Source organism: Colias croceus, chromosome 5 (assembly GCF_905220415.1).
Source record: "Colias croceus chromosome 5, ilColCroc2.1".
Classification (NCBI taxonomy): domain Eukaryota; kingdom Metazoa; phylum Arthropoda; class Insecta; order Lepidoptera; family Pieridae; genus Colias; species Colias croceus.
The window spans coordinates 7,132,051-7,204,139 of NC_059541.1; the positions used below are offsets into that span (position 1 = coordinate 7,132,051).

Below are 72,089 nucleotides of genomic sequence, written 5' to 3' on the forward strand. Positions count from 1 at the left end.
TGAATGGCAATTTTACTTGCTCCTATGTCTTTTGCCTTTGTCTCGGACCGAATTGCAGTTATGCTTTATATAACAAAAGAAGCGTAACAACTTTCCACAAGCTTCGCGTCGTTAACATCATAAAAGAATGAATTCGTACGTAACGCTTCCAAAATGGGTGTTGGACTTGAAATTGGTGGTAACTTATGAATAATATTTTCACAGCTAAACTTTTCCTATTTTTTTTTATTCATCAGTATTCACGTATCTTCATTCCTAAGCACGTATTAAATTACGACTCTACATTTTAATTAAACTCTTCGCTTATAATAAGAGCGTAAAAATTAAATTATTTTAATTTCAACCATCACAGGTACAATTAAAGTTGTAAAGTTCAGAATAATATTCGCAATGCTCATAAACACATTCGATAAATGCAGTCTTAAAGCAGACAAAATGTCACATTATGAGCATAAATAAACAATAAAATATACGTCCTATCAAGACCAGTTAAAATTGAAAGATATCAGACATATAGTTGTATGAAGAAATCTGAACAAAAACACAATAAAGTATTTATGTTCTCTATAAAACCTTATCCTATAAAGCCATGAACTCATATTTTATGTGAAGCCGGTGAACCCAATTACACATGAATGGTTCGTCATGATCAGAGATTTTTTCGGCCCCAATAAAAACTTATGAGAAGATTTATACCCTCTGCTAGGAGGCAGACGACCATATTCTAATTCATCTTATTAGCGTTGCAACTTGGTAATAAATTCTATACTAATTAATGAGAGTTAGGTTACATGTATTTTTGTTCTAAGACCTTTTTAAAGCACAAAATCGATAGGAAGTCGGGATCTGAAAAACGAAGTATAAAATACTTATATTATACAATAAAAAAGGTTAATTGCAATTACCAACGAGTACAGAAGTATTGCATTTGCATTGTCGAATTGCCATTAGCTTATCTAAATTAGCATACAGTAATATGATTACGATGCCAATAAACTTTGCTTTCATGGCGTCTATTAACTGCTTGCGTTTGAAGATTTATTAGTCACATTAATTAATGAATATTCTTGCGAATGAATCGCAATATATCAAATAAAATATCTTACTACAGACCGAATACAGGTAATCGGTCGTATCGCTAGAATTTAATCGAAATCTGCGTTTGTCAATCAATAAACTCAAGCAGGACGGACCACTTTTCGACTTCGTTAGTCATAATGTGGATAAGACAAAGTGAATATTCTTTTTATTTTACTAAGTTTTGTTTTTATTATATTTAATATTGAATTATTTAATATTGAATTATATTTAATAATTATATTTAATATTGAAAATAAGTGTCGTGTCCCCTTTTCAGCACGCGAAATATCATATGAATTTGATACACATAATATTTACATGTAAGTATAATATTATTATCTGCCTTTAAAAATATTTAAAAATGATATAGATTTCTAATTTCATATCAATGTTATAAATAAGTTCCTGTTTGACTAGATTTATTTACATTTTAATATAATGTGCAAATTGTGTTTATTGCCTTATGATTTAAAGTCTAGACTATAATAATTTAAGATAGTCTTTACGCAACAGTAATTAATCAATAAAATAACTTTCGGATTAAATGTCAAAATCTATATGTATACCAACATGCGATAAATGATACCATAGGCCCGTGATAAAAGTGACCAAGATGATAATTTATTGGGCATACCAAGTACAAACTTCGTAAAAATAAACATGAATGGCTGCCTTATTGGGGCTTGATTTAATACGGTCAATAAAACAGTAACTAACCTTATATAAATTACTGAACAAATAAATAACATCTGTGGTGATCAAGCTTATCTCGGACAGGCCGTGGTGCATCAAATTGGACACTGTTTGATACTAACGGCAAAACATTTATGTTATTTATGCCCATTTTATTAACTTTGTTTGTAATGCGTTTTATTAAAGGCCAAAATATTTTCCCCTTTACTTAATTGAATGTTCAAACTTGTGGAAGATGCTGTGTATTCAATTTTAAGTTTTAAAACTTGCGTTATAAACATTATGCTAAATAAAATAAACGTTGTGAATCCAAAAGTGCGGTGGTGGTGATATGAGAATATTAATAATGATGGTGTAGCAATAGAAGTATATTCATAGTATACAGTAGATAATTTACTTTTTTTAAATAGGTACAAGATAGGTACTATTTTCAAGGTTTTATTAAAATTTACTTAGGGAGATAAACATGTTTATACGGAGTTATAAATTGCGATACTTTTGTAGTTATTGGGTACTTAGTCTGAGATTTATGTAATAAAGCCATGAAAAGGCAACGTCTAATCACGACGCGGTCATTAAATTGAAGTAATAATTCTTCTACATAGTAGCGAGCATACGTAAAGAGCCATAACTCTTTGTTGAGTTCCTTTGTAACTGGCCACAGAGATTGATGAAGCCTCTCCTTAGGTGGCCCTTGTTAATACGCTTTTGTTAATTCCACTCCATGAAAGCACTAGTAGCTATAGAGTACGTGATCTCATTAATTGATTTTGAACAACTATGCTTTTTAAAGCCGAATATAACCATCGATATAAACCATTTACCTGTTCAATTTAAAAAACTCTAACAAAATGAACGTATTCGTTCTATACAACGCTACCAGACGTTTATTAGACGTGAGAAAGAAGCCTCAAGTCTTTAATTAAGGGCGATAATTTGACATGCACTGACAGCTAATATTATGTTCAAATTGATTTGTGTTCAAAGTTGAATCCATCTTGACAGAATCAATAAACCTCTGCTTTCTCAGACAATATGAAGCGATTTTAATTAATCAAATGAGAATCTTTACTTTTAGAGTTTTTGCGTACAATGTATAGCAAAAAATAAAGTCATGTCTCAGGGAGGAAAATTGGTGAACACAAAAAAATGCAATTAATCCAATCTCTGCCATTTCATATCGATAATAATTAAAATAAAATGCATATAGACAGATACATGACAATACGAGTGCTTAGTCCAAGAACACTTTGTGTAATACGCAAGTATAAAGCGCCCATCAGTTAGTAGTTACCGACAAAACGAAGCGAGAGTAATTATAAAGAGAATGAAAATGCAAAGATCGGACATGACATGTAAGTTACCGACTGACAATAGCGTGAAGATAACAAGACAGGAACCTGTTTAAAATTCCTCTAATCGAATATGGTCTTTATGGTTGTCTTTAACACGATTATTATATTTTAAGAGGTCTCCTGTGACTTGCATTTTGTGCTCATCGAACGGAGCCTACTTGAGGTGTCGAACTGTCGAATAAATAGCTTTGCGTCCGAGTGATTAATTAATGACAGGCTCGGCGAAAACAGACTGGCTACCTAATTAAATACTCCCAGCAACGCGGTACAAGGGAACTTCATATTATTAAGATTGACTGGTAAATTATTCTTGGTTTCTATTTCTTAAATAGGTATTTCACTTCGAGATTGTTGAACGATAGCCGGGATGTTCGTAATTACGTCGTGGGAGTAAGTACTACATTATATTATGGTATTAGGCGTTTCCTATAAAGGACATTTTACAGGATTTTCAAAGTTATGTCTATTTTATCTTCAGTGAAATATTCTAGTCAGATAAAGAACATAGGTGATTTTACTTGTAAGTGCATTTTATCATGCATAAAATCAATGGCATTAAAGTTTTATGAGCAAATTTATATTTAAAATTACATAATTTTAAATTTATATTTGTAATTAAACTATAATCAAAGTAGTAGGTACATACTAATTGATGATTGGGATTGTTATAATATAAATAGGATAAAAACTCCAAAATATGATAAATGGCGAAAAGCTATTTTACAGGAAATTTACAAAAAGTAGATTCAATATAAAATTAAAATACCATTTCAATACTGGCTGACTAAAATTAAATGTTTCAACTGTCAACTAAATGATGTGAGTTTCGTCAATGTCTCATTCGTATATTTTTATGTCAGCATATAATTTTCTATGTAAAATTATCAACCACAACAAACTCTTATATTATGGTATACTATTATACATCAAGTAATGTAAAGGTGTTGAGAAATATAATAATGGACTATGGAGCAAGCACTGAAGTATCTCCATACGAATACATGAAAACATATATCGAGAAGTGTCCTGAAAATATACAAGATACTAAGCTATCTTGGATTGCGGAAGCATTTTTAGGCATTCAAAAACATGGTGAATTTTTGAAAGAAATCGCCGCTCATATGTCTGATGAACTTACGGAAGAAGATCTAGACTACTTCATAATTATTTTTCACGCCATTACATTTCAAATTACGCCAACCGATATGTCATATTTATACAAGTGTCTCTTCAATTTAAGTAAACCATTGTTAAGTACATTCACAAATTTTTTGAGCAACAATGAAGTGTTGACATACGTATCACAAGTAGCACAAAGTAGCTATGACACAAATTTCATAACTGACAAAATAATTAGCCCTTTATTTAATTGGCAGCCTTACATAAGTGAAATGGCACATAATTATGCTGAATACTTGAAAAGAATTGAGCGAAGAAAAGCAAAGCCATTAACTGTGCCGATACAGCCAAATGTGTTGAAAAGAAAAGGGCATCAAGATCACTGCCCGGCTCCAGGTTCATCTCCAACACCCGAAACTCCTCCCAATTCTTTACAGAAGAAAGGAAATAAAATGTTAGCCAAAAATATTATTGATAAAAAATTAAAAGCTTTACACGATAAACATAAACAAAAGGCTACCCAGCTATTGAATACAGTAAAAACAAATGATTTTCACTTTGCCCGAGGGAAGTCTGAAAAATACTACCAAAAAATTTCAAACATTAAAAATGAATTGGAAACTGATTATAAGAAAACATTACCCGACACAAATAAAAAAATTGTTACACAAAATTCTGCACCTAAAATCAAAGAAACAGTAGCAACTGTTAAAAGGTTGAATAAAAGGATCCAACAAACGCAAAACGAGGAAGTTGAGTGGTTACAAGATATAATATCTAATTGTAGAAACGTTCATAAAATTGAACAATTGCAGGATTTTGATCGGCAAGAAAAGGAAAGAGAGCGACTTTTAGATATAGAAAGGAAACATTTGATGGGTCAGATTTCTTATGAGGAAGCGCTTATTGCTAAAAAGAAATTAAAAGATGAAAATAAGAAAAAATACGAAGACTTTATAAAAGAAAAACAGCTTTGGGATGAGGAAATTGAAATGTGGAGGAAACAAGAAATGGAAAAAAATAAAAAGCAAGTAGAAAAACTTTCTCTTATTGAATTAAATTTATTAGAAGCCAAAAATAATGCAACGTTACGAAAAAAGGAAATGGCAGAAAAACTAAAGAAGGAAAGCGAGGAAATGATTGCTAATGCTATAAAAGTAAAACAAGAAGAATTAGAGAGAAAAATAAATATGATAAAAGAAATTAAAATTTTATCAGCCATTGCCAAAAAAGCGAAAGTACCTAAAATCATTGATTTAACTGAATCATCTGGTCTAGGTTTGCTCTGTGAAATGTCTATGGCCGAATTACAAGAAAGGTTAAGTTCTATGAAAATTTGTTTAAAAGAAGAACTTGACAAGAAAAGAAAACAGATAAAAGATGATAAATTAGCTGCTAAAAATGGACTGATCGAAACCAAAGAAGATATAAAGAAATTTATGAGTGAACGTGAAGTAGTTCGTAAAGGTAAAAAGAATTCCAATCATCAGGTTACCACTTCAACGTCGAAGGAAATAAGCGATCTGAAAAGAATTTTAGAAGAGAAACGAAAATTACGTATTCAACTTTCAGCTTGAATTTTTTGTGCAAAAACGTTTTGTTAAATAAAAATTAAATATTATAGTCTACGGTTATTATGTTATTATTGTTAATAAATTATATTTTTTCTTTGTATTTACGTATTACATTAACTATCAAGATGTTTAAAAAAGAGATTTATCCATTGAAATCAATTATCTTAATACCTATCTAACTACTAAATAACAATCTCTCGAGGCGAGAAATATATCAAAGAAATTATGCTATAAGACACATTAAGTAATGGTATCCGCGGGCACATCCTATCGAAGCCTGTATGAAATGGTCGCATCTTAATTAGTAATATAGATTACAAAAACTTCTATATGTACATAGTAGTTTAGACACTATCCATGATGTAAAAGTAAACGGCTGAGGCTTAACGTCCCCATCTTGTTAATACGTTTTTGTAACTATAAAGAAACTCATTTGGTCAACGATCCAAAGAAGCGTATATTTTAAGATGATAAAGAACTAATAGACTTCAATCGGTATCGACATAATAGTACAAATAACGTGACAATTTCTCGAAATCCGAAAACCTAGTCAATATAATTTGGATTAAGGCAATAAATAAGTCGAGGTCGCCTGTTCATTTGTATCGGCGTATAATTTAAATTCTTTAACGCCAATGTTCAAGATTACGCGGCGAGATAGAGGCGCGGGCGCCCGTGTCGCCTCGACAACCACCAAATAAATTTATATATCCGACCGATACCGAACCGACTTCTCTCTTTGTAGATAATTCGGCCTGTAACGTTGAATGACTCTATTAACAGCTTCCCTTTTAGGGATAAATGTCGGCTGACATGCCTGACCTCTGGATTGTCGTGTATATAGTTAACGTATTAATTTACGTCTTATTCGTGAACTGTACACACTTGACTATAAGGGTAATATTTGTAACATATTATAATATATGGTTGTCTTTTATGTAATAAATTACTTACACAGTAAAGTACCATGTATTGTGTACCATGTACTGGATTTTACAAGAAAACATATTTTATTATGGAATCATAGCATCCAATCATAAAATTCAATGGAAGTTATTTTATAACAATATACTCTTTCATAATATAAACTTTAATATAATGGAAGTACCTACTTACACGTTTTAAACAAATTAATACAATCTTGCATTAATTTTTAAAGCTACTTAGCACATAATTAGTTTGTTTTAATATGAAATTATCAAATAAACTAAAATTTATAATCACTGCACTTGATGATATTTTTATCAACGGTAATTACACGCGTATATAAAAAGTGATTAAAAATAAAATGTGCTCAAAATAAACGTTTCAGCCTAATTAATGCCATACAAATGCGAGTTCACGGTTTTATCTGAGTAATTTAAAGATACTACGAATAAGGGCCATCGTTTCGAGATTTACCTGATAACAGTAAAACGTCAATAACCACCTAATTGGGAGAGAACACTCTGCTCACAATCACCGAGCCGTCCCGAAGTGAGATACTAATAAATATTGTAACACAGATGGAGATAATTTGAACGATAACTTAATGTGCTTACATTTCGGATCTGCTCATGGTTTTATGAAACTACCTACGATATTATCTGTACCTCACTTATACGGTGAGACAATAAATTTTAAATTATCGCGGGACGGGACGCAACAAATATATTATTCACTTTTTCTGTATGATGTTTCAATTATTATGTAGAATACAAATGTTTATAGTTTGGAAATTGACTTGAATTTCGTCTTAAACTAGTTGCAATTTAGGTAGGTACTTATACCTAGCTTGTTGTATATTACAATATTAGGTAGAGTTGAATGTATGCAATGTTTATATCCAGCTCTATCTTCAAAGTTACAACCAAATATTGAGTAACGTAGGTGTACCTAAATGACACACTAACAGCCTAAAATGCTTATTCACTTTCACGTTAATTATACACAGAATGGATGGTTACCATAAAACTATATAAAGACTAGTCATTAAGTAAATTCTCCTATTAAAAATAATAGCCTCATATAAAACACACGTTTTACGCGTGACAAGGAACTGGAAGACATAATATAAATTGACAGAAACATCGAACAAAGCAATCTTCCTGCACCAATAAATGGTAAATTTAATCATAACATTAGCCTTCTTTAGTAAGTTGTCCGACGCGAGTATATTAAACAAGTCATATTGTGAATGGTCAAGCAATTTGCATGCGAATAATATGTGAACTTTATATGCCAATGATGTCACATGTTTTAGTGTTTCGTTAAGGGACGCGTCAAAAAAATAAGTAAAATAAGGAGCTTGCTGGCGATGAGCATAACAAACACGACTACACTCTGAATTAACATTTTAGCCTAAGATTTTAGCAATATAAAATGTCGTACCTCTTTAAATTATGAAAAGTTTTATGCAGTAGCGGTGCAGTTTCTAGTCTAATTTAATCAAAGAGGGGCGTATATTTTTCTACATTAAATCATTTTTATGATATGTCGACGTAATTTTAAATAAAATTTATTAGATGTTTTTATAAGATGTATCTATTAGGCATGCATAACAACATTCAAGATATTTGAATAACGCGCTCGTGCAATAGAGTCTACAATTAAACTCCATTACAAAAAATAAAACTTAATTGAGTTATATTTTAGTGTTTATTTGAAAAAATGGTTAGAATTTTCTTATTCGAAACTAACTAGCCTCAAATTGTCATCTCTTAACGCATTTATTCTACAATCGCGTCGCAATACAGTCGCACGGACCTTGGGAAGATTAAAAGAATGGAGAGCTCCACGATTAAAGTAGATGTCGTCCTATCTTTCTCGGTATTACAATTTGTATGTTAAGATCGGCTGGACATAGGCGTTCGCAGGGTTGTCTCGGCGCTTCAAACGACGCACAAAATTTATTGTTATTGGTTCGGCGCGCGTACATGCATCCACACTCCGCGACTATCACGACGCTACAACTTTATCTCCGCGCACCACTATTCTGACCGTACGCCCTCTACGTGTTGCTGTCGACTTTTATGTGACATTTGGGCGACTGCTGACTGACACTTTAGATTTATGCTCTAGAAACATTCTATTTTTAAATTTATCAATAAATTTTAAGTGATTGCGTGTTTGTTTATTCCCGTCGTAATAAGCTTTTAAAAATATAACATGTCCATTTTTGTTATTACTGCAACATAGCAATACACGAAAGCTTCTGGTTTTGAAGTGATAATGAATGTTTCAATAGTGCTTTCCAACTATTAATACGTTAAATTTTTTATGCACGTACCACACTGAATATGACGTCATATTTTTTCGCATTATGATACACTATACAAAACGACTTAATCAAAAAAGAAGATAATCCTCAGAAGCTAACAATAATTTATAAATACGATTTTGTGTCACAGAATAAGTCCGCAACATCCAGAGAAGATTGCAATACACTTCTCACCATCGGCAATTTGTTAATGATACTATCCATTTACCATTAATTTAAATGTATTATTTCACGAACATGCCTTAACAATAGAAAATTCAATTTGTAACGTAATAAATATGAATTTGTTAATACGCAAACATTGACTTTCATTCTTGCCATGGATATACTTAGTTGCAACATGGATTAAATTACTGTGTGAAATTAACGTGAGTACAAAAACATAATAAATATTTTTTCTATGGGTAGTTTGTAATTAATTTATAATTCAGAATGGTAAACCAGTCATAAAATAAAATAAACAAGTAACCCTAAAACAATTAGTGAGCTAATTGTAAGGATTCGCTATAATTTTATTTTGTCCTCTGAACAATAAATAAACAACACTTTATATTTCTTCTAATAATCTTTTTACTCTGTATATTATATGTAATCTTTATCATTATTTTACGTAAGACACCTATTATAGGTATTACCTGCTCAGAAAAACAGTTTTATGAATATGTTACCAAATCACATATAACGAAGGCTTCATTATAAATAAATTTTCAAATGTGTGTGCTCCGATGACTATTAGAAAATCTCTTATTCAATTAATAAATGATACCGTAAAATCCACATCAATGACAATTGGTCGAAGTAGTTTTTGCTCCGATTATGATCGGCTTTCACCAGCCTGATTGTCGATATCCGGGAAACAATTCGGGACCTTATCCAATAAGAAAGGGGAAAAACGGTAATTGTCTTGTGATTCGATTGTTAAAGCTGTGAATTATGATGTGTATTGTAAGGATGTAAAGCCAGTAATTGCCGGGATTACATTAATTTATCATATCCTCTTTGTAACGTGTACTGACTTTATATGCAAACAGATGCATATTGCATATGAAAATATAGTTTGTAGGGTTTCATTTTCTTTGCATTAATTTCTTGTAATTTTGATTGTATTTATAACGATTTACACTAGCGAAGGAAGGTGAATATCTAATGTTGGTGAATACGGAATACCCGTAGGAATACCATAATATAATCAAATAAAAAAAATGTGTTAAACATTGAAATAATTTTAGTTATCATTTTAGTATGCAAAATAGTTATAACGTCTGTTTAGTCACAATAAATCATTACAGGTAATTTACTGTAAGTAAATACAATTTAATCACAATATTATGACATTTAAAAGTTGCTCAATAAATATGAAGACACCTTTAGACGTCGGACAAATTGAAAATTGTCGATCTTTTATCGTATAATTTATTTTAATTGTAGGTACCTGCTACAGTAAAATCAGTTATATCGCATTAATTTGTTATTATTCTTATAGTGTAATCTAGAATTATGTTATTAATTATCATACTTTTAGCAGTGCCCACTAATTATACATTATAGCATATAAACTATCTATGGGTATTTCTTAAAAAAGAAGGTCTTTTGATGTAGATACATTTTTAATTTGGTTAGATTTGATTTACCTATGATTTTTTATTATCCAGAACAATAAATTGCACTGTATTAAACAAACTAAACATTAGCTTGTATTTAACCTTTGCCCCATTTAGCTCTTAACTTGAATAAATTATGCTCAATATTATGCGACAAGTGACATCAGAGTTTTTATTTTAGCATCTGTAGGCTTTCAGGAACACGTCGAACTGCAATCACATGTAATCGTTTAGCAGATTTACTCTTCTCTTAATATTATGTAATGCCTTTACGCATGCATTATTAACTGTAAGATATTGTATATAAGTACATTGAGATTTATTTCGTTGTGATGATATAAAGAAATCTCTCTAGATTTCCATTTATGTTGTTATTACAGTGTATCTGTAGTTAGGACTTTACAGGTAATAATCCGCAGAAGAATTTTAACACGATTGGCCTACATAATAGAGCGATTATATACCTGTGAGTGTATTAAATATTATCGACCATCATATACAGATAACCTACGCTTTATTTCAGAATCTATTACGAGTAAATATCTGTACTCAATAAAAGGAAAATTATTTTAATTTATACTATTCCTAAATCCTATACCTAACACACATGAAAGGGCTGCCACAGTTGCCAAAGTTTTTATTTCCAAATCTGTAGGCTCTATGCTCAAGCCACAGTATTACAAGGAAATATATTGTAATACTGTGCACTAACTCTATTAGCACGAATCAAATAGTTACCATCTACAAGGTAAAATTAGTTTACATGAGTGATGAGTCATGATTTTATCGTTATAATTGTTTTAATTGTAATAGATTGACAGTACTGCTTGTACCTACAGAATATGCTGTGGATGTCATTATACTACTCTGTACTAAATAAGTATCAGAATTTGAACTTTATTTCACAGACAGCCATATTCGAAAAATCATAGTAATTAAATTTCATTGCAATCACTTGAGTATCATTAATTCCATAAAGAATGTTTCAGGGGATAAAATATCGGGATGTGGTAATTAAAAAGATCATGTTCATTAAAATTTATTCAAATATTTTAATAGGTACCCTTTTAAATTATTCCTACATTTTATTTACATTAAAATATAATTATCTATTCAATAAATAGTTTACAGTTCTGAAAATGTAACAATATTTACAATTTATTTATTACTATTTCATCAAAAACCGCAGTTATAAAATAAAACATCAGTAACAACTAATTTGTAGATAAACTAAATAATAATATGATATGTATGAAGTATTATTTTCAGTAATCGTTGACGAAGAAATGTTAAACACGATTAAATATTTTACATCATTAAACAATCTTTTAAAACATTAATCATTGGTTTCTCATCTAATTTTAATATCTATATCAATTTTGTAATCAATAGTATTCCATGAAGCATTTTTATTCTCTTCAAAAATTGACATTTTGACAACAATTCTGGTAATATCTTCTAATTTAGATACAGAACATTATTTGTGCAGACTTAAATTTATTTGATCCATCTCTTTACAGTAATCGACTATCGCAATATCTACATATTTACATAAATTTACAATCTAACAGGAGTATTAACACTCTAGGATTTGAATTTGCATAATAATTATACTATCGGAACATCGGCATTCAATGAACGATTTAATTTTACAATGTAAATAAATAATTTTATTAACAAATAATGCTATCAGCGATCGTGTTTCGTTAACTGTAGAGGCAAATCGTTAGAGGTCATCGATCGTTGACGACAAGGGCTCGGCGATCTGGATCTAGTCTTATTTTTTTGTTTCTCGCTCTCGTCTTCGCTCTCATCGTGCACATTTATTTCCTCGTCTGAATCCGAATGAGATTCATATCCGCGGGCTAATTGTATCGATTGTGCCGCCAGTAATGCCGCCGCCGCTGAATTCGGGACAAGCGCTTTAAACGCACTATTTTCCAATGTGGAATGGGGTTTAAATGCACTACCGTCGAACGCCTGTTGCGACAGTGCTTTCAGCGCATTCGTTTCGAATTGAGCGTGTTGGGATAGAGCCTTCAGGGCGTTGGTATCTTGGTGGGCGAGCGCTTTAAAGGCGCTGTTCTCTCCACCCATTTGCGGAGCGTGGTAGGCCATGCGCGTTGGGGATAAAGACCGCGATCGGGAACGGGAGGGTGAATGGGGGAGGCGGTGCGAGGGGGACCCGCCACCGCGCTTGAGTAGGTTCATGCGCTGGTGGCGCCTCCACTTGGCTCGTCTGTTGGAAAACCAAACCTGTCAGTAACGGTAAATAAACGAGATTAGTATTTGGTTCTCACTCTATCATCAAATATTCATGAATGCTAATAGACGTTATATAAAAGCATTGACTCAACATAATGATTAAGTAATAGATATTTTCACGCCATCATTAAAGCTGGATGACTAATTTATAGGTATGCGATAAGTATGTGAAGGATTTGTAGGTATTTGTTCAAAATATTTACCTGAACTCGGGCTTCCGATAACGATGTCTTGGAAGCTAATCGTTCCCTCGTAGAGACACATGGATAATGCGACTTTTCGAATTCCTTTTCAAGTTCTTCTAATTGATCTGGGCTAAATGTGGTTCGATTTCGTCTAAACTTTGGCTGTTCGCCATCTAGAGATCCAGAGTCGTCACCGTCTACATCTACAAATAAAAATGCACATGTAAATAATCATAATATTTATTCCGTCTTTGAGCATTCAATTAAGTTGAATTACTAAAAAATCCTGTCACCATAAGCAAGGAATCAAGTAGCGTAAAAAAATATAAGATCACGTTATACGTTAACTTACCAATCAGCCCCCGACCGGATGAGGTCAAGAAGCCCTGTTTCATAGCATCTGGATGCGGCACGCCCACCGCGGGTGCGGGCACGCCGGGCGGGAGCGGCAGGCTGCCGGGCGGCCACACCCCGCCGCTGCCCCACGGGAAGCTGCCGTACGGCGGCGGTGCGGCGTACAGCCCGTAGCCCGCCGCCCGCGCGAACTCGGCTGCCGCACGCTCTGCCGCTCGGTTCCGCAGGATCCTGTTTATTGAGGATACGCTGGGCGCTGTTGCGTTCGTGCAAACTCCTGTTAGAAAAATATTATAAGAATATTAGTAGGATAAACAAATGAAATAATGAATAGAAATATATAAACTTTTTATTGATGACTATGTTTGTTACAACCTGGTTCTTCGAATTAAGTAATAACTTTTCATATTTTCTGTAGCTTACAAGCTAAATTCAAATAACCTACAGATATCTAAGATGAGTTTTATTCTATTAAAAATATTTCTGTCATTGTTTTTTATTTATTAAGTTTTCCCACTAATTAAATTTTATTTAAGACGAGTAAAGTCGCAAATTTCAGCACTGATTTCAGGTTTGTCCGGTAAGTATTGCTTTCAAGTAAATAATTTACAAGCTTGTAAAATAATCGCCTTTAAAATTCTTAAAAATAATATTCGTTCGTACATAAAATTCTCACTTTAATAGGATTGTATTATGATGCAAAAAATATTATTAATAATAGGGTGTGTTTCAGAAATATCTAAAATATGACTTATGAAAAGCGTACATAATCAAGTAATTCAAGATGCACATTGCATACCCAGAGATAAAATTAATATTAGTTATAAGTTCTTTGTCACTTTACATGAAATATGCAATGTTGTAACATAAACCACAAGTATTTATTAATACGATATTACTCATTGCCAACAATGATAACTTAATAAGTTAATAGTTACATTAAATAATCATGATAACTATAATTTATACACTTAAAATAATATTTCCCGCTGCAACTCATCTCGGTATCGAGTAACTGAAGGTTCAAGGTAGACTGGCTCGCAAACTGTTGCATAATTGTATTTTCTGCGCTATTTCTTGAGCAACCTACAAATAATTATAATATGCAGAAAATGAGTGACCAGCAGCGCGTTAAAACCGATGCGTCATTGGTCGCGTTTGAAACCGCTCGCCATTATGTATATCTTTTAATGCGTGCAGAGGTATCGCGTGCCAGAACAGCCTTGGCAGAGCCATCCCATGTAATTTTCAGGAAACACTCCGAGTAAGTGCCATAATTTAATCATAGCCTGTCCGTTTGTAATTGTCGTAGAATTCGTTGTTAAGCTACTGAGCAGTTGCTTCGCGTGGTCATGCTAGCGATGTTTAACTCTAACATTATTACTCTCTATGAACTACATAATTATGTTATAATCTGTTCGAGCATGTATGGAACTGGTATGCTGGCATGAAGATTTAATATTTTCGTACCGTAAGTGTTTTCGTTTATTCTTTTTTGTGCTGTATTTTATGCATAATGAGCTGAGTTTAACTCACGACTTCACTGTTGGGGCTCCAAGAAATATCATGGGATTTCTTAAACCTACCTACCTATGTTTAATCTTTTGTCTGAATAAATAATTCTCGAGTAAATCTTCATATTATACCCTATTCTAATGCCCAGTCACCAATTATAACAAAATCTTATAGCTATATATTAATGCGTAATTGTATGTGGATACACATTGATATACATAATATTATTAACTCTAATGATACATAAATAAAAACAGTCACATTATAAATCCTATCCCTATTAAATTAATTATACGTTTGTTACCCATAGAGTCGTTAGAAGGCATGATTCCTTCATATAGAACACAATTAGCAATATCATAAATACGCCGTTTACTTCAATTACTTGAAATGTCGCAAAGGTAAAGCAATTTACCCGTATTTACACAAAATAGACATATTCCGTTCACTGATTACTATTCGAACTTGTCGTTTCTACGTCTGACAATTATACCCAGGAACAATTGAGTATAATTGCTTAATGCACACTCTTTACTTATACACGTTTTATTCCTGCATTCAATGCCGCTTTGCTATAAACAGATCGTTATAAGTAATTATTTCTGAAATGCTAGTAGCGAATCATGTCCAATAATATTACTCATATATTCCTTTTTATAAATTGTCGTCGCGAATGTACCTACTACCTTGTTGCCATTCTTTGATAAACAAATTAATTTTACTATTGGATACATATAAGATACTTTATTCAAGAATCCTATCCCCTCATGTATGTACAGTAACATGAAATTGCTGACATAAATACACGTCTCATAAAATCTTGTCACTACGTTGCTAGCGCAGCTACACAAGATAGATTTAATATGGTCACGGTTAGTAATGAAGCCCTATTGTCTGCGGCTCCCGACACGTCGACATGAAGCTGCATCAAATAAAACACAAAGCCTACCTGTTATAATTTACTCAAAACACAAAGCCTTATATAGCATAATGGTAATGATCAGTTGCGCGCCTCCGCTTATTGTTAGCACGTCGAAAACACAAAAAGTGCCCTCCATACAATTTGTTGACTTCGTAATCGGCGCATTAAGCTGATGCCTCCATAGAAAATTCTTTAAATCGATGGCTCGATATGGCTGAGAAATACCTCTTGGTCACCAGTCATCATTTACCAGCCGAAATCTTCAATTACACCGGCAACATCGTTTTGTAAAAAAGAAAACAAAACATTGAAAGTCTTGTAACATTCTGTGAGAGCTCGACGCGTAGCCGATATTAATATAGTTCGTTGTTCATGAACGGTGAACAAAAAACTTGTATGATCTTTAACAAAACGGTTAAATTGCTTTTTGTTCCGTAACAAGGCATCTATTTATCGATAATAATAAAAGCTAGGTGGGCGCTGTCGTCAATAATTGTATTTTAATGAGAAATTTCGGAAAACAAGAAATTTAGTTTTTCTCTATACAACATTTAAATTGCTCTAGTTTATAAATTTCACACCTTTATAGAGTTGCCTCACTGGATTTTGTTTAAACATTAGATTATATGGACTATCGTCAACTGAATACTCGTTTCGTTTCCTGTATTTGTCGTAGGTATAACAACACCCATAAAGTCAGTTTTTAATTACGAGTAAAAGTTAACACGCTAAAGTGTAACACAATCTCCATTTAATGTGCTATAATTTTATACAAAAAGGGCAGAGTTGAATAATCGCAATTTCAATAAATATCGAGAATGTTATTTAATACACTTTGGTATTAAAGCCAATACCTTTGCATATCATTCTGGATATTTTCTGTTTGTTGCAAATTCTCTACAATCGTTAAATTAGTTCATGGAATTGGTAAGAAATAGTAACCTTTTTATTATATTTTGGGCTGACTAACATTACTTTGCACAAATAACACCTGGACCTGGTATAAAATAAGAAAAAGCAGAAGCCTGAAAATTTGATAAATATAATATAATGAATTTAATTGTTATCATCTGGTCTGATCTTCTCCTTTGAGGATATCATGTAAAGTCTATTGGTTAAGTGTTTGTTTTGAATGAGATCATTATCCGCCAACAAGTTGCAGGTGGGAACTCGATATCTATAATTGTTCTTTTAATGATTTGGGATCAAACTCGGATCCTAAATGCCTAGTCACGGCCCCGCAATTTGTCTAAAGTCGTTTAATCATGATTAGTCACAATGGGCTCCGCTTCTATTTAATGTTTAGATACTTTAAATAACGAGAAGATGATATGCTTTCAAAGTATCGTAATGAATGGTTACTCGACTATAATCATCGTACATCACAATATTTGCGAGAGTCATTCGTTGATAATGTCCGAGTACCTAATGATTTTGTTCACACGAAATTCTAATAAAAAGCTAATCGGCTCCAAAAACTTGGAGTATTGTAAGTTGTTACCTGCCTAAAAGCGTGGCATGTCCGGAGATAAGGCGCTCCGGCGCCGTCTACCATAGTGTTTAATCGGGTTAATTTATCGATAATTGACGGAAAGCCTTTTTGTTTGTATTGCCGGAAAGTAACAGTAATTGTCACGCCTTTGAAGATTTACGTCCGCTTCTAAATTGAGACATTAACAATCGGATCTCGTGCCTAATGGTTCGGAATGAATTTATTTGTTTTATTCGAGCCGACTCTCTGATAAATTTGATTAGGGCCATTATGGTCGGAGTAGAAGTTGAGCTAACATTTTTAAGTACCTCTATTCTCCATCCAGTCAGTACACATTTGTTATCAAAAAGGGTTTTATTACAATTAAATTACCGTGGAGCCGCTCTATTGTCATGTTTAATAATAATTTATAATATTTTTTTAAGTGTGTACTGTCGAGTCTGGGTATTTCTCTAATTTTGCAAGTGAAACTTTGCATGAGAAAGACAACGAAACGCTCCCGCGATATTTTGCAATGAACGGACGAATATGTAGTCCATGAAGTCCAAGGCAATTTTCTGTTAAGTAACTTAGTTTACATAAAAGAGATGAAACAAAAAAGTTTTTGATGAATACAAAAAATAATCCTAAACTTTAACGCGTAGAAATCAATATTAACAAACAAATGGTATTGTAAAGTTTGTATGGAATTTTATACTTTTTCATTTGATTATTTTGATAATAATTTCGTGATCAATAAAGATGATTCTTAGGAAATATCTTATTTTTCCTAAGAATTCTGTCAGCCTTTAAGCTTTTATCGTTTTCACGATTGCGTTGTTAATAAAGATATTTTGTTTTTGTTAATATAGGTACAAACTACTCCTTAAACGATTACGATTTATTCAGAGTAAACATTGTACATAATTAATTTACTTGCTATATTCTCGCCTGGCCTATAGAATTAAATAGACACACCACTTACGTACCTAGTACCTACATCTAATATTCAAAAATCACATTCGTGATGAGCGAGTAGAACCAGTTAACGAATGAGTGGCGTCACGTCGTCTAAATGAATTATTGTTGGCTTTATGGAGAACATAAAACGATGAGATCGGAGGCAATCAAGTGGCACCCGCGGTGAGGACCAAGTAAAAAGGTGTCCGCAGCAGCGGGGTTCCATAGCGTTGCGATAAATGTTACGTTACGCACCCACTTCCCTGTTTCAATTAGCAATGAACAAGCAAATTAACAAACGTGCCAACATGATTTATTGCTTTTGTAACACATTTGACGTTAAACAGGAAACAACGCGGTATTCACTATTCGTACTGCCACATACAGCTCTGCTAATACCGTACAATTATATATCAGACTGCAAACATTAAAAAAGCTTCTGCATTGTTTATGAACACCCTGAGATCATTATTTTTTCCAATTAGAATATATTGGTCATATCAATTTTCTCTCAATACAAAAATATAACGTTAACATTAAAATGTTGTGAAATGATAATAAACGTGGATGCGTATAATTCAAACTGTTATTCGTGCTATGACAGGCAACATCGCGTTTGATGCACTGCTGGGAACCAATTTGATGCTGTAACAAATCAATAAATGTATCGGTTTATTAGAAGCTATGTGGATTTGATTTATTTCCTCGATACAATGTGGACGGACGAGGCGAGACCTTGTTAGTAAATGTCAAAAAAGCGGCGTAAAAAAATTGTACCCCATTTACAGGCGACGGCTGTGGTAAGCTTGTTAGGATGACTTTAACTTTTTAGCATTTCATCTGTTGTGTTGTCTAACACGTTTAGAAAAATGGGATCTAACCATTGAGGTATACATAAGTACATTTAAACATTAAATAGTGATAAAGAAGCAGTTAAAATATACCATTAGAATGAAAAAGTACCTACTGTTCCACGCCCATTTCATCAAAACAAGTAACAATACCTTTTTAAATTAAAAACAAAAACTGGACAATGCTGAATACTGCTGATTCATACAATATCATAAAATAGAGATCGCTAATTAATCAGTGACACAAGATAATTTGATTCGGGGATGCAACTTTAAAGCATAAGAATGCAATTAATCAAAATTTTGTCAGTAGCTAGAACCGCTCGTAACGCCTCATAAACCGATATCGATTCAGTTGATAAGTTGCGCAAGCTATTGTCCAAAACTGCCACGTCATTATTAACAAAGGCGGTAGTGGGCTCCTTATTAAAATTTAGACGCTGTCGATGAGCCGCTCTGTTTTGATAACTGCGGTCCCGAACACTACAACAATTAACGAAACCGTACCACAGATTAGAAAGCTGATTTTATGACAGTTATATGTTATCTGTGCAACAATACCGCCTTTTTTAGAATAGAGTTCTTAATTTTCTTTCTGTTTTGTATAAACTCTACAATAACTTTGTTTGTTCATAATTCTCTAGTTAAACCCAAGCCTTTATTTCTAGATGCCGTACTTTTGTACAATGCTTCAATGTAATCATCATTAATTTCTTTAACTATCTTTATAACCAAAAATCAGGCGTTCTTGTGTACTTAAAATAATGAGTTACTGAAAAATAGGTGCAAAGCACTAAGAACTCTCCGGTAAGTTCTCCAGCAGTTTAATAGCAAGCGAATTACAGTTATATTGTATAGACCACTACATATAAATATACATAAATAAGTTATATACACTAACTCGTAAATAATGAACCCAATTTACACGATCGCCAGCTTTCAAACTCACGAGCTATGATAATAGCACGCCGGGGCCTCTAACCCATAAGGCTCATAAAGAACTACGCTAAAATAATGCACCTATCTATTGCTATAATTTTTTTTAAATAGTAATTATAAACGTTGGATATATTCAAACTTCTAATAATATGATTATTGATTAAACAATAGCTATAATTTTCATGGTAATTGACCATAGGTTTTTGCAATTAAAACTTTATTATTTTTGTTCTACTTTGCAGTTAAAACTAAAAATAACGTGGGTTTTCATTACATTTCTTTTTTTTTTCGTTTATCACAGTGAAAGAAAGGAGCATCCGCATCATATGATTAGCGCAGAAAACTTCCGGTAAATAAGCCTTTGCAAGATATAATCAAGTTACAATTAAGTTTTGTACGACATAGTGGGTACATAGAAACACAAACGATTCACAATCTTTACCTATCTACAAAAACATCGACAAGTATTCGTTAAGTATTATGATAATTGATTCCAAAATAGTACCAAATGCGTAGATATATTACACTAATAGGTATTCAAATAAAAAATAAGGTTATATGGAACCATAGAAAGTGTGCCAACCCAATTCCACACAAACAAAATCGCAAGCAGTCGCCTGTTATCAATAACTATTATTACTGATTATTTTTTGTACGCATAGAATGTAATAACGATCGGTATTGAAAGTATGCCGCTATTCAGTTAAGAAACCTAATCAATTTGGTCAATTTCATAAGCTCGCCGTCAGTTAGGCACGCGTCTCTTTACAAAGCCGTGCTATTGTGAACGTGATCATTTTGTAATAAATTTGATTTAAATTCTATTAACATTGCCCAGTTTTTAATGTACCATAGACTTAATAACGAATAGACGGTATAATTTTATGAGCAAACATTAAATATCACAAAATTATTACATTTTAATTGCGTTCAGTTTTATTAACATAATCTCATTATTATTAACACTGATTGCATTCTTAAACAAATTATTTTAATTGAGTCCAATTAGGACACCTTTATCGCAAATTAATAAAACCTAACGGCTTTAAGACTTTAGTCACGTCGAAGTGTTGTTTTAATATTTCTCTCCATTAACGTGGAGATAATTTTAATTCGTGTCTGATAGATTTTAAGTTAGCATTGATACGAATCTTGGAGGCTCCCTCGTCAGCAGGCGGTCCAGTCCGGTCAACACGCTTTGATAAACCGAAACCATCGTTCGATCTAATAGAATCAATCATAAATACATTCAAGCTACAAGCGGGAATTTGTGCGCCACGACGAAAAAAAACCTGAATACCTCCCGGAATCCGACCAACAAAGCTAACTGTAATATTTTTTAAAATAAAATAAAAATGGCACTAATTACAGCAAATATGTGAGCATTTACGAACAACGGACAGAAAATTGCGTGCAATTTTCGCATACAACGTAGGCATGGGTGCGCACTGCGATGGAGCAATTATTTTAAACACATTTCAACAAATGACGATAATGTCAATGATAAAAGTAAAAAATGTAACAAACCCTGCTGTTTCATAATAATTCTTGCAAACGCAACTCATAAGAGCGCATTCAGAACGGCTAAATGGAGTACTTATTTTTAACGCTATTAAGTAAGCTTAAACATTCCTTCCTCTTGGTTGAATTTTAGTTACATACCTACGTTCTTTAAAAAAATAATAAAATGGTTCCTAGTATTCACATTAATAGTTCTGTCGAACAAAACTTTTCTGAAGCTCCTAATCAGTTTTCACATAGTTTTTTTTTTCAGTGGATAACATTACAAATTGAATTTTCATAAAAAATTTGGTTTAAAAAAGCCAATATCTACAGAATGGTGTATAAAATTGAATTCATCGTAAATCTAGCCGTAATCATATTAATGTAACTGCAGCAAATGCCATCACCTAAGGATCCCAAGGTTACACATCGGTTTAGCACACTGTTTTCCATCAAGAACGCTATCGTCTCCTAATCCGGTATCGAATGATATCGTAAACCAGAAACGGTCTCATAAGCGAAACCCGTTCTATAGGCGATCGCATGCGCTGTATTCTAGAGAAAATGTAATGGCGAAGTAATTCAGCCCTACACAGACTTCTTTATTAACGTGCTCCATTAAAGCAATGTAAACCTTAATAGGTTCCAATAAGATTTTGATCCGAATGATACGCATTAAATCATTTATGTTCTTTCTCAACTAACATTATTCGGCTTTACTGCAGAATGTGTCTTTGAGGGCAATTATCGCAATTGGCTCGTTGGCCTCAAACCTAAAGACGCCCATTATGCATTCAAATACAAATAGCTGACTTTTCTTATACTTTTATAAATGCTCTGTTTTATTACAAACTGGAATGAACAATGACTTTTGTAATTTTTTCTCTACATTTACCTAAGTATAACATAACAAAATTTATCTCTTTTCCTCTAGCTTTCGATTTTCATAATGTTCAAAACTTGCATATAAAATAATGATGCAATAATTTAGATGTAGCCCATTAATTAAGTTACTAAAATATCATCAAGGGACAAGAAAAAAATACTGCCGAAAGGTTTACAACTCGATTCTCTTTCAGTTTGTTCTTTCATACATGTAATTCGTTTATTTGATTATTCAACGCAATCTTTATCTATTTTTAATAAGACATTGCGTGATATAATTCTGAAGCTTATATTTTTTATTACTATAGACTCAGTAAGTGCAGCTTCCGTCATCATGCCACATCCAACCATACAGCATCCGGAATTTATTTAACCCCTTTTTTATATTTTTTATTAACGAAGAACTTTAGTATACGTACATGTAAATATGTTTTAAGAATACAAGCGCTCATGCTATCTTTAATAATATGATATAGGAAGATTGTAGAGAATGGTAGAGCAACATTGCTATAGGTATTGTTTTACATTATGATGCGTGTCATTACCAAAATATTATATCATGACTTTTTCTAAATCTTTCCATATTCATCAACATAATTAATTTTCTCGATTACAGAACATTAAGTCTATATCTGTGAACATTTGATTATACCATGTCGGGTATATAGCAAATTGCCTTTACAATGCGATACTAAAAACAAAGCTGTATACTTCATTAACAAACCAAATGTCTTGATTACTTTGTTATTGTACTCGTCGCGCTTTACTTGCTACGTTCTGGCTTTTTTTTAATCTCTGAGTAGTTAATACCAGGGCTTCTCATATTACACGATATCCGTTTCGGTAAGCCGGAGGCCATCGCTGAAACTATTAGACTATATTCGGGTAGGCATTTTATTGGCTTTACCAACTGACCTCCCAAAACGTATTGACACCGTACCTAAAGTTCATCTAACAAGCATTTTCATAATTGGATTTCAGTGATTACTGTCTACCTAAATCGTAGACTATTAACCTTATTATGTGTTTGGGTAATTAATGACTTCTATTTGTATGTATATGTTGACTAATTCTATTTAACTAATCAATTTACGTCCATATTATGTCCATATAAATATATTAATCACAAAGAACATTATTTTAATTAATTAGTTTGAGACAAATTTAGCTTATTTATTGTTTCGACGAATTGTATTTTTGAAAATAAAGATTAATATTATGATAATTAAATATTAAAATAAGATGCGAACACGCAAGCACCACACGCTTCGTAATTCGAGAGGCTCCCGGGACACCGGTATTACGCACTAAAAATAGCTTTGGTAAGGTTAAAAAAACTTCTATAGCACTAATAGTTTAAAATTCTTGCTCTAATTTATGGACAAAATGATGTATTTTATGTGCCTACAAATTCGTTCCCCGTATTGATCTAGCGTAATTGGTCGTTGGTTGGACAATTTACGACGCTAGTGCCAATTATCAGAAAAGTAAAAAAACTTAAGCAATTACTATACATTTAGTATAAATTCCATATACGAGGTATTAAATAGATATATGATACTATCAATTCTCAAAACAATGTGTAATCGAGATACTTTTACAATAATATTTTCCCTTAATTAATTAACAACAACCATTAAACCAACAAGCATTTAATATGAAACCTTTAAGATAATTCTTATTAATGCGTAATTACATTGTATGTAATAAAATGTGCACATCGTTAATACATTGACCGCTAAGTATTTATTGTATGCTTTTTTATTCTCAAAACTCATAAGATTTTGAATTCCCCGATTGAATAAGAAAATTGTAACAAGTTTATGAGTAAAATTGTTTAAATTACGGCCTTTGTTGTCGCGCGAAAGGGCGCGCTAAGTTGCAGGAACGACTGAATGCGCGGATACCGGCGCGGTCGCATCGTGACCGCTCAAGGCACTCATGATACTCTCAAAGTGGGGAACGTTTTAGCTCCTGACTTATACAAAATCTCCTGCTATTAATTTCTAGAGGTCATTGTGTGTTTACCTTCAGAAATCAGCCGCTCGCGTATCTCCCACGCGAAAATTGTTGGATTTTCACGTTTGTATTGTTCTATTTTGGAAACCACGGCGGGCGTCGCTACCTTCGGCTTGCTTCCACCTATCAAGCCTGGAGGCCGGAGCGTACCTATAGAAATATAATAATAAGTTAAAATAAACTAGAATCTATGACAAAAGAACAAAAGAACAATTTTATCGGCATTACAATAACTACACAAATTAAAGAAATGAACTTGCTCTACATTTTTTAAAGATCATTCATGTTTTCTTTGTAGATGTGTATGTCTATTATTTTATAACAAATCCTTCGTGACTCAGAAAATTATACGAAAACGATTAGAACGTTTAACATTATTTGTATATCTATAAAAACGTTATCATTATGGCCATTGTCAACTTCCGACTGCCAGCACGAAGCATTGTTAGCAATTTCAAAAAGTACTAAATGAAAAAGTGACACCTGAAGAGTTCGGAGAAAAAAATCAAAATCGAATTAAAGTCTATTATAAAAATACCAATAAAAGCGACCCGATGCCGATTGATGCAATTTCATTGAGAGCTAAACGTGAGTAAACGCAGATTGCTTGTCGCAATAGCATGCCCAGCGATCGTTTGATTCTTGAATTAAACCAACTTAGAGCTTACCACTACTTGCTTAGAGTGCATATTGCAACTTTAAAATCGTTTCTATGTAACCTTTATTGCATACAAAAGGAAGGTGGACGCTTTCTTCTAAAAAACCGATAATCAGCTGGACTGTGCAGAATAACAATGGAAACTGCAAATTAGTATTAATTACAGAAGCATTGACATCGGCAAAATGAAGCGGACATTTCGAGATAAGAATTCATAATTTTATGACTAGATATTTCAATGATCGTTACTCGTTAGAGATTGCTGAACCATTTTTTTCAACTTAAATGAGTCCCTAACTTAATATCATAATAACGCAAACGCAACATCACCGAATATTAAGAGATATTTCTCTTATTTCTATAAATAATATTTGTTTCACTATGGACTAATTTAAAATGTTTTTAAAATTAATTCCAAGCCAGTCTCATATTCGATCAAATATTAATTACGAAACACGTAATTAATTAATTTTCTTCGAACGTGTCGAGATCGTGAGAAAAACCGCAATTCCTATCTTAAATTCACAATAAATTACCTTCAACTCAGAGAACTAGGTAAAAAATTATTGAATTCTGTAATTCCTAAATCAGTTAGATAATGGATGAGTGCGTGCTCCGAGACAATTACATAAAAAGGTATCAGACGCTGCATTCCGGCAGGCGGCCGCGCGAACTGTTTTTATTCCTTCCGAACAACGGCCCTCCATACCGATCACGCTGAATTATTCATCGCATTATTTATATTCTCATTTTTGTCAACGCCATTCAAGATAAATTCATACGGGTCTTTATGTCTTGATAAAAGTAAAGCTTAACGCCGAAAAGGGCTCTGCGGCGTAAAAAGTCACAGGTCGAGTTTACACGTAGCGGCTACGCCAACCATATTAGGGCCCATTACATTAATCCAATACAGACAGCTATAATAAGTAACAACCACTATTATTCCGAGTAATAACAATAATGGTATAGTGTTGCAAAAATAGTGTTTAATGTTTTGTTATTTCATGCGCAGGGCGTAATGATGAACATTCCGATTTAACACATCTATATCAACATAAGTTTCAAGTTTGTTTTCTGTATATTATAAACTTATACATGGATATCTTATATCTATGATGTAAAAATTACCATAAGCCCGCATGTGGGAGCACGCCTTTTTACCTTTTGCGGTGCCTTATAGACTACTTATGCCTTGAGAGTTATTTGCTAAGCATCCTTAAAAGATTAAAGGTAGATTCGCAAAGACGGAATAAAAATATTTAAACGTATAATGTTGGCAATTTCTTTACAGTTATTTCAAGAAAAATAAATTGATGATTAAAATAAATAATATGTAAGCACTTAAATCAATAACTACATAATGTATGCGAACGCAATTGGAACTGACAGCGCGCAACGCTTGCAATGCTAAGCCCCCAGCGCGCCTATATTTCCTTACTCCATGCTCGAGATTCGACATCACCTTTCACTGTACACTGTACTTTGCTAGAATGATTGAAAACCTATAACGAAGTTTTGTTCGCCTCCCGCCAGTACACGCATTTTGATTGATAGGTAAATTGCAGGAGGCCGGCACACTGATCATTTCGCGGTAATTAAATCGGCTAGAAACGTAATCGCATGACCAGAGCCAATTACCCAACGTTGCCTAGGCACTAGGATTGTGCTACCTCTCAAATTGTTCATATTGAGTGAAACTCACGAGCGTTATTCTAACGTGCTCTTAACGTTGTAGGCTTCAGTGCGCTCTAATTTGTAACATTACACAACAAATACATAAATTCATTGATTATAGTAGTGTTTATGGTGTTATTTTTAGGTGTACGTGCAGTGGCCAGTATTACTGTTTTAATAAAGATGTACATTCAAATTTAAAGATAGATACGTCGATTAATCTAAACAAACGTCATAACTATAACAATATAGAAAAACACGAATTATAAAAAATAAGTATATTCCAATAATAAATATTTATAGATATTTTGACAAACTAGAGTAGCTAATTAATCATCACAAGCAAAGAGGACGGGTACAATACGTGCCCAAAACATCAGTTAATAAATTTCCATACAACAGTCATTTATGGGCGCTTAAAGTCATTACACGGTGCGTCTACAAAGAGAAACAAGATCTTTTAAGCGGCGCAGAAAGGTTCGAATTCTGTTGATTAAATTTGTATTAAAAAGTGGGTCTTTGTATTGGCTGGCGCTAACCGTCGGGAAGTGCTGCGTCACCGAGTTAATAGATCAAAATCTTTAACAGCAAAGTGGTGTGGATAGCGCTGGTTTATAAAACTAAATGCAACGCGTGTGCTAACGATGCCTGATTCGGTGATTGATGGACTTTTTTGTCCTACATGTTAAATAGCGGTCGCTCCTTCAGAAGCTTGTTAATGAATTTGGGAAAAAATCTATTGCTATTATTTAATTCCACTTCGATTTACGCACAACAGAAATGTTGATTGTTTGACGATTGATTGTTAAAGTGTTTGTGAAATGCGTAATCGGAAAATGTTTTATAGTTTAGATATTTTTACTTTCGAACACAAGCACCAATAAAGTAGGAACACAGATTAATAAAATTGACGAAGAATGAATATAAATTAGGTACGCACCTAAATCAATAAATCTGAAGCGGCTAGATATCCTACTACTATTATAAAGGCGAATGTTTGTAAGTATGGATGTTTGTTACTCTTTCACGTAAAATCCTACTACTATTAGAGGTACCTATAAAGGCGAAAGTTTATAAGTATGGATGTATGGATGTTTGTTACTCTTTCACGTAATAACTACTGAATGGATTTGAATGAAATTTAGCACACATATAGAGGGTAACTTGGATTAACACATAGGATAGGTTTTATCCCGGAAATCCCACGGGAACGGGAACTATGCGGGTTTTTCTTTGAAAACGCGGGCGAAGCCGCGGGCGGAAAGCTAGTAATATAAATGCGAAAGTTTGTGAGGATGTGTATGTGTGTTTGTTACTCTTTCACGCGAATACTACTGAACCGATTAAAATGAAATTAAGCACACTATATAGAGGGTAACTTGGATTAACACATAGGATAGGTTTTATCCCGGAAATCACAGGGAACGGGAACTAGGCGGATTTTTCTTTAAATACGCCGGGCGAAGCCCCGGGTGGAAAGCTAGTATTAAATAAATATGAATTTAATATTTTTATGAATTCGGTGAGCGTGAGGTGAGAGGTAAACTTTGTAAAGTATGTAAATACTAAATACCTATTATAACTCTTTAAATTTCAAATTTATTATGAAAACAAATGATAAATTATGCAACAAGTATGTAACCAATTAATTCAATTGTATTTATTTCAGAAAACTAGAAATTCAATCCAGTAAAATTATTTCACAATTTCCAGATGTACTTAGGTAGAACTTTTTATCTTAAAATAAATTTTGAAATCGTGATATTAACACAAATAAATCAAAACATAATGTATAATTGTTTCGATTTGATTACTTTAGAAATCCTAGAAAAAGCTAAAGGCTTCACAACCCATTATTACGACGAAATACAAAACTTCAAATACCGGCACGGAGAACATTAAAAATTCAAATTAACCGGGAATTGGAGCAGAAAAAGAAAATATATTGTGTAGAAAGAATGTCAACGTGGGTAATTCAATTTTGATTATAGGAGCAAAGCTTAAATACGGCTTCATTACGCGCTGCGGCGACCCGCGGACAATCTTCTACAGTAGGTATCATTAACTTCTACCAAATTTTAGTATATCGGAATAAAATGACCAGCCTGCATTAAAATTATACACACAGTGGTTTTGTTTTTTTTTTTTTTTTCTTATAATCGTAAATACTTTTTTAAGTGGTCAAATTGCGCAGTGAATCAAAACGCAATGATTGAGTCTAGTCATGTTTATGCATATTCGTTTTGCTATAGTTATTATAGGTATAAACAATTTGATTTTAATGACACGAATATGCTATACTTAACTCTGCAAAAATAATTTTGTTTTGAAATTTATCGTTAAAAATATATATCTATTTTTAAAAGGAATATGAAATAAGACTTAGAACATTCGCCTTTACGCCATATAGCTTATGGCTATTTAATTAGGAATTACAATATTGTTATTTATGCGTGCCCATTTCCAAGCACTTAGTGGAGAGTTATTTGAGCTAGATAATGAGTTTTGAACTAAAGCTATGTTCCTATGTTAAATACATAAGTGGTTTTACATGACGGCCCTGGGCGGATCATAGCTAGGCTTCCGTGGGAAACTGACACGTGACTCCACGAAATTACCACGGGCGAAAATTGATTGACAATACACTCGACTACGTATAATTTTATCACAGTAATAACGTGACAGGCTTGTTTATATTGACAGAAATTAAAAGCAAAATATATACAATACTATTGAATTATAACGTCGCACGAATAACGAGGAACAATTAGAAGCCTTTGAATTTACAAGAACCGTCGTAATCACACGCCGTGTTGGTTTTCATTTTACTAAATCTAAGAATAGCACTTAAACAATTTGTAACATATATTGATGTTTTGGATTCTACTTTTAAATTGGATACAAATAAACCTTTGTTACATAATTTTACGAGTGCTATATCATTAATTAAGGGGAACATTCGAAAGCATTCTTACTGTACTTAAGGCTCACTCAAACATAAAATTATGATTTATACAAATAACATGGTATCCGTAATGGTCACTCACCTATTTCTTAAATTTCAAAGATACCGTTCAGTGCATTTGATTATAGCAGCGTATAATATCGTACGCGCCAATGCGTTTGAAATCGTCCTTTCACGACTCTTGCGCAAACACAAAGTGGGCATGTGTTTTAATACTATATTATCCCAGTGTAATAACTAAGCACTGGTAAAATTAAAATTACACCTGCAATCTTGCGTCCGTTGCAACGTCACGTAAGGAAAGAATAATGCAAGCAATTAAAGGTTTTTAGTTACATTCTGCTTCCTTGATTCATGTCAATATAGCTAAAAGATTAGACGAATGACTTATCGGCATCTGAGAATGTATCGAGCGCAAAAGAAGTTTACATTAATTATAAAAAAAAGAAAAGTGACGTTTACATTAATTATAAAGGAAACGAAATGCAGCTAATAATTTATAAAATCTGAAACACTGATATAGTTCTGATATCGAATGCAGATTAGAATCGCATGCGCTCGCGGCGGTCTCCAGCATACGTCCGCAGCGCGGTGGCTTATAAAACTTATAATTAACACTATGCAAGTTTTATGAATCGATTAGGATCTAAGCTTTCGTCAATAGCAGCTCTCGTCGGCAACAGCCGATTGCTTATCGTTGATTAATTGCGATTGAGATTTTTGCCGCAGACCTATCATTAGGACACAACTAAACACAGTCCTGAACTGAGTCGCTTTCGACAAATCACCGATAGTCATTTAACACGCATATCTCTAATCTGAATGCGGTTTTCTTAATAACAGGTATTTATGTGGTTTTGTTTATTCCAAAATATTTATTTAAATTGTCTAATCGATAAATATTTATAATAAGCATTTTTGTTTTGACCGGTCAAATTAGATTCTGTGATATTCGAAAAATTTGCTTAAAAACAGTATGCAAAATAAAGTAGCAACACGGGAAACCCTAGCTCAATATGGCATCGGTCTATAACGGCATATTGATCATTCTATGCAAGGGTTAAGTAATTATCGCAAATGACTTAGTTGCAAGTTATAAGGGACTACGAGGCTTGCTAAATATCGGTTGTATAAATCAATACAGTGCTGAAGATCGCTATAAATATCAAGTGCGTTAATTGCAGTGGAAACGATACCCAGTAGGCAGAAGTTCTCTTTATCAATTATTATCTGGCTTCGAGCGTTTAACAGCTTTCTGGTGCATGCTTACAATTAAATATATATGATTAAACATATTTTTTATTTATTTCTTATAAACATTTCTTAAGGTGCTACTGGCAAATATGATGTTTCTGTGGCAGACAATGTTATTTTTAAATCTGATTAAATTAAGAATAACTTCTAATTTGTAGATTATGTGTATTTTTAGTTTGTTAACCGACTTCAAAAAAAGGAGGACGTTATCAATTCGCCCGGTATTTTTTTATGTATGTACACCGATTACTCCTTATTAAATAATCGTAGAAAAATAATGTGAAGCTAGCAGGTACTGCCGTAATCCACATTCCATCATTCTATGTCTATTAAGATAATACCTCAGAAATCCTTTCTACAGAATGATATCAATAGTAATGATGTAATATCGTAAAGTTTTATTTGTCACTCAACTCAAGTCTCTTTGATAAAAAAATAATATTAATAATTGGTGAATAAACCTCAAACGTTTACAGTTTTCTGCACTTATAGGTAAAAAAGCTTAAAAGCTATTATAAAATGACAATGATAATCTAAAACATTTATTATAGGAATATCTGAAATAATGTCCTCAAATTAACTTACATAAGGCATGGATAGATTGAATTTTTATCAGATTACAATTATCAATTTCTAATATGAAGTAAGTACATAGCGCTCGTGTAATTTTTAGTTTTGTAGCATTCGAGTGCTGTGTGTAATATTATTATTTACAATATGTATTCCTTTCTTAAAAGTGTTACTTTTCTCAGCACTCGAAGATAAAATATTAAAAAAAAAAAACCTTTCTTTCCTAATCTTCCAAATAACATAAATAACTAATGTAAAAGCTCACCAAGAAGCTTGGTAACAGCACCTTGCTGGGACAGCACGTGGTGTGCGATGTCATAGTGCCGGAGCCCGAAGCGAGATAACTCCAGTAGCCTCTGCTGGGATAGCAGGGAGGACAGCGGGTGTGACGCAGGGTACAGCGTGCCAGATCCACCGCCTGATGATGATGGTGATACTGGAACTACAAAATACTCTATTAATTGAATACTGCAAAAATATTCAAAAACAGTTACATATTGTTGTATAGGTATAGGTTTCAAAATCAAACTCAAACATTTATTTATTTAATTAGACTTCTTTTTGATTTACCAATTAACATTTAACATTTACGATAGATTCGGAAAGCATAATCTTTGGAGAAGAATCGGCAAGAAACTACATAGTTGACGTCTCTTGCCGGTTTCTTAAGGATAAGATTTCTAAGGGGATTTGTGTGGGTGTTTAACATAGCACGCACTGCACGCGGCTTCGCCCGCGTACTGAAAGGAAATTCCCATAGGAAAGTAATGTTTCGTCATGGAAAATATTACCTATGTCACTGTTTAGCCTCTTCTTTATTTCCATATACAATAGTCGAGAACGGATAATGGACCTTAAGGTCAATCGGTTTGACTTCATTTAGATTAGGATACAATTATATTTTAATAATATTAAAATAGCTTTTTATTCAATTAATTTTAGGTATAAATATATAAAAATTTTCATTTTGATTTATTTTGAGAATGTTTCAATATATATCGATAATATCTTATGCGTGATTTTTTTTTCAATAAATTTATTTTATGCAAATTTATTAAAATATACTACCTAAAGGGTTAGTTTTCAATGACCGGCCAAATTTTCAGAAATGGTTCAGAATCGATAACATTTTAGAATGAAAAAAAAAACTTTTTTTTAAGGGTAACTTGGATTAACACATAGGATAGTTTTTATCCCGGAAATCCCACGGGAATGGGAACTACGCGGGTTTTCCTTTGCAAACGCGGGCGAAGCCGCGGGCGGAAATCTAGTGAAAAAAGAAAGCTCACGTGCGGGTGGCAAAGTTGGGCGGGTTGCTTGTTAGGGGTTTACACATAGTCACATAGAGTTTTAATTTAAGAATTCATCTATTTGAAAAAAAAATGCGTCTGGAATTTTATAAGTACCTATTTTTTACATACGCAGCGTATGCAAAACTATAAGCTCCTTTGAGCTTAGTATACCAACGGTGCAGGGACACCCTGTATATTATACAGTCAATGCTATGCAATCCATATTCTAGATGAAACGAAATTAATAATTATGCAAATTTCTTCTAAAAATCAATTAAATTATAAAATTTACGATAATTTTTTTGACATTAATAAGTATTATCTATGGATGAATGGTAACAATTTGGCATCAATTATGGTTTTTCAAAAGTTATTTAAATATATCGTCCTGTCGAATGCATAATATGTGTATAAGTAACTTTTCTTTTTATTATTTAGGAGTATGAAATAGCAGAAATTGGTTTGATTAGTAAATCAATACTAGACCAGTTTTTCTCATCACTTAAATCTGTAATATTTATATCTCACAAAATATGAAAGCTTTACACGAATTTGCTGGACTTTATTATATTATACCTACGTTACATTTCATAAGATGTGTAAAAGTGAAAAGAAATCGAGCTGAATATTGAACTCGTTACTAAATTAATGTATACAATAATGTATTACAATTTTTTTGATCCCCGGTAATTATTTGGCTTCAAACAATTTGTCCTTTATTGCAACCAGATAATAATATGCTAAGAGGGATCGTAACAATGCTGTCTTATGAACACATCGTAACACTTTCAATTATAAATTAAGCTATTAACTTAATACACCATAATTTGTTTATCAGGTTAAGCATCGAAATTAATGCAAGTGGCATAACTTGTTCATAACTTAACACTTTTTATTAGCGAGCCCATAAGGCGATTTCGTGAAGAAGGGTACAACTGAGTGATACTTTTTTGTGTGAACGAAAAAGGTTTTTAGTCTCACTACCTAAGACTTATTATGGCCTGTTTTTATTTCGATCGAGCACTTAGGATTGGACTTCGACGTATAATTTCTGGTGTAATCGCTTTAATAATGGGAGAAAAAAGTGATATTATCTGCCCACGGTCAATAAATTAACACCGTTTAGAGCAAAAATGTAGAGTCTTAGTGTCGCTACTATTATAAATAAAGTAAGCTGGAACGAGTGGATGTTGAAGAGATCGTTCGTGTCAGTGAGTGCGTGTATGTTTTTATTTGGGTGCGTGAGCAGTGAGGCCTTATTAAAATATTTCGAGTGGAAACTGGAAGGACCACTTAGTGGTGCGCGGGAGTTTCACGCCTGAGCTGATATAACATTAAGTCGACAAGATAGCTTATTTGTGCTGAGCTGAGGATTAGGGCCAATAAATCACTGATTAGAATGTATTGACTGGCGTTGACTCCGGCGCTCGGTCCTCTCTCTTATTTATTGACCCGTGGCTTTTAACTTTTTACGACTTCATTATTATTTATGTATCGCGTTAACTACACGCGTTATTTATTTAATGAACGACTAATGCAAATTTTACACAGCTTATCGTCTATGAATTGATCAAAGACAAGCGTGCGTTTTTAATTAATTATGAAAATACAAACAGGTTTATAATTTGGATACTCTCGATACGAGCAATTGTGTCCTTAATTGTGAGCGCGTTCGCTCATTGGAAAATATTTATAGATGTAAATTTAAAATTCATGTGTTTAATTTGTAAAAAGCGTGTCGTCGTAATGAAAATGATAAATTGTTAATTTAATTATCATTTAGTAGTTTTTGTTGTGTAATTGTTTAAGGAGTTAAGGGTAACTTCGTTTCTGTACACCACAAGCTTCACCTGCGCAAAATGTCAATGCAAACTAATGTAAAGGGGAAAAAACAACGGTTTGTCCGAATGCAAAGTAGTGTTTTGCTAAAAATATTGTTTTACCACAGTAAAGCTGCTATTAATGTCGCCATGCGGCGGAAAATTACCACCTTGAGTGTAAATTTCAATATGAGATCGAAAGTATGCTCGCATAATGCCCCCCTTGCGCATGTAAAGTGCATTCTAGAACACTTACGCGGAATCATTGGAAAAAATACACAAGTATTATGGATATGAGCAGAAATAAACACAGATTTTGTGCAAATTCCATTTATCAAGAACCGCATAATTTGTGTTACATTGACTGTGAAATTATTTGAATTTATTATCATTTCGAAACGGTTTTTTCCCAATAAATGCTACACAATAATTTAGAATGTTGTAATTAGCATAATTTGTGTGAGATAAGTTAATCAATTAAATGATGACGATGAAGTCAAGACAGAAATTAATATACGTAATCATTCTTGTAGATATCCACCTAGATACAATTATTTACATTTTAGATATTTCACTTGATAACGGAATTATATTTTCTCCTTCTGTAATATGTCGCTTTTTCAAGTTGTTTATATTTGGTTATCTTTATTCGAATAGTTGAGCCCTGGGTCGAATTCAGGATATAAAGAGTATTTAGTTAATCAGCCGCATAAGCACAACATCACATAAATGAAAATAATATATTTATTTCAAACATATTGGTTCGTTTTACATACAGCTTTGTTAGGATTTATATAGTCATAGTTTTGATAGATTATTATTGGAAGAGGCCTTCGTCCAACAGTGGACAATCCAGGCGCGGTCCCAGGGGGGTGGTCACGGGGGACATGACCCCCCCCAAAATCGTACTCGATAAAATAGAAAACAATTCTTATACTGTACAATATATAAAAAACTGGTGCAAATCGGAGTCACTCGCACATCTAAAGTTCTGTTTAAACCTGTTTTTAATCCCTTGCAAATGTTGAAATTTGCGAAAATTTGCAGCTAACGGCTTCCGACTCGCACTTGGCCGGTTTTTTTATAATATATTGTACAGTATAAGAATTTTTTTCTATTTTATCGAGTACGATTTTCTCAAGTTTTTGCTTATCACTTCTTCTTCACTTGAATACGATATTTGGCGAGTACGGTTGGGGGGGGGATTCCATACATTTCCAGCTGCGTGTCCCCCCCCAAAATGTCAGGCTGGGACCGCGCCTGGGACAATCAAAGGCTGATAATGATGATGATAATGAAGGTGGCTATCTCAATTCACATTATATAAATAATAAATCAGTAAGGGATGATTTTTTATGTAGAGCTGGTGCTGTACTATAAATATTTAAACTCTAGTAAAATCTATAGAATGCATATTTAGGTATATACCTATAGGACAAGATTGCCTTTCTGCAATGAGGGCAACAAATATATCATCGCTCCTCTTTACAGTCAATTTGTGAAAAAAACTCACAGTTCAAAGGGTAGGTAGGTTCTTTATAGTTAACTATTATAAAAGAAAATTTGGGTTTTATACTGCTTTAATATACCTCTAAAAATTAATGCTCAATGTAGTAAAAGTATGTTACTGTTCCTTTGCCAACAAATATAAATTGCTGAGCTCTCAAATTTCGGATTGAAAACTTGCCTTGTCCTATATCTTTTTTATCCAATGATGCCTTGATTCCTGGCAATCCCATCATTTCTCTGAAGCGTGTCGCAACCTATATTTTTTATCGCGAATGCTTATGGACGCCTTTTGTTGAATACCACGCGATATCAACTTGCTCTTTAACTAACATATTTTTTGAACACCATAGTATATTTTTAATTTATTGTAAAAATAATGCTGCTATACCTCAATTACAGATTTTTATAAATACATTCAGTACCTAGGTATAATAACATTCACAAAATTAAACAAATTACTTATTATTGAAACAAAACCGCTGAAAAATTGTTAATTTCATCGTTATTTCATTGTTATTTCAATCAATTTTTATTTTTTATATAATTTTGCAAAGCTATTGTAAGAGTCTTAATTGAAAATAATATCACAGAGTATTCAAATGAAATACTTACATAAATACACTCGCAAAACGTGTTCTGGTATATACTGCCGAAAAGCATTAAATAGAGATCAAATTCCATGGTCTATGTTATTATAATTCACTTCTTACGAGGTAAGGTTAGGGTAAAATATATTTTCACTCAAACCAAAATCAAAACATGACAAAACAACAAAAATGATATTGCTTCGTGATCTTAGTTAATGCCAAAACAATTCACAAGCATTTACATAACCAACAGGAAAAAAAGCTACAGCAATCCTTTCTATTCTTAATGTTCAGTTCTTTTAAATATCAATTGTTGGAATGTCGAGTCAAAAGTTCGCATTTACAATGAGATCGACTGATTTAATAGTCTGATATGAGCACATTCAGCAACGGAAGTGAGCTTTTAATGTATAAATCAATGGTCTTGCCTACCACAGTCGCTCGTTTGCTTTCCATATGGAAATCGTATTTGCTATTACTAAGGACATCGTTTTTACATCGCCTTCCAATTATTCCAACGTTTTATTAAACGGTATGTTGAATGGTCGGAACCGCTACGTTTCAATATTTAAATCGACTTCGAGACCACACTTTCCTCTCAATGCTGTAGAATGAAACTGGTCTACTTCTCCTATAACGTCTAATTTATAAGTTAACAAGATCATTATCAATTTCACGTGCTGGTATTTTGAATTTTGATGTATCAATTGATAAGATAAATAGCCTTGTTATAGGTAAAGGTGTGCATTTTTCAGTACTTACTGTTAATTGAAATTTTATTAATGTTACATTTTAACGTTTCGTTTAACTTTAAATAAAAAAACGAACATACAGGTTTATTCATGAATTGTTTAATTTATTACTAGTTACTTTTGTATTTTATAAATCTGAGTAAAAAGAAAAATTTATCCTTCATAAAACAAACACGAATTGCATGTATTTGGTATAGGATATAGGTATAACCACATAACCAAGGGTCGGTATATGGCAGTCATAATGGAGGAGGGATGAAATTTAAAAGTAAAACAACATAAGTTCCAGTTTAAATAATTAACTTTTATGCCAAATTGCGCAAAATGTAATAAAGTAGTGTAAATTATTGAAAAATATTTTTTTTTTGGGTGGAAATAAAACATTGTTTGTATTAATATGTTTTTATCCTAAATCATTATTATTTGAAAATACCTACAACATTACACACAGATATGAAGATATTTTTTTTTATTAATTGTAAATCAAACAACATTCATACGTGCTACGAGTTTTATATTTTATAACCAGGTCTGAGCGGTGGTGACATAAACAGAGCCAACTCTTAATTGGACTCGGTAGGCACGGTAAGAAAATATCCAGTTAGTACACATACTTGAGTATGCACAAGTGTACCAAGTACCCACTCACGTCAATATCGGCCAGCTTTATACCCCATAAATACAGTCGCATTCAAAGAGTATAGTAACTATGTATATGGTCGCATTTGTCTACTCATTAGGCCGCGGCATTTTCAAGCCCAACTGATAATTATGCGTGATCACCATTTAAATGGTAATTACATACCTACAGTATTTCACTTGATCAAGCGGATTTCTATAACAGCTTAGGTAAAGAGAACGTTTCGTAAAATTGATGAAAAACTAATGGCTTACAAAAAGTTAATTTATTCTATCGTTGTTTTTATTCTCAAAAAACTGCGAGATCCATTTTGTAATTGCGATTTGCAGGTAAAAAATGGATATAACTGGATTTATTATTAACAGAATATTCTGTCATCGAACTTACCGCATTCGTGCGCTCTTTCTATTTCATACCCTTTTTTTGTTTGGTTGAATTTAAATTCCTGAAAGTGATTTCATCGCATTACCTAAGTAGATATATAGAAATTTATTATGTGGCATTCATAATTATTTATATTATGAGATAATCTAAATCAATAGATTAGGTGTACTGACATCATTAATTATGCTATTACTTTTGCATAAATGTATACCTAATATTACCTATCGCTACTTTGCTCAGGCTGCAAATATGAACTATTATGTTTTGGTGCAAGAAAAGATTTCAAATTCGAACATCTGCAAAGCACCTGAGGTTTATATTTCAAAACGAAACCTGTATAAATAAAACGTTCTTTCACTAGAGGCTTTACTTTTAAAAATCAAAGTCCTGAATACTTCCTGGTAAAATATTTCATGATAATTAGCTGTTTGTGATTGTATTAATACAATACAAATGAATATAGAAAATACATTGTAGGTAAAACAAAATATGTAGGTATGTAACATTGTATTTTCTGGTTGACCTTTACAGATTTTAAAGACTAACGGCTAGTTTCTATATTGAGCATTTGATGTTAATTAAACCTCTCAAACCTTTTTGAATGCTGTTTAAATATTTTCTTGTAGGTGTGGCTTTCTCAAACCTTAATAAAATCATTTCTCAGTTCATTTGATTGAGGTCGAATCCGGCCTTAGGTGATTAGGTCTACTTCTAGTAAAATGGCAATACAGTGATGTGACTACAGCCACGCAAATGCACATCATATTATTTTTATAAGCCGATACATACGCGTGTATTGTTCATACTAACTATATATACAAGTTATATATAAACTTCGCTCTGTCCTCGCCCCGAGGAAGGAAATGAAAATCAATTACTTTATAGTTATAGAACAGAACAGCTAATCTAATTTATATAGATGAGTTATTGTAGCGTTTATCCTATTGAGATTGTATCAAATACGGACGCGACATATGGACAAATTCTTACATTGATTAAATATACAAATACCTACTAATTAAAACTCCAAAATATAAGTTTATTTTTATCCTAAAAATATATTCACATTTTAAATAATATGTTTTAAAGTACCTACCCGAGAAAATACAAAATAGACAAAATTGTTCAAATGTCTTTTAATTCAGAGCCGTAGCGAGGTTTCAATTATACATATGATAAAATTATAATTGGTATATAACTCATAAGCTGCTATTATTCGTATTTATTTTTTGTAATTGAATGATATGAAGTGTGATTCAAAACAATTAAAAAAGTGCTTACAGTTTCAAAAACGTAAAAAAACCTTTTCAATAAATAAACAGAATTGAACCATCATCTGCGTTGTAATTTTTTTTCAAAAACTAGGTAGGTAGGTAGTTGATTAATTGTTAAATTAAAATATATAATATCAAATCGATGTAGATGTTAAATTGTGTTAATCAATAAAGTATACTTAGATATGTCTAATATTTAGACGTAAAAGAAAAGGTCGAAAATGGCCTGAATTGAGTATTTGAATAAAAAAATTTTTTGTGCTAAATGGAAAGATTGTAAGTATATTAGTTTTATAACAAAACTATTTTTTTTAATTATTTTTTGCAATAATTCAAAAGTTATTTCAAAATAAAAATTAGTCTTTGAATCCAGTACCGAAAACACACCGACAACTCCCGAAGCGTCACCCGGACGCGTGTGACGTCATAATGTTAGTTTTCACACATTGCAGTTGATACAAAAACGTATACAACTAAAACATTTTGACGTCACATCTATGGTGACCAGTCATGGCGCGTTTATAGTCACGTGATTTTAATTTAAATTTCATCAATTTTTAATTGCTTATAATTAATAGAAAAAATTTTTTTTGGAGTTTTTTGCATTAAATATCTATATTATTAATAATAAGGTTTTAAAATACATAAAAAAATCAATAATTTTTTTTTATTCAAATACTCAATTGCTGGGATAAAAGGTTGGTCGGCCGTGCCGCTATTTTGGCCAACTTGGCGGGGGCACTGCCGCGGCCGTGCTCCCAGAATTTCATAACAAAATCACCACAAAGTTCAATTATGTAGAGTTGTCAAATCTTAAATTAACTTTTTGTTTTGTTGTATTTGATAATAATCGAATAGTATAAGAAATTATTTTCAAAACCAGGATGTTTTTGAAGATAATTTATTTAACTATCAATATACATAAAATGATTTTCCTATACAAATTTCTTTTTTTCCTTTTAAGGACCTAACCAACTTTATGAATAATTCAAAAATGGTTAAATACACATCTACTGTTTCATAAAGGTATTTAACATGCAACAATTTCTTAATAAATTTTACTTTTTATAAACATTGACAAAGAGACAGACAACGGAATTCTGCAGACTACATAAGAAAATGAGGATCCTTTTAAAGGACCTAAAGGCTCAACCCTACCCATACCATACCCATATCTTTAAAAGGAAATTATTTATAGCGAATTGCTCGTAGGTATATTTTTTGTATTATTGTAGGTAATCAAATGTTGTCTCTATTCTCATCTTATGACAAAAAATTTATAATAAATTAAAAAATCAATCTTTTCATATGTTTTACAGGTATGTATTTCAAAAATCTAAAATACCTAAATAGAGGTACAAGTCGTTAATTATCTTTAATCCAAAGTAATTTTGTAACTGTTTAAATATCAATAGAAAAATAATATGATTACTTTCATTCAATCAAGTCAGATAAATGCAGCAGGTTTCATATTTTTGTATTATGAAATACATATATTATGTATATCATAGAAGTAGATCAAAAACATTAAGTGGTTTAGACACCAGAATATTTTATACTTATAAAATTTTCACATTGCTTAAAAATTATATGTATTATATGATTAAGTTTCGCATCGCATAATATAGTATATTTAGTTAAATAGAACATATAATATATGAGTTTATTTACTTATTTAGTAGCTATCTATAGCTATATATATAGATACTAGTGGTTCGCCCCGGCTTCGCCCGTGGTACCTACATGTTTAAACTATCCTATCTCTCAAGTTGGATCGAACTGCACATGGTGTGCGAATTTTATTATAATCGGTTAAGTGGTTTAGGAGTCCATTGAGGACAAACATTGTGACACGAGATTTATATATATTAAGATTTATGTACATATTTATAAATTAATTTGGAATTTGTGTTATAATTTAAACCTATGGATACTTTCTAACTGAATCGACGATATGGAACTTTCAGTACCTATAGCGTTTTCAGTAGAAATAAAAAAAAGAAATTTAGTTATCTATTCTTATTTATAATTAAAAATTAAATCATTATCATTTTAGGGGCGATTACAGTATAAAAAAATTTGTAAAAAAATACAGTAAAGTGATTATAACTGAAATCTGTTATCCGTTAATAAAGTTTTAATGTAAAACTTTAACTTAGGTCCCTATAATAATAAGTAGCCAATAGCTTCTATTTACTTTTTCTTTTGGGAAGATTTAAAGTGTTATTATTTTATACATAAAATCCTACTAACAAGTAGGTAACACTAGATCTACGTGTTTTCTATTAACTAGGTACTATACCTAGATAGATATTTCGTTACATAATAGATACCATCAAACGTCCGGATATATCATCCCCCAAGTATATTGTCTCCAAAAGTTGCATTATTATCCAATTATTTTTCTAAATCTTAAATGAAAAAGCTTTAAACCATTCGTTACACACAAGAATATTAAAATTGAATAAATATCAAATAAACGGATGGCTATAAACAAGAGATTTGAGCTTTTTTGCGTTAATATTATTTTATGTGTCTATAAACGACAATATCAAAGTTGCGCATAAGGGTTTTTCTAGCGCAATAAGTATAAATTATTATTATTTATTGTTGCAGTCATAAAATGTGATAAAAAGATGGCTACAAGATACCATAAATGACAACATGAACGTTTGCGTCCATTTGTGCGAAGTTAAATATCTTATAATGACTTTTATAAGTGCTAATAGTACTCGGCGGGACTAAAAACTCGATATTATATTAACGAATTGTAATTAGCCATTGGTCTTTGTCATTTAATTTTATGGATCGATTAATAATGTTAATGACTAATGTTTTGCTATACCCATATTCGACCAAAAACGTGGAAACAACTAATGATTTGTTGCGTGTGCTTTTGCTGTATTGCCAAAATTAGGACATGAATTTTACACTTAAGATTTTTTTGTTATAAAACTTGGACACAACAAACATAACAATTAATTGGTTAAGTTACTTAAAAATAACAAGTTTATAAATTATGTAAGTACTTCCATAAAAATGAAGAAAATTATAACATCAAAAGATTTTGATTTGTCTTCTTTTATTTTTATAATATTATGATAAACAGATATTTTAGGCCTTAGAAATAATATGCTTGATGTGGTATTTGTATTTATGTCCTACCTACAAGTATTTACTATAACATCAAATAATAGAGCCGCGAGTTGTAAGAGTCATATGGGTTATAAGAATAGTTTGGTTATGATGCACGGAAAATTAATATTATATAATCAGAATTATTATTATCAGTATTTATTTTCTTTCCTTTAAATGCCTTATTGCAGTTTAATATTAAAGTTATTCTGCTTATAAAGTGTTTATGACTAAAAATTAACTGTTACTTTATGTAGGTATAACAAATTTTATTGGTTTTATAAGTGTGTGTTACTATCCTACTGTAAATTAGCAATAGTAATGAGAAAATTATAAGCCTTTCAACAAGTACTACAAATTAAAATAACTAAATTCCCAAACTCACAACGAACTCATTTCTATCAAGGTGACATTTAAAACATACAATAACATCATAATAAATTAAATTAAACAACTTCCACATTAGCCAGAGACAAAAGCGTTTACCGCCAAACTCATCAATCAAAACACACAGCCGTATATCATAAAATAGTTTGAATATTGAGTAACATTCACCGGAAACGCTACCGGACAATCTAGTATCAGATCTAAGATTAATTAGTTCGATCAGCAATACAATGCTGACAATGTCCTATACCTAAGTTCCGACGCTTTTCGCTAACTCATCGGGCCAGCTGCGCTGTGACATAACGAATGACAACCTTTAACATTGTGTTATGAAATTCTGTGGCTAGCAAGAAAGTAGGCCTATAAATTAAGCTGCCGTTTTACATCGGCTTCCGATACCAATTGTTTGCAAGTCGTGACAATTTGTAGGTAGATAGATTGTCTTTATTATGAGAGATTATATTCATGAGTGTTTAATAATAACTTGATAGAGGTAGGTAGATAAATTAATAATTATATTTAATTAATGACTTGTTTTTGCAATTTCATTGTCTGATAGGTTTCCAATCAGAAGTTAGATTAGGAATAGAAACTTATAACCTTTTTTCACAACATTACTTATATTAAAAGAATCTAACGTGGGCTTTTCGCAATTATTTATAATGTGTGAAGTGAAGAAATTTCAATAAAATATATTTTATAAATTATGAATAATTCATGCTCATATTCAATGAATTTCTTAGATGGTTGTTCATTTCTCAGAACTAATTGATAATTAAATCAATTATGTTTTATTCTTACAATATTTATACGTCTATAACACCTTTTAAATCATTGTAACATATCTATTAAATATAATTTATTATGGGCTTAAAGAAATTTTATTTAAGTGTATGTTCGTGTTCATTTTTCTAAAATACTTATATGTATATCTATTTAAATTCTTATTGGTCTCGAAATCACTGCTCTACAAAATTTAGAGACAAACAGTTTATTGAAGAAATTATAGAATATTTTGTAATTTGTGACTTACCATTAGGTGATATGTTGAGGGGCTGCGTGATGGCAGGCGCGGGAGGCGCCGGCTCCATCTTCCAGGACGCGCAGCAGGAGGCCGGAGAGAACTCAGGTGTTGGGCCGGTGCCCGCCGATATCAACATTGTCGAGCCACCGCGAACGCAAGCATATGCACCAATCGAGCTCACTAAAGTTCACGAACTTATCAGTCCCCTAAACATAGACAAAGCACCTACGCGGAGGACACTCGCCTTGCACGCGCTCGCTCGAAGCTCAGCCAGAACACTGAAGAGCGCGCTTGCCGTACCGGCGCGCCCACTCGCGCGCCTACTGCCATTAGCACGCCTCGGAAAAAATCTCCGCCAAACAATAACAAAAAACTACCTCCACTAAATCGAACCTCCATGCACCTCTCACTCTAACGCTCTTAATTCGATTTCCGAACGCGTCAAATCCACCGCTACGCTCCATTCATTTACAGCCTTCCGTCCTGTTCTCTACGGTTCAATAAAATTCTCTCTGCATTCTCGACTTTAACAGGTGAGCTTTAAGTTGATTTTGTTATCACAAAGCAAGAACCGTTACGACCTTTAAATACTGAATGCGAATAAAACTACTCCTACTCACACTCGTTCGATTCAGCTTAAGCTTGAACTGTATGAAAGGGACAGGTGCTCTACCGCTTGGTGGCAGAATTACAGTAGTGAGCACAGGTGATCTTTCACAATTTCTGTGAAGTGAAGGTGTTAATGTATATCTTGCTCGCTCTGTTTAACAGCAACGAGTGAATGTTTTAAGAGACAACCATAATATACTGGTTGTTAGTTAATTAGACGTCGCTCTACTTAAACATGCTTAGCATTCTAGTTTGAGTAACGGGCACGTACCATTTTAATTAAGTCAAGGCGGCATTATTTTAAACTCTATTACGTTCGTTGCGCTATTGAAAATATTTTCTTATCAACTTAGCGTGAGTAGATAGTAATTTAAAAATATTAAATAACAAGGTACGGTAGTTATAAATTAAATTTTATTATTTTAATTCTCAAACAGAATTGTCAATCAAGCTAGGACCGTCATATGGTCGGTTCTACATGCAATCTGCCGCCGCGCCGTAAATACGAAAATTGAAATCTGTGTATTGTAAGACAATTACTTAGACCTCAGATGTATAAATAAAGGCCTATAATTACAAGTAGTAGCAGAGAATACATGCATTTATTCCCTTTTATCGAGTGCATTAAACAGACGGTATCAGTGCGAGGTTCTTATTTATAATTACAGGGAAAAGAGAATCGCCGGAAGGTCTCAGCCGAAATGCAACTGCCGTAGCTACTATCGCTTTACATTTCAACTCGTTTTTTGATCGTAAATACACTTTCTTTGTGCTACCTCTTTAATTTGTAGCAATCTCGATTCATTGCGGTTTCCGTTTACGAACAATAGGCCGCCCCATGGAAATTATTTATTAAAGGATATTGATAAATCCAAATATAATTAAATGTAATTATTGTACTTTGAGGCACTTTCAATTAAATGCTTCTGTTCGCTTTTAATATAAAATTCTTTTAAAGGCTGTATAGGTACCTAGGTATATGGCGAAGGTTTAAAAATTGCAATTTTTTAACTAGGGGCAGGTTATATTTCTTTATAATTTTATTTTATTTTTATTTTATTTATGTAAGTACTTAACATTGAAATTATAAAATAATGGATTATTTTTCAAAGTTGCACACTTTGCTCTATAATTCGTCGTGATTCTCTATAATTATAAATTATCTAGTATGATATAATAATAGGTAATCCTTACACATATCTACTAGCAATAATAATAATAGAGAGTTTTAAATATAAATTGTATCATCAGGTAGTTATTTATTCAATTGAATTCGTTATAAAATTAATAATGTTAACATCATATTTAGTGTTGTACCAAACAATTTTGTTATTGGTCTGATAAAGCTTTAATAATAATATGATCACAATTAATTAATTATTAAAGCTTAAATCTCCACAGAAATTTTTAATGTCGTTCGATTATTAAAAATATAAACATTTAGGTACTTTATTAATTAATACCTATAACTAAGTAAATAGGCTCTAAATACTGTAAAGACTCATATCATGTGCAAACTCTACCTACCTAATAGGTAAAGAAGTTAATTTATTAACTTTTCATTAAATGTTATTTAAAATGGGTAAATCTAAATGAGGTAAGTAAATATACTCAACATATAGTGATAGAAACCGTTGCGTTACTTTTTAACGTTATTATTAGGATTAAATTTAATAAATTTTTGTTTGTAAATATATTATGCACTTGGTGGCAGGCAAGCAAATTTTCCATAAAATTAAATAGTTCTTAATATAATGAATTTGAACTATTGTTACAAGCTTTAAATATACCTATTACATTTATTATATTAGTAACAATAATCTGCTAATACGCTCTACCACTCTACCGGGGCTCTATCTACTAAATTGGACTTATTTTGCTACCTTGGAAATATCAAAATATGCCTATGGGTACTTTAAGGTGTGAATTAAATCTAAAACAACCACTCTTCTAATATTTTTTATAATAATTTTGTTGGTCTTGTGTAGGTAGAGTAAAATTTTAGTAGGTAAATAAACGCTACTTTTTAATCCTACCTAATAATCGGAACAATACGAACTTTTTATCTCCCCTATTAAGATTTTTTTCAGAGTATAGGTAAGTAAGTTTGAAATAGGCCCATAATAGCTATGCAGAAACATGAACAGATCTATTTTAGCAAATTTGGTGAAGGTAGCTTAAATAGGTGATTCGATCACCCCAATAATTGTAACTTTATCCCTTTTTCCAATAAGAAATTTCCCAAAGCAACAACAAAAAAGTCTTCAACAAAATGTCAAATGAAAAACCGAAACACAAACTACATGGATACACTTTAAACAGTAGATATATTGCGTTTTAGAGAGATTTATCGTCACTCCGTCCGAGAGAGCCTTGTAAAGGAATAAGATTGCGTTATATTAATTGAGATAGCCAAAGTTTCTTATTGGTGAGCTTGTTTTTGTTCCACAGCTTCTTCAGACAAGCGCCGACGTGCAGGATTTAGTGGCGAGATAGCGCGTGGGTGTCACCTAATGAATATATTTATTTGTGCTCGCCGGCTTTTATCTGACACCGGCCGGGACAGGTTCCTATCGGAGAACCACAGATGCCCTATTCCACGCATTTATCTACCCATTTTAATAAAATAGATTTAGGTACGTAGCTGCCAGCCATTTTATTTATTATTTATATTTAGCAATATCCTTTATTAATATTGGCTTAGTATCGATTGTTTATATTGCGATTATTATTTTATACGATTGATAATCATGTAGGTAGAGCTTGATAATATAAGGTGCAAAAGTCTATTCGTTTGAGTGAAATATAACTTAATTGGAGACGTTGTTTACGTATTACAATAAAAGATAAAATAAAGTATTTAGCTGCAGCATAAAAATGATAATAAGCGATGATTGAAAATATTTAAGTTGAGTTGGTAAGCATATTAACATCAATACCTATTCAGTTCTCGTATTTTAATTTGTTGCTCTTTAAGAAGTCACCTACCCTTATTGAAAAATATTTTGATAATTTTTTGAGTGTTGTCTTTGTTTCCAGAACTATGGTAACTAAGAAGGTAAATAATTTTACGTTAGCAACAAATCCCAAAGCATATACCCACCTCATTACCATCCATTTCATACCTGCGAAGTAAACATTCACAACTCCACCATCTTTGAAGCTAATTCCTTTTGCATTGCCTCCCTCTTGACTATTCAGTTTCAACAATAGAGCGAGGTGTCACCCGAGAATCACAAAGAACGGCCCACATACGCAATGCGATCGTGATTCTACACGTAAACTTCAACTGCGACCAATGTCACTTGATCCTTGACAACCCTTTACCGCTTATGTGTTCAGTAGCACATATATCACACTGTCAAGTGTCAGGATAGTCTGGTCGTGCGACATTCGTCGTGGTCGCTGTAACAAAGCGCCTGCCGCCTTACACACATCGCCTATTTCCATTATAATGCGTTCAAAATATTTGTGCCATCTATCACGGACCACCCAGACGGTAGTTGACATACGATCTGACATCTACCTGATTATTCTCATTTAGATGCTACACCCTACTCAACAGGTTGCGTAATTTTTTTTCTGGGAAATTGAAAACCTTTTGGCTTTTATGTGAAAGTATCACAAGGTATCACAATATAAGTGATTTTTAATTGAAGTCCTGTTAGAGGCTTTTGTAAAATTTGTTTTCATAGAAATGGGTTAAAAATCATTGATAGGCTCGCTTTAAGAAAAACTATTACCTACCTATTTAAAAAATTAAATTAATTTTGGGCAGGTTTTTACTCTGCTTATGTATCAATTTATTACTACCTAAATTGAAAGAGTTCATACCTAGAGTACCTAATTCTTTAAAATTATTGATGTATGCAGTTTATCATCAATTCCTGCCTTTAACCTAGACTTTAGAGACACTTAAATTTTTTCAACATCTTAGGTAGGTACCTACAGACAATAAAATACATACATACCTAGTATTCCGCCCAGTATAAAATATTTGTTCATATTATTTTCTATGATGACTATTGAATAGGTACATAGGTAGATAATTTATAGGTAGGTAACAAAACAAGAGATGCGTGTAATTAGGTACCTATAGATACCTATTATAAATAAATAAATAAAATAAAAATTGTTTATTTCTTTTAAACAAGTTTTCATCTTTCATCATTATGTTTAGATGAGTAGGTTGTTAGGTAGGTATTAATATTAATTTTTAAATTTATCTTGTATTTTTGTCTAAGGTTTTTTTTTAAATATTTTTTCGGATTTCGTAATTTTCGAATTAATTTAAACACTTACTCAATTTATTGCTCTACCATTATGGTAGAGCAATAAATTGAGTTACAAAAAATCACCTATAAAATAAATTCTTAAAATTACTATTTAATGAAATTAATTATTTCATACAAAAACATTATTAAACATAAATCTGGCATTCCATAAAACACCAAAGTGTTAATCCTAATACGATACAGAATCTATTCACATCTCACAATGACCGCTAGAGCGCGTTCCCGCCCACTGGGCGGGGCCAAGTACGCGCCGCCCTTACTGCGGTACGCCGCTTCCAAATAAGTGCAACAAGAATATTGTCACTGAACGATAACCTCTTTTGTTTAACGGTTGGTGTGAGTTTGAATTTTTAACGTTAATAATTGGATGATTTACCTACTATGATTTTATTTGTGAATTTTAGTTCTTTATAATTAGGTACTTAAACACAGTACCTAGGTCTTAAAATCCCTTACTTATCCTTAATCCTTGACCTTGGGTTATGGTTAAAATAACTACCTAAATAAAAAAATGAGATAAATTCTATTCATTTTATTCATTAATTAATTTTATGGGTTTAAAATATCCTATTTATTGAAGTATAGGTAGGTATGTAGGTAGGTACCTATTTCATTTTGTGCTATTTATTGCAACGCCACCTATTACCTAATCAATTATGCCGTTTATCATTATTAAAATACAAAAAAGAGAAAATACTAGATATTAATTAATCCTCTTTTTAATAAATAATCGCTTAATAATTATATCTACTAACCGCTAATCCCGACTACACAATAAAAAAATATAGGTGGCCAGTGGCCACACAACAATGTTGCATTTATTGGTAAAAGCATTACAAAATCGGATCAGCGACTACCCCTAAAACCTCACAAACCAGAAGTAATAATATTAATAGTACAAATATAAAATTAATTTAATCAAACTTTAGTTACTTTATAAAAGGATAGAGTAGTAGAGTAGAAGGTAGAGTTGGCTAAATTTACCTAGGTGTGTGTACTTTAATGATTAAGTATGGAATTTGAAAAAGTTCATAATCATTAAAAATTAAAATGAATTTTGAATTGAGCCTGAATTTACCTTTTTAATTGTAACCAGTTTGCCAACATCCGGGCTTTTTATTTGGTTTATCAAATATATTATCAAGTAAACTTTTCAATCCATCTGTATTCAGGCACCTATAGGTACCTTTGCAGTGTTTTTTATAGATCATTTTCCAAAAAAGAAAATTCCGGCTTAACGGTAGCGGGTAGGTAAATAATTTAATAATTGAATTTATTAGTAGGTAGCTAGGTAGGTACCTAGTTTTAATGTAGACGTTGATTTCATGATAATGCAATCATATCTAATTGATTTTAAAATAACAAAATTAATATGCACTTATTTGATCAATCTATGCCTACCTAATTTATATTTACTACAAATTATAGATACTTATAACAAGAAACACAAACCCTACAAAACGTTTTTTACCTTCAATTTATCAATCCTAGAGGTAGGTGTATGCTAATCTAGGAATCGTTTATGCTAACTTTATCTATAGGTAACTATAGCTTCTATACCTAATAATTTAATTAATGAAATCATTAATAATTAATAATTAACATTAAGATTTAAGTGTGTGCTTTTTTTTCATTGTTAATTTGAGTGAGATTCGTTTAATACTTAAGTTGAGGTAAGCTTTTATAACTCTATATAGAAGTCTACTTACCTATTACTTTATATTTCCGCATCAATTTTCGACAAGAAACACAGTTTGTTAATATTATTCGCTACATAAAGTTCTACAGGTTTATTTATATGTACTCTATTATTATTAAATACGACATTTCTATCTAATCATTTATTTTACCTTTCTCGTCCCAACCGTTCATTAAATATATTTTAGTCATAGTAGGTAACTTGTAGGTATACGGTGAAATATTTTAAATAATATAAATATTTAAGCATAACAAAGTACCTTTTCTACTTACATTTAAAACACAATAATGCTAACTCCATTTATGAAGAAATAAACTAAAAAAAAACGAAACACGCTGTATAAAATTTGGCTGCCCGCCTACAAACATATGGCGTCTGGAAGGAAGGGGCGCGAGGTGCACTTGCCTAGACTGCCTACCCCGTGTATTAACTTGCCTAATTGTTTCCCATTTACATATATTAGGTGAAAAAACCCGCACAACTGACGTTCAATCCACTATGTAAATATGGCCTTACATACCCTCACGTAGGCTAACATTAGGGCGGCAACCGCGCCTCGACCACGCAAATTTCGAAATTATAAATTTTAATGACGGAAATCAATTGTCGTTGGCTTCTAATTATTTACTCGGGCAATAAATGCTTGGGTATGTTACTGGTAATAATTGTACGGTTTGAAGTGAAATATATTCTCTACAATTTAATTTTAATAACCTGCGTATATTTGGTATACCTAATTAGTTTAGGGATAAACGGTTTATACTTTTAAGGAAATCAACATACCTACATATTTTGAAAGTGATGTCCAATTCAGACTAAGCTCTGTATTACTAATTTTATAATAAAAAAAAACTCTTAAAGTCAATTATATTTTTATATTATTAATTTATATTTATAGCTAATAAATTGATGAAAGTTTTCATAATGTAGGTACACACAAATTTAAGAAAATACCTATGACATCGATTTGAATTAAAAATAATGGATATTCTACCGTTTAAAACGTAACGTCTATTATTCGATATCGACATTAGTTATTATCCTTTCAATTCATTTACAAACCACTAATTACGAAACGGTAGTTAGGTAATTAAATGACGGTGAGAACCGAAAACCAACAATAGCTACCATTTTCAAATAATAAAAAACATGTACAGTGATAATAATTGTATGGGTGTATAATACTTTTACATAGCAATTCTAGGTACACATAATTTAGCTAGTCTATGAACACGAATTTAGATAAAATATGAGCTTTCATCGTTGATAATTTACAATAAGAATTAGACATAAATAAACGTTTCTATCAATATTATCACAAAATTACTATAAAAGTAAATCATTTATTTTCTTTTGAGATTTAATTACTTATCTAACAGTTTGGAAATGTCAAAAAGGTTCGCTTAACTTTTAGTAAATAGGAAATATCTGATATTTCAGTTTCTGCTTAACGTATCAAGCATCAAATATGATGCTTATTTAGTTGCTCAATATGTTGATGATTGAGATGTTTATACTAAAGGATTAAAGTATTGCAGTGCAAATTAAATTAAAAGTCAAAATTATTGATTTACTATTACTTTGAAAATTAAACTATAATTTACAATACATTTATCAATTTATGAACCCTAGAAGTGAAAAAATTAAAAGCGCTGGAAAACAGCACGTCCATTTCAAAACTAGCCTCCATTATTAGTAGATAATCCGTATTTTCACATGAATTTCACGACAATCCAGTGCACTGTACAAGTGTACAATCAGGTTCACCCCGTATTGTACTCGCAGTCTTACCGTTGCTCATACAATAGCGCTTATCTCAGATCGAACAAAGGCTACTAACAACTGTTCTTAATCGTCATTTCACATACGGTTTCTCTTGATACATGTTTGTCTTGGACGTGTGTCTAAACTGAAGAGATTCGCCTCTGATAGAATACGGTCGGCAGAATATTTTAATTGCAATTATTATCATGCTTTCTCGGTAAAATGGGTAAATAGGTAGTAAATTTGTACGCATTGATTAGAGTATTCTTCAATATTTTCAGTTTCTCAAACATAATATTAAAATGCTATAATTAGGTACGAAAATAAATTAATCTGTATTGTTAAGCATTTAGGGATCACATAAAAATTGCATAAATATAATTGCAAAGTTTTTCCTTGCTAAAAATAGTTTCTTGAACGCTTACTTTTTTATATTAAAATATTAAGATAAAAGCTCTGCTTTGGCAATGGATCCTACGAGAGCAATAATTCGTTTTTAATTTTAATGGCCAATAATATTGAATAATTATTGTCCATTAAAATTAAAAACGAATTAATGAACGCCATAATTACTTCAAGAGATCTAGAACATTTTAAACAATTCAAATTAATTAATTAATTGCTTGCAAATACTAAATAATAAAACCATAAGCACTCCATTATAATTTTTAATTTGACATTACTTTCTTGTATTGCTGACTGTACACGTTTTCACAAATACTATATTGCTTGCTCCACGGAGTGCGCTAGCTACAATGGCTCTCGGAAAGATGATATCCATAGATATGCTTTAATGAATGCAACCTTTGCAAATATGTACTGAACTCACATTATATTACTTCACTACTATCATAGCTTTATTACTACATCTTTTAATATATATCTGATGGAATCGTTAATTATTTTTAAAAATTAAAATCTAGCTGATACTCTGCGCATACCTAAGCGAGATTTTCTTGAGATCCAAACTCATTCCACGAAATCGATCGAGTTCTCTCAGGCTTTGAACAAAATAAGAAACTATAAGATATTCTTTGAAAGATGTTATATAGGAGCATTTCTAAAAACTGTTATTTTGACCCAACTACCACTTCATAGTAAAAACTGAAAAAAATCTTTACAAAATAAGAAGACCAAAAATACCTCTTCATTACATTTTTCCCAACTGCGCCAAGTTATGACCATGAGTAGGTTAGTTAAGTCTCATTTCCTGTATTTCATAATATATTTCACGCCAGTAAATTTGTGCCGGTAATACTCACAAAGCGTCTTGGTTAGTTTATTTTTTAATTAGTAGCCGCTTTTCATAGGTCAATCTCGATCAGATAGGTGGCGTTCGTGTGAATGGCCTATAGCCAGCGTTGCCTCACGCATCGGGGCCTGCCTTGCGATTATATTCAAATGAGATGTCATAACACGTGAATAATTACATCCAGCCACGAATCGCCCTTTTGGACGTACCTCACAAATTGGATTTACGTGAAAAGCGAGTTTTACGCGACCTGATTTGGGGTTATTTGGCTAATACTTATTGTAGCAAAGTATGAATAATGAAGGGGTTTAATATTTTCGGATTAATAGGTGGTTTAAGTAAATAGGTACTTTGTATGATTCTACCTATTTATATAGGTAAGTAGGTACGTCTACTATGTAAATTTCTTAAAATTTTGATAAAAATTATATTTAAAACATTTTAATAACAATTCAGTTTTATTTTAGCAGTGGAATAAATTCCATTGGTAGATTGTTCTTCCATTTTTTACAAAATATAGACAATTTTCCGACAAACAATATGACATACCTAAATGAAAAACAGTTTAATTTATTTGTACGAAGATTGAAAATAGATTAAATAGTTACTACTAGGTCCTTTCGTCGATTAGCCTTTTATTTATCTAAGCAACCCAGAGATATCTACTTACCTATCTGTTAAAACCGTAATACAAACAGGATAATGAAATACAAAACCAAATTACTAATACAAAAGCGATTTATCTTGATACGCGTTAATAATATACGATTCGAACATTTCCAAACGATTGTACCTACTTACATTGTATCCACGGCCACTTTTCACAAAATGTATCGCATGAAAATCGCAACTAACGTCAGGGGGCAGCGTGACCAAGCATGTTGCGTTAACGTGCCCTGGTCGTTATGCTAATAGTCCTTTGGCGTCAAGAAACTTTGTACTAGCTGGTATACTTCAACGCAAAATTGGACTTAAATTTTCCGCCCTTAAATTCCCATTTCCAATAGCAAATTATTAAGTTATGTTAAACCTATGTAAGGAAGTGGTGGTCTGCGTGTCGGCTGCCTGCAGTCGCGATAGCGGGGAAATGGTCGGTTGACTACGTTTATGGCTCACCCGCCAGTACTAAGATTTAAGGCTTATACATGTATCTCTGAAATACACGTCCTAGAACCTTAATAAGGCTTTATTCTGTCACATTTCAAACGCGAGTTTGTTAGCAATAAATTGTAATTGTAAAGGTTTGTGTTGCTTGTGAATTTGATTTGTACTTGAAAGCCTTAGCTTGAACTATTTAGTTGATATTTTAAACGATATTGAAAGTAGATAATATTTGTATAAGCTTTTAACGATGCAAAATGCAAATGTATAAAATGTCTTAAACACAGTTCGTATGTCATTGTGTTTCATACAACGAATACTTCATAAATGACGAAGACAAAACACGGATATAAACACACATTAAGAAATCAGAACAAAACTACCGGAAACCGATGCGGTTTTGAGGTAAAGATACATTTACAAAAGCTCCGTTCAATCAAAGGAATAAGGAATATTTACACGATTGTAGGTACAGATGTTTCAGCAGGGTATTTATGATTTATTCATAAGACATTGGTTACAAAAGCGTCATTTTTTTATTCTTAATACATAATGGTATTATAAATATCGGTGTTTTTGCATTGTTGTACTGGTACAATGATAAGTATAAGTACCTTCTAGAATAATATCTCCTTGAATTGAGCTTTGTGTTTTCAAACATTTTGTTTAAAGCCAAAAAAAATAATTATTTAGTAAAGATGTTAAGATATTACGAATTCAGATTATTATTGTTGTGAAAAGTTTGAAAAGTCAATACTTCTTGTATTTTATGTGGCGAATTAAGAGGGCGAGTTAAGAACATGCAAAAATTAAATTGGTAATTATTTAAAATTATGTACATATTATACTACGCGTTATCTAAATGCACAGCTTAAATCGATGAAAAAAAAATAAAGTTAGACGACGCGACGCGGACGTGTCATCTGGCAACGCAAATTAGTGAATTATAATATGACCTAATCTCTCATAAGAGTTCTATGTATACGTACCTGCAGTGGGAAATGAATATGAACTGATAATTGATTACATTAACATTAAAGTGAAAAGAAGGCTTAATATGTATAATAAAAAGGCCCTATAACACAATTTACAAAAAAGTTATAATGCAACAGAGATTATGTTTCAGCTAAAACAACGGCATTACTCAAACACACGTCATGTTTATAAAATAAACAATGTTTAAAATTTCAAATTTAAAAGTATAGAATATAAACAATGCAGTACTTATATTTATTTTTAAACCATTCAAAAAATGAGACAAGATTTGTAAGCGTAATGGTTATTTCACATGTACTTTGAACTGCATTTTTTAGGAAAATAGATAATATTAGTCGAGTATGATCCAGTAGATAGTGAGCACTTTACAAATTTATAGAGTAGATAGTTGTGGATCGAATAAAATATTTTCATCACGTTACTTTTCCCCTCTCAGGGTTCAGTTTCAGTATATCTACTCAAACTCGTGTGCTCTATTCGACTTTTATTTCAAACGCCACTTAGTAAAGATTAATATGATTATTCTATTATAACACAATGTGATTGTTATTTGGAAGATAATGTTGCTATTGTTATTAAAAATACTGGCGTCAAGTGGAAGATGTAATTGCACAAAAAACGCTAAACCACCGCTTTCACACCATGAGTTTTACGACACAAAAGTAAAATGCATTGCGAGATGAAGCCTTTGTGGTTGAACGTTTGATCTGTAATTAGGGTGGTTAATAACATAATAGCGGTTTAACGTAACGGTCCCAAACTGATAGTGGGCATTGTGTTTTTAATAGTTTAAACACAAGTCGATAAATGCCGTGAAGGTATTAAATGCACGCGTGAAAATGCTTTTTTGGTGTAGGTATAGAAGCATGAAGCTACTGGATATTGGTGTATTTAATTGTTCCATCAATAGAAATATTAAGCTTATGTCGCTACTTCGATAAGTCAAGATGTGATTTACGCAAGATGTAAAGTTTTTGATTAAGTTTTATGAAAGTATCTTTAAAGCTCAATACGTCATATTTATAAAAATGTTTATTTTATAATTTTACAAGTTAACGATTACATAAATGATAAATCTTATCCTATTCTCCAAAGCTCCCTCCATGCGACGACATCTAAAAAATTCGTTAAACGCAACAAAATGACAATCAGCATTTCGGATAGAAACGTCCAATGTTTGTAAAATACCGGACATATTCTGGAAGCAGGTGTGGTCTGACTTCCCCGACACTAATGAACACAATGAAGACGTACACCGAGCAACGTATCCGTCGTTGATCGATTGATTTACTCGCTGCCACCGCGCTCAAGCTTTTTGTATTCGGATGTCGCTCGCTATTTGCATATCACCGTCGAATTTCAAATGAGACGCGTGTGATAGCTTTGTGAATATGACATGCGATTTCAGTTAATGGCCGACGATCAATTTCTTTAGATAGTAGTAGATAGATGTGTGGGTATCTTGACAATATGGGAAAGATGGAGTGTTTGTAAGTAAGGCAGTATGGTTGATAATAATCTAAGATTTTCTATTCGAAACTCTGTATGTATCCGTCGCGCGAACGCGAATAATCGGCAAATATTCTAATATATCATTTGGTAGTTGTTGTTTTATAGTAATAGAGCCTTTTGTTAATACCCATTTTTAAAGCTTTTTTTCTGCTGCTTTGGGTATATAACCGATCTAAAAGACTTTAGTTGATCATTTATAAATTTTGTAAAGAAAACAGACAGAACATTCGCATCAAACGACAGTATCACAGTAATATAATGGATTATAAAGTAATCAGCCTCTATTTAGAACACAACTAGCATGACGTGGTCTAATTACTATGACAGTTACAACGATGTCCACTTCGCTCAATTGACTCGCCATTACCTGCTGACAGCACGAACATTGACCACTGAGTGTGTACATTCCACTTCATTATTGACTAGTTTTCCACCCGCGGTATCGCCCGCGCAGTCAAAGAAAAACCCGCATGGTTCCCGTTCCCGTGGGATTTCCGGGATAAAACCTATCCTATGTCCTTTCTCGGATAAAAATTTGTATCTCTATAGGTACCAAATTTCATGCAAATTGGTTCAGTAGTTAAGGCGTGATTGAGTAACAGACCGACAGACAGACAGAGTTACTTTCGCATTTATAATATTAAGTAGATATATATAAGTATGGATTATTGAATTGTCATAAAAGTAATGTTAACACGTGACCGTATCTAGCTTTTATATCAGTTTGTGTCAAGCATACCTACATGAAATACATGTCGTCAAGTTTAATTTTATGAAAATAAAACATTCAGCAATATTGAACACTATTGAAATATAATGGAACTGCTTTTGGATTTCACAACCATACACATGTAGAGACTTATTAAAAGAGCTTACTAGCAAGGTTATTTCATTACAGCTTCGAGATCTGCATAGTAAGCATCCTATCGCCTTCATTACTAATTCACAATATTCGCATAACATCACATTACATCTGATAAGTGTTATTACATAGTATTTAGTTTTTATAGACTAAATATTGTATAATAAAAGTTATCAGTGATAATTATGCAAAACGACACAATAACCGATATGCTAATTCGTTGTTCGGACGATTTAGCACCCCGCCGTATCTCTATACATTTGTAACCGCTGAGGGGTTCCGTATCGCATCAATCTACAAGATATCTACTTACTTATTCCTATCATCGAACAAATGTTTCAAAAACATTTAATTACCTGAATATTTATAAGCGACTTTAATCGCCCACTTTGTTTTAATAACATATATTATACAATGAAGAGACCTAATTATCGTTGAGTACGATGGAACGTATACATCAAATATTACGATTACGAATTATATGTAGCAAGGTATTAATTGTTATATATTTTACCATTTTTAATTCATGAAATTTACTGGTGTGTTATTAATTCATAGACATTTTTCTGAAAAAAATTGCTTAAAAGGTATCATATTGCATTGGGGCAAATGTTGATGTAGTTCAGAATTTCTATGGTTCAGGTAAAGTATACATAATTGCATTCAAAGTTTTTAAAAAGCTCACTAGCTACATGTCAATGAAACATTAGGACTGGATTTACCCATCAATTAACACAGAGTAGGCATAATAACGCAGCAATTTCTTTGACTGAATGAGGATCATGAAAGTCTTATAATGACTGAATGTTTCCCTAATATTTAAAATGAAGTAAAGTGTTTTTATTGTGCTATAACATCTGCTCTATATCTGGAACTAAAAAAAGTTCACAGAATCGTCGCATTTTACTTCAAAATAACATTCAACCATCAGCGCTCAAATTACCAGATTTCAAACACCTTCTTATAAACATTATCATTTCCTTCTATTTTGCACGAAATGGACATTATTTAGTGATCGATTAATTATTTATGAAAGCTCTTTAGCTCTTTCATTATATTGGAATACATTACAATAATTTTAACAAGCTGCTAATCATATTCTAATGCACACCTTGCGATATTTTGTCTGGCGCTTAGAATTTTAAAGAGCCACAAAACAGGAATGTTTAAAGGGTTGAAATTAATCTGACGATAGTTAGACAGGTGCTTTTGTTCCGTTACTGATTGAAGTTTATCCAGATATGAATGCGTTTATAATAATTTAAACTCATCTAGGTACCTAATACCTATGTATAATTTATAACTCACTACCACACTCACTCACTCACTCACTTTACTCATCTATCGAATTATTATTTACCATTACAATGAATTGAATTATATTTTATATTATGTTGTCTAGACCCGTTAGGAACGCAATAAAAAGAAGAATATAGTATCTACCTATTTACTGTTTCCCTGGAATTAAAAAATAAATAATTGGTAGATACCTATCTTTATCTGTTTAATACATTTTTTCTGCAATAGTTCTTATGACATATATGTATTGAGATTATAAAGTATCCTGTTACCTGTATAATTAGTTATTATCAATTGTAAAAAATTTAAAATAATAGAAATTGCAACAATACAAAATATTACTCCTCACTCCACCTTAAAAATTGTAGGTATGTAAAACGATTTTAATATTTATGTACAACAAAAATAAATATGAAATAATACAAAGTCTCACTCAAAGATATGCCTTTCTTTGAAGTAATTAGTTGATTTAAGATTAGTGGAGCGATAGTCACGGTGTGTGCGTTATATGACTCGCTTGATGGGTTTTTAATTGCCTTAGTGTAAATACTCCACCCTTTTATATTAGGGAAATTAAAACAAGAACTTTTTCTTAATTTTGTAGAATGTAGGACTATTTTGTATGTTTCAGAATAAATTAGTGGACGAACATCGGTTTTTCTTTCCATTCATAAGAGTAGGAATAGCTATTCGCGATAGTTATAGGTATAGATAATTTTGAAACTCATAAACACAGTTCCGTGTTCTTTCTTTATTCTGTAGGGCGTAGAAAATAAAAATAAAACATCAATTAGTAAGCCATAAGATCACTTAAAATATTGGAATTATCATAAGCTCAAGTATTCTACCTTTGACCGCCTCCTTGGTACAGTGGTTGACGCGTGAGCGTAGAACCGAGGGGTCCTGGGTTCGATTCCCGGTGGAGACGAAGAAAAAAAAAATGTCTCGGTCTGGTAGGACACAGAAGGCTGATCACCTACTTGTCCCTAAAGAAAATTGATCAGTGAAACAGATGTATGCATATTGCATAATGCATCTGCCCCTTACCCCACTACGGGGACACTGGACTTCACTTTACAAGTATTCTGCAGCACAAACGCGATAGCAATATCTCAAACGATGCCCCTATTTTTCTGAAGCCGTTCTTTATATTCCTTAAGTATATATAATTATTAATTATGCATTTTATAAACATTTGAGTCATCAAATATCGAAATTTACATAAGATGTTAATATTATGAAGAAAGGCATTTGTCGATCTTATAGATAACACCAAACGAGGACGAAGCTATTGTTTTGTAACGGCATGTGAAAATTTGTTTCATTCCGTAGCAGATATTAAAATGTAACGGTGAATTTAATTTGTTTTTAATTACTTTCAAATTAAAGCAATTATAAAATAACAACATTGAATTAACATAATAGATTTTTGACATTCAATAGGCGAAGTGTAGGTGTAAAAGTAAAGGTTCTTTGACATATTATGATATATTATGTAGTTAGATATAAGTTTCATATATTGTAATATTGACATGATGTTAAAAGAGCAACTATGGAGTTTCTTGCCGATTCTTCTCCATAGATATTGCTTTCCGAATCGGTGGTAAATGTTAAAAATACTTATCTATGTAGTGACGATTCGAAAGTGCTACTAAATAGTAGTCTAATTGAATAGGTAAATGAATCTTTGAGTTTGAGTTTGAGTTTAAATTTAATTGGTAAATACCTAGTAGTTGAACCTAAATAATTCTAGCATACGAAATATCTATAGACTGTGTTTAATTCAGTTTTTTATTCATTTTTAGGCGTTAAATAGGGAATAAGCATATATTTTTTTCCTAAATATATAGCAAATAAGTAGATATCTATAATCTAATGACTTTTTAATCTAGGTAGATTTAATACAGGTATATTTTCGGTTCTATTTTTGTAAAATTACTATTTATATCAATTCCTTATTAAATTATAAGGCAAAATTTATGTTTATCTGTACGTATAGTATTATGTTATTATCTGTGGCTGTACATAGCAGCCGATGGGGGCGGCAATAAAGGCTAATTGCATTGTAAAAGGGGAATGCTCACCAATGACTGCGCATTAGGGTCCCGGTACATAAGGCAAGTAAGCAGTCCGTAAATGGCTAATGAACAATTCTCTATTTAATTGCTTCTTACATCAACACGATTATTACTTATACAGTATAATTTTATTTATATTCTTACATAGCCCTTTTTAGGTAAACGTTGATTTTATTACTTTTTTTGAACGCGCTAGTTTGTTTGTTTGAACGCGCTAATCTCAGGAACTACTGGGCCGATTTGAAAAATTATTTCGGTGTTGGATAGCCCATTAATCGAGGATGGTTATAGGCTATAATACTCTATAATATCAACACGCTAAGACCGGAGGCACGATAACAGGAGAGGAGCCACGCGGGTGAAAGCGCGGAGCGCAGCTAGTAATTTATATATTGGTAAATAATTTATCAAAAAAAGTTTTTACCTACATAGGAATATAGACTATATTGCCACAGTATTATTGATTACAATATTTTTATTGAAATACTGTGATGTTGCTATGTATACAGACTTATCTGTAAATCTATGCTTACCTAAAACTTTTGCATCGTTATGATTTAAATTGAATCTCTCTCAGACTATTTTGAAGCTAGTGATGTAGTAATTATCAAAATATGAATTTAAATACAGTTAAAGTATTTAGGCGGTGCATTTCAAAAGAAAATTGTAATGTATGCTAATTGTTTACCGTAGCTTATGTGCGCGTCTCCAAAACAAGGCCATAGACATCACTTTTGTGAGTCACAAACTTGTCACAAACAAGAATTCTACACAATTCAACTGCTTACTGCAACTGATTATATAATAACAAGCCTTAGATTTTCTTATTTGAATAAAAATAAAAACTTTAACTTAGAAAGTAGAAACCTCAGAAATATTTGGTTCTCCTCAACCTCAGAACTATATTTAAATTAAGGCTTAATATACCTATTAACTAGAATAATTAAATAGTTAATGTTATATTGGAAATATATCATGGTAGGTACACGGTAAAATTCCTTTGTCTGATATGGAGTTGTGCCGGAATAATCGACCACAAGGTACAGCGCCCAACAAATAGATATGAAGAAATAAAAATAGTACATAATATAGCTAATTTTAAAGTATATGTGTATGCTAAGTTTAAACAAATCGTCTAGCTTATACAGATTTTCTTGATTTTAGATTTGTTTCATTTCTCCCTTGCGTGGATCAGAATAAAATTTTGAAACACTTCTAAAAGAGTTTCACATTCGAGCAGTGAACATGAAATAAGAAATCTATCTTTGTCACTGAACGATTTGTCCATTCTAGGCTTCGCTTCTAGGTCATTAGTTCGTTAAGGTTAGGCGAACGAAATTCAGCATCGGTACAGCTAAGTATGTCAAACAGCTTTAATTCATTTCTATTAGCTTTCTAGTTGTAGTTGGCGCGACACGGAAGCCCGCTACTGTGCGACTCCATTGTCATAGAAACACTCCTCATAATTGGTTATCACACCTCGTTCGTCACGCGTTGGCCGAAAAGACGCCGCTCGCTTTTGTCACCTGTTCATACACTCAACTGTTTTCTTACATACTTTGGACACTCTTTTGACTTCTTTTTATCTATTAAATGCTATGGTATGCTCTATTTCGGCGCGCATTTTGCGTATGATTTGACCTGGTTGACGACTGTCGTTTTACCTTTAGTTCGGTGAATGAAAATGAGATACATTTAAAGATAAGATTCTTCAATGCGGTCTCCAAGTTAATAAGGTTGATTTGAAATGAAGGCTAATAACAGCCCAAAAGATAGAACGTATTAAGTATCAGGTATGAATTTGTGAAATTTCTAACACTCTACTAATACTAAAGGTTAATGTACTTTCTATATTTGCTTTGCAATCATACGAAAGGATTTGACCATAAATTGTAGCGTCCTTAAAGAAAGTAGTCATCCTTCAAAACCTATGGCATGGCTAGGTATGGTTTCAAAGCTCACATTTTACCATGACGTTACCTCTGACCTATTGCAGTTCTAGACGAATCCCAAGATTTCACGCAGAGTGTTAAGCGCAAGACTATTAAATGCGGGTTGTTGAGTTGCAATCGCTGGCTCATTATCCTGTCGATACTCCCATCGTGCGCACGAACATCGCTGAGCTGCCTCTACTTACTGTCAAACTTAATTCTTCACTCGTGTCGTTGTATACCAGCTTGCTGTGAAACTGCACTATCCTAGCTCTACGGTTGTTTGATAAATATCCGCAAATTCGACACGATCGCTGAGACTTATGATAATGTTGAAATGCGATGGTTTTGGTATGAAAGTCCACTTACATTAATAATAATTCTTATTGGAACCTTACAACGATGAAACCAGGATTCAAATGCTTCTAAAACATTAGTTAATAAGTCACGTACTAACATTAATGGATCTCTGTAATCTAATTGTTTAAATAAATAAAATAAAAAATAAAATAAATAAAAAGCTAATAAAGAACATAATATGACATCATCAATATCAGGTACCTACACAGTCTTTACTTATATTTAACTTCTTAATTAATCCTTATCAGAATTTCCTTACAATTTAAAAACGAATAAAATCTCTAATAACAACCATTAATGTGATATCCATCCACCAAGAGTGAGGATATCTTACGTAGCCTGTGTAATGTGTATATTTGCTTCATACAATCAATTGTATTGAAGTGTGAAATATAATTTGGATGAGTGATTAGTGAGCTTGGATATAAATTAGGCTTAGTGAGCGGAGTTGTGAGCTAACGGCTAGTTAGTCGCACTTGTTACAGTCGTGCTCCACTAATGCTGGAGGTAGGTACGTAAGTATGGAATAGCTTTTATTTCAATTAATAATTTCCCTTTATTTCTCAGTAACAAAGTTAATCATAATGCTGTTATATCTTACCTTATTTAGAGCTACAGAACAACGTAATGAACCTAATTAATAACGCTCTACAATTGCAAGACACATAATATAACCATCGTTAAAAGAATTAACTTTCATATTTCTCATAAGGCTTTGATATACGAGTAAAAGCTACTTCAGTGAACTTGAAGCGAAAAACATTCAACTATAAAATTATTCACTCTGATGACTGATCCAAAGATCAGTAAATACTTATGTAGAGCCCGATTAAAGAATCCATCTCCACACTTACCACCCACTATAGACATTAACATATTACAGACCATTTATTTATATTAGTAGATTTCTTTATCACTTTATCATCAATTGTTAAGAGAGGTGTTATTTATGAATTGTGCACACAAGACGGCTTGATCAATGGTCGACAAGTCAATGTAAATATATACGTGCCTATAATATAAGTCATTTTATGAAGCGTGATTTCGTGTTTACACTCCATAGTTATCGTATATAGTTATAGTATTTATGAAAGGATATAAATGAGGTTGAGACATCAATTAATGGGGAGTATTTTATTTTATTAACACAGGTACACGATAGAAACGATTTAGTAACAATTTTCTGTATATATTTTCATAATATTATCAATTCGTATAATCACTTGCTGACATCTAAAAAGATACAGTAAATTTTTATTAAAATATCAAAAACCTCCCACTGAATGACTCTAGCTCACCGAAGCATGAGTGCGTACTTACTAAGTATGTAACTTGTAGAATATAGATATGGCATTAAAATTTTTTTATTATGCCCAGATACGAAATAAAAAAAATTAGCATTAGGTACATGCAAACAAACACATATACATCATACATACTCTGCAACCCTGGAAATAATATTGCAGCTTTGTTGATATTTAAATTTCAGCAATGGAAAAATTCCATTCTACAAAATAAAAGTGAAGTTATTTAACATTCATACCTAACAATAGCTTAATTGAAAACACGAACACGCTCCGAATATCGTCACACCTAACCCATTTTTCAATTAATTAAAAAAGTTTAACGTTTTATATTAAAAAACACTATTCTAATGATGAATTAGTATGAGGACCCCGATCTAGTACCACCTTGGATTCTATTGTGTCCTCTCTTATTAACTGCTACAGAAGTTCATAGTATTTTTTGTCCCCAATCAAGTGACTAGCGACATCTATTGTGGGATGCTCACTAGCTCAGTAAGCCTTATTGTGTGCTCCTTCACCAACCGAGGCCTTTTCAATGCTCATCACTTTAGTATTGTGTGCTTATTTTGACATATCGCCCGGTATTGTTTACAATTTTTAAGGTCGTAAATTATGTTACCGCATTGTTATTTAAGACGAATTTGTTTGACGAAGATTCAGTGTGATGTGGGATTAAGGTTTTATATGATTTATTCGAATTCCAATGTCGTGCGGTTGTTTAAGAGACCTATATGATGTTTTTTTCTTTTTTATCATTTTTTTTTATTATTTTATATTTTCAAAACCTATGTTACCTCTATTATCTAAGTATTTCTGGCATTAGAAATTATAAATAACAAATTAATAACATGCAAACATCCGTCATAGCATATTCCATTAGTCAAATAGTTAAAATTTAACGTAAGATAAAAAATTCTAACTCAGATGTACTCCTTTTAAAAATTGAACTCAAAATTGAATGTTTATGTCTTTTTAATATAGTACAACAATATATTGTCCGAGCTAAGTGATATTAAGTGAATTACGGCGGTAAGTGCGAGCAACCTGACTTAATGCGACTTAGCCTCTAGTTATCATGTATCACACTGCCAGCATTTTGCTTTAAAACTGTTCAGTTTTAATAAGCATCATTAGGATCATCCACAGAGTAAAGATTGGACAGACATTCCGCACAGAAATAATATAAATCAATGATGTGTAGACTGTAGAGCCTTGGTGGCTTAGTGCTCACGTTCAGCTTACGACTTCAACTATTAAGTCGATGAATCAAAGTGAGCGTGCAAGAATAAAAACAGACTTATCAATTTATTATTGCTCCAATCAGTGTAATAGATTCGTGAGTCCCTGCATTGGTGATAATAAATAGGGTCTAGGTAAACTAGGTACCTTTATCATCAGAATGACCTATACAGAAAATAGCACACAACCAGGATAAGGATTATATTATTACATCTCAACTTAAGCAAATACCAGATGACGACTGTCAATAGATTTACAATACAATTGTTTAACACGGCAAAGGTGTTTAAGTAAATTCTCTATCAATCATTCCATAATCATTAATACATCACTTTCATATGAGACATAATATAATAGGTAGTAGGATCAAATTCAAAATTAGCACAAGTCAAGAAAAATTAGAGGATTTTTTCGTATGTCTAACTTATAGGTTAAGACGAAATTAATGTAAAAAAATCATAAAACAGTTTTTATACTACTCTACTTTCAAACGAGTCTCTATTCTATAAAATATTGTATATCCCGCATCGGCTACACTGTAGTATGATTGATCTACCTTCGCAGAGGTGCGCTCGCGGCCAAATTCAGATTTATCACCGCTACTTTAGATCCCTACATCCTCTTTGATCGCATGGGACCCACTTGCTCTCTTGAATACCTAATGACTTACAAATTCAACTTCATTTCCATTCATAATAGGCAAAATAACGTAGTTCAGTCGTTTAGAGTGTCCATATTCTTCCAAAGCAAACATTTTATTTTCATATTTACTTAAAATTTTATCTCTACATAGAGCTATACTAATACTACATCTAATACACATATACTTGATTGTTACAATGTAGACATAACTGATGCTTTAAAAGAGTAAACATCCCATTTAACATTTGATTATCTACGTAGTCTGAACCCAAGCCATAAATCATTATTGGGCTACACTTTAAACCGCTTAAAACAACAAGTGCAGTTATTACCGATAAAGATTTATAGGCTGTTCTGCTATTATCCCCAAAAGCTGTGATATTTGAACCCTTTTGTTTATAGCAGCCGCCAGCCAAACAATGAACAGGTGAAACGCTCACCCGCTCTCGTCTTACCTACAAATGTATCTTTCTTTACGGTTTTTGTTAATTTTTTTATACGCCGACAAGGAAATGGTGTCCAGATAAAGGTCGGCCTAACACCAGCAGTAATTAGTGACGATTAATTATCAGTTATCTCGATCTTGAACCGCTAGCGTAATAATTGCTCACAACGTGTTCGGTTACAAATTTCTAAATATTCTAAATGTTTTATAGGCAATTATTGTATCTGTGCCTTGTAATTACATCGTTTAGCGATGTGTAAGCGGCAATCACTTCCTGATTTAGAGTGATTGCTAAATGCTAGAACGTCGATAATAAATTAAGTGTAAATCTCTAAATATAATGCAAATACATATATGTTTAAAAAAGGGTCAATAAAAAAATTGAAGTACAGATCTATGAAGTATTTGTAGTAGACGAGCATAAATTCTCTTCGTCTAGGTAGATTATTGGTAAGTATTATCTTCTTAATTCTCTTCATAAATATAACAACGATAAATACCTACGTAATTAAAAACATAAAACCATCATAAGCCGATGCACCACAAACATTTAAAGAACGGAAAAATAAAACATCGACATAATATGATTCTTTGCGATTTAAAAGGGTAAAGATTATGAGCAAAGATATTCGAGATTCGTTGTTCAAAATCAATTTGTTGGAATATGGCAGGACTCAAGTCAAAAGAGTTGTTTATCTTCAATCAAGTGGTGTCGGCGTTTCGCATGCGCCGGCGCAGCCTGTGCGACGTGAGCGGGCTTCCTCGAACTGCGCCACAACGATCCTTCCTATGTCAATCACTTGCTTTATGTGATGTTAACTTATTGTCGATAATTTTTGTGATAATAACGCGGATAATAACATGTTTAATCCGCGTTATAAATAATATAATTTTTAAACTATGGTATGGGTGCATGAAGATTATCTCTAATAGCATTTAGGTATACATTTTTCTAATTCAATTTAAAATAATAAATATATTAAACTGACAAAGAAATAAAGGATAGGCATCAAATCAAACTTTCAGTCATAGAATATATAATCAGTAGGTAGCATGGGCGTAGCTAGCCATGGGCTCAAGGTGGGGCAACAATAAAAAAATAATATGTAACTAGCAACTGTATGTACCCAAAGTCATATCCAGGTCTTCGAACCTCAAATGCCGGTGGCACGGACGGCGGCCGTGCCGACGGCATTTGGGAAGGCATTTGCGAAGGCATTTGCGAAGGCATTTGCGAAGGCATTTGCGAAGGCATTTGCGAAGGCATTTGCGAAGGCATTTGCGAAGGCATTTGCGAAGGCATTTGCGAAGGCATTTGCGAAGGCATTTGCGAAGGCATTTGCGAAGGCATTTGCGAAGGCATTTGCGAAGGCATTTGCGAAGGCATTTGCGAAGGCATTTGCGAAGGCATTTGCGAAGGCATTTGCGAAGGCATTTGCGAAGGCATTTGCGAAGGCATTTGCGAAGGCATTTGCGAAGGCATTTGCGAAGGCATTTGCGAAGGCATTTGCGAAGGCATTTGCGATGGCATTTGCGAAGGCATTTGCGAAGGCATTTGCGAAGGCATTTGCGAAGGCATTTGCGAAGGCATTTGCGAAGGCATTTGCGAAGGCATTTGCGAAGGCATTTGCGAAGGCATTTGAGAAGGCATTTGCGAAGGCATTTGCGAATGCATTTGCGAAGGCATTTGCGAAGACATTTGCGAAAGCGCTTGCGAACGCATTTGCGAACGCATTTGCGATGGCATCTTCTTTACCTTGAAAACTTTTTTATAACACTCACTTTATTCTGTGTAAAAAAAAAACTTTTTCTGAAAGTTTTTTTTTTCTAAGGCCCATATTTTTTTGAGTTGTAACTCACGTGACACGTTCTATAGATAAGATAGTGGGGTAACTAACTGTACTACACTCATTTTTCTTACAGTTCATGTAACATAGAAGCCTCAGCTATTTTCTTTTTTCGTGTGTAATTCGTTATTCGAATTATTCTTATTCAAAACACCTTATTGTTCACCTACCACATCACGAAATAGATCCAAAATGTGTCCCTATCTTCAGCCGTTTGGTCGCTGGGCGTATAACAATTATTTGTTAATCTGTCATTGTAGAGGTAAATAATACTAATGTTTTGGTTTCATTTTCTGTGTCGACTGTCGACTTTCGAGAATCGAGTGTGAATTTTCTTACGGATATTAAGCTTAGTAGTTAGTACCTGGATAATTCAATTTTTAAGATTTGGTTAGGTACCTTCCAGGTCAAAGCCTGGGTGGGGCAAGCGCCCCCCCTGCCCCACCGTGGCTACGCCCATGGTAGGTAGAGTGCCCAAACTTTCTTACAGAGCACATATCGTGCATACTCTATTCAATCACAATAAAAAAGTAAACAAACATCGATACTAGAACTGTGTACAGTTCGCTTAATTGAATATGAGCGATAAGACGGCTCTCCCAGCGGTAGGCAATTGATGCACCGATCGCTCAGCGGTCGGCGCGGGCGCCCGAAGCCTCGTCTATTTGCACTCATTATACGACATCACGGACACTTATCGACTCCGACTTAATAATTACACGAGATAACATCTACCCACGTTACGTATTCATTTTGTACCGCGATCGCAAAAAGAATGTACTCCTTTATACCTTTTTAAGCAACAAATCATGCTGTTACTAATCAATCATTATGTTAATCATATTCAAATACGATTAAAATTTAAGGTCGATGTGTATTTAAAGGATCCTGTGTGAGGCCCATCGATCAAAAACAACGCGGGTACAACCGTGGATAACGCAGGTGTCATGGCATTCGTAACCATGCAATCTTTAAAAAACAAAAATACATAGGCATTTAAATATGTGGAGAGATAGTATAGAAAACTTTGATATGAGTGATTTGAACGTTGAGGTTAACTTTCACAACACTACAACGTAACAGCGTTTTGATTTAAATCTAATATTTGTACCTGCAAAATAAAACGTTGTTAATAGTAAAAATATTTTTATTTTCAATAGAGACACTATTAACCCTTCTCAGTTCCAGATCCACCTTATAAATTCATTTATGACTGTGTTTATGACACTGCCCGGTGCATTTGCGGCCTTAATAGACAATTTGTTAGAACGTACACCCTTAAATGACTCCGAAAATATGTTAATTAAATACCAATAGATAAGGATGTGACGAGTTTATAGCCAATAAATCGGTCAATCTGTATGTGGTTACTTTGTCATTTTTTATTCCCTTAAATATCCTAGTGTCGATGTTACACGGTTTATTTACGATGTTATAAAACGTATTGTAGCTTAATTATATCGTTTGAACGATCCGTTTTTTCTTTAAAATGTCCATTCGAACATCACAGTTTCAAAACATTAAAAAATGCGGTAATGTGATACAACACGCAAGTTTAGGTGAAAACTTTTTGCGGAAATGTGCCGCGTGACAAAGCAGTTAGAGCTGCGGTATTTGTGGTTCCCGAAATTGGAGCTTTTGGCACTTTTATTGGCAATATTTTAATATAATTGACGATTTGTAAGGTTTAAGCTGTTCTTATTTGTCGTGGCGGTTAAATATAGAGCTTACAAAATTTGCTAATATGTAATAAATAGGTATGCAGAAAAGGTCGTAATGGTTCAAACAACTAAGTATTAGTAATAATTAATCAGACATCCTCAATAAAAAAAAACACCATAGTCCCTACTTTATTCTGGCAACGATACAATGATAATTTGATTTATTTGACGAGTACTTTGATATTAATATTGTAGTGACTATATTTTACTACGAAACCTATTTAACTGAATTCAACATCAGTTATGAAATCCAGAAATTTACACTGTATATTTATTTAATGTTCTAATATTGCATTTTTAATTAACCTCAACTCAAATTCGAGTTCAAGTAATTGATAACGATAATTCTACAAGTTGGACGTTCGCGGTTTATATCTGACACGCGATCTTGCTTCCAGAAACCTCAGGTAGGCGCCATCATGACAAATGCACTTTAGAGGTATGTCACTGCAGACTAGCCGAGTTGAATAAAAGTACATTTAGTTATTTTAGGTTTTTAAACTATACATTTTCCATGATAAATTGATTGACATTTTTTATAGCCGTCTTTCAAAACATTCTATTGGCCTCTTTCTTAAAATAAATCCTTATCCTTACTGCCTTATCATAATTAAAGGAATAAATTGGCACTATATAAGTGCTTTTTATGTGACCA

General features: G+C 32.5%; 2 protein-coding genes across 4 annotated transcripts; one reads left to right on the forward strand and one right to left on the reverse strand.

Annotated features, from left to right (window-relative positions):
* The first annotated feature begins 4,034 nt into the window (after window positions 1–4,034).
* LOC123692056 (cilia- and flagella-associated protein 99-like) lies at window positions 4,035–5,829 on the forward strand. The gene has a single exon (XM_045636686.1). It carries the CDS (start codon window positions 4,037–4,039, stop codon window positions 5,822–5,824), a length of 1,788 nt encoding a protein of 595 aa, XP_045492642.1. The 5' UTR covers window positions 4,035–4,036; the 3' UTR covers window positions 5,825–5,829.
* A 5,922-nt stretch (window positions 5,830–11,751) lies between these two features.
* Window positions 11,752–44,738, reverse strand: LOC123692058 (paired box protein Pax-3-B-like). Of its 3 annotated transcripts, none has more exons than XM_045636690.1 (6): window positions 44,485–44,738; window positions 31,958–32,113; window positions 24,560–24,700; window positions 13,484–13,762; window positions 13,150–13,334; window positions 11,752–12,937 (listed from the first exon to the last, which is right to left on the reverse strand). In XM_045636690.1, the coding sequence occupies exons 1-6, from the start codon at window positions 44,609–44,611 to the stop codon at window positions 12,371–12,373; spliced, it is 1,455 nt and encodes a 484-aa protein (XP_045492646.1). In that variant the 5' UTR covers window positions 44,612–44,738; the 3' UTR covers window positions 11,752–12,370. The 3 variants fall into 3 exon arrangements, with proteins under 3 accessions (XP_045492646.1, XP_045492645.1, XP_045492647.1); XM_045636689.1 differs by having other exon boundaries at window positions 31,937–32,113; XM_045636691.1 differs by having other exon boundaries at window positions 12,621–12,920; window positions 31,937–32,113.
* Between the last annotated feature and the right edge of the window lie 27,351 nt (window positions 44,739–72,089).

Coding starts and splice junctions, on each gene's coding strand:
- LOC123692056 (XM_045636686.1), top strand. CDS start 4,037: ATGGTATACTATTATACATCAAGTAATGTAAAGGTGTTGAGAAATATA.
- LOC123692058 (XM_045636689.1), bottom strand. CDS start 44,611: ATGTTGATATCGGCGGGCACCGGCCCAACACCTGAGTTCTCTCCGGCC. Junction 13,763..24,559: donor CGAGCGGCTGATTTCTGAAG/GTAAACACACAA, acceptor TTTTTCTAACAG/GAGTTTGCACGAACGCAACA. Junction 13,335..13,483: donor ATCCGGTCGGGGGCTGATTG/GTAAGTTAACGT, acceptor TTTTATTTGTAG/ATGTAGACGGTGACGACTCT.